The sequence below is a fragment of the Maylandia zebra genome, linkage group LG7 (assembly GCF_041146795.1).
Source record: "Maylandia zebra isolate NMK-2024a linkage group LG7, Mzebra_GT3a, whole genome shotgun sequence".
NCBI lineage: Eukaryota > Metazoa > Chordata > Actinopteri > Cichliformes > Cichlidae > Maylandia > Maylandia zebra.
In genome coordinates this window covers 58,028,167-58,100,255 of record NC_135173.1, presented here as the reverse complement: position 1 = coordinate 58,100,255, position 72,089 = coordinate 58,028,167, and the positions used below count along the sequence as shown (strand labels likewise).

Here is a 72,089-nt window from a genome sequence, read left to right as displayed (position 1 = left end):
CCTACAAGCCTCGCACTTCTGGCCGTAGCGATCTTCGAGTACGCGGCCCTTGAGGACCGTTAAGGCTGTGTACTTTAAGGCTGTAGACCCTGAATTGGGATACAGCCAGGAAGTTACTTTAGCAGAGCTGAAAAGTGCCATAAAAGGTTCATCCATCAGCATGACTGGTATCTGCTCCTTTGTGGAAGGAGGAACAGGATAAGCACTTGGACTGTGACATAACCAATTTACCAAATAGCCAATACCACCTCGTTAAATGTCAATTGGTCACATGGTTTGTTTGTGAAGGTGTGATTCATCCATTTGAAAAAAATCTCTGTTTCCTGTCTTTTATTTGAACACAAACTGTTTCACATTTTACAATGACTCTGATGAAGGCAGTTAGCCGAAATGCGTTGGTCACTTAATAAGGATGTTTATCATTACATTAAAATGTTGCTAGAGTCTCCGCGTCGTCTCAAGACATTTTCATCAGTCAATCAATTACACAAATATAAATTTCATAAATATCAGCACCGATTAACAATCATAATAAATGTTTTTAACAGATCAAGTGCAATAAATTTAAGATTACCAAAGGTGATCAAGTTAAATTTTAAATATGTAAAATTAGCATTCTTTATTTGAGAAATTATGAGAATGCAGTTACATGCAGTTACAAGATTTTAGACACCAAATGTAAGATATAGTGCAACAAAATACAGATAAATCATAATCAGTATATATAATTTCACAAAACCTAATTTTAAAAAAAAATTACCCTGTCAATCATATACAATGCTTTTCTTTCCTTCACTTGAGATTTACATAGTACTGAAGAAAAGGCTCCTGTAGGCATGTGTTTTGAATAAATCCTGAATAAATGCAAAAACAACATTTCTCCAAGAAATGAATGTATATGTAATTCACAGGTAATCAGATGTAGCAGTTATCACTTGGTCCTAAAGCTTACAACAGCTATGACATGAAAATGTCATAGCTGTAAGTTCACAATGCGGCATTGTTGTAAAAGCCTCATTGTAAGTTCACAATGCGGCTTTTACAACAATGCTCAAGTGAATGGATTGCTGATGAAGAGTAATTTCCCAAATTATATCCCAAGATTTGTAGGAAGATCTGTAGGTAGGAAGTACAGCAGATTAGGGTATTATTTATTGGCAGATTCCTAAAGTAGGCTCTCACAACCCATTTTCTTACCAAACAGTTAATTAATTTTACTTTTTGTTCTCAGATAATTGGATCTACCAGTTGAAACTACCCTCTTTGTTTGTTTTAATATGGTACTGAAATCCTTACACTGGTTAGAGAAGACACATTACAAGTTCTTAAAGATATATAGGCTCTTCACAAAAAGAGGTTTTAAAACAATACAAAATACAAGCTAACAAGGAGGAAATTGAAAAAATAAATATATAACAGTGTTAAGAGATTTTCTACATTATACAGTATAACCAAATCTCTATAATACAATATAATCAAGTAGGCCTTATATTCTAACCAAGTATGCCTTATATTTTGTGTGTTCATATATTTTCACATAACCAAGCCTATTGTTGAAGAATTACCTAATTAAGTTTATTGTTAAAGAGAACATAATGCATTCCTTACTTAAGTGTCTGAAATGTTTGAGATGACAGCATGATATAATGATGCATTCTTTCCTATAATGTCTGTGATGTCAGATAAAGCATGATATACTTCTGTATTTTTAATCCCAGTGTGTGAAAGATCAGATAAGCTGATTTAATGTTTAACCTCTTCCCTGACTGTTAAAAAGAGGAAATACTATGTAACCCATTTTTGCCTTATAAATAAAGCAAGTGAGCCTGTGCTCGGTGTGTGTGTCTTCTCAGAGGCATTCACCCGTGCGCACGTTTTCTAATTACACTCTGAGTCGGTCTGCAGTTGTCTCATTTCTCTTGCTTGTGTTTGAACAAATGTCTAAACCCCTGACAAACAGTATTTTTTTAACCCACAACACCAGCTGATATCAGAAAAGGAAAAGCTTAACCTCTAAAGGTCTTAGTACAAAAAAACTGCAGAAGACTTAAATCAGAGCATTAATGGCTAAAAAGCCACAGCAATAGCATAAACTTAAATAAAGATAATAGCTTTTTAGAAAAAAAGAAAATATATCAGTAGTTTTAAGGAATATCCTGTTACAATTTTCTCCAACAAAGAAGGCATGTGTTTTCCAATTTTTTTTCTTTGTTTATTTTTAAGTATGTTGTAAGTAAATGTATTATAAAGTAATAGTGCTTTTGATAGGTTACACTAGGTCATAAGCTTTTCTACTTCAATAAGTACAGAACACTGCCACTACAGACTCAGGCATTACTATATAAAATTGCTTCATCTAGTGATTATATCAAAAATTATACAGATGCGTGGGTGCTACAACATCTTTTAGTTTACTCTGAAGCTTGTAAGGCGGTTAGCAGCATCCACCTTACACAGTTCAACGGGCTGGTTTTCCTGTTGTGAAGTGCTGATGTACCAGCCGCGGAACTTGACAGACTCAAAAGTGGTTAGAGAAATTCCAGTGGTTTTCCTGTAGAAGAGAAATCGGTCCATGTCTCTGTCGGTTAAAATGTCATCATGGTATTGCTGGCAGAAAGAGATGAAAAGAATACGTTTCCCAGTCATTTTTTCATGCATGGAAACACATTTCGTCCCAATGAAAAAGAAAAATGTTTATGGAAAGTTAAAACTGGGACTTAATCATTAGGAAAAATATCCACATTTTGCACTAAAGAGGTATGTGAGGTATGTTCAGACATAGTAAGTCAAAGTTATTGGAGAACTACTCAGAGTAAATAATTTTAAAACCAAATTTTTTATACTGTCCCCTGTATAAGTTGTAATACTAGTAGTAAAAGCCTATAAACATCAACTTAAAGTGTGACATATAAAGTAAAATATTGGACCTATTAAATCCCCATTATAATTTTCAGATAAAAATTATAGGACAGGGTAAGACGGGAGGCTGGAGGCAAGGAGAATTTGTCTATTTAATACTCTCTAAAAAGAAATAAAATGGGATTGCATCATGTGAATTTATATTTACCTCCAGAAACAGCACAACTTTATTATCTTCCATGCGGCAAGACATGTACAGGTTGTTGTTGATAGACAGGACGACAATCAGACCAGGAGAGTCACCAGGAGGGACGGAGAAAGGGATGTACTGGGACATTTTAAAATTCACTAACGTAAGGAAACAAAAAAAGTAAGAACAGGAGCTCGTGTGTAGTTGGAAGACTGAAGTTGTGCAGAATGGCCATTTGTTTTTAGTTGGTAGTGATGGACGGATGGATAACACTCTCTACCTAAAGTCCAACAGGTTAAACATACTTGCTCCAACTACAAGTCTTACATTCAAACACCTGCTTTTACTTAATGAAGTAAACACAGCTGTTCTTTATGGGGGTTAACTTTATTAGATTGTTAAAACTGATGTCACATTTCCAACCTTGAAGCTGAGGGTCATCAGATATAATATCTCTGAAATTCAGCGGAGTAGGACTATAAAGCGGCATGAACCTGAAATACTCAAGTTTAGTACCAGTACGTTAATATACCTGCTTATGTAAATGATTTTGTGTCCTGTTTGTACCTTTGCGGTGGCAATATCCCCCTTGCAGAGTGATGGCCTGCAGCTGTAACTCTCCTGACAGAACAAGATCTTTCTGAGAGTTGTCACACAGTGTCAACGCTTTCTCACTGTTGGCACGCAGGAAGTCCCTTCGTTTTATTCCTTGGGTGGGAGTCCAAACAGTTTCTAAAGAGACAGAGGAAACAAAACAAGGAAAAACAACAAAAATTTCTATTCACCTAAAGCTAAACAAACAGCAGTTTCTGTTTTTCTAAAAAAGAAAAAAAAAAAACAAATACACACACACACAGAAAAAACTAGAAAAATTTGCATTTCCTGCGAAAATGCAGTGTGGATGCTTTAAAGCTGAAGCTGTATGCAAAAACTAGCTGAAAAAGCTGAAAATTTGCAGAAATTGTAAAAACTTTGCAGAAGCAAAGGAACTTTGCTAAAATGGAATAACTTAGCAGAACTGCAATATCTTAGAGGAAACATAATACTTGGCAGAAATGCAATAGCATAGCAGAACTTAGCAGAAATATTGTAACTTACCAGAAACATGATAACTTCTCAAAAATATAAGAATTTAGGAGAAATAGTATAAGATAACAGAAAGAATATATTTAGCCAAAAATACTTAAGCATTACAGAACTATGATTTAGAAAAATAGTACAACAGAGCAGAAATACTGTGATTTACCAGAGACACTGTGATGAACTATGAATATTATAATTTTAAATCAATACTATGTTTTATCACAAATACTATAGTTTGACAGAAATACTATCATTTGGCAGAAATACTATGTTTCAGCACAAATACTCTGGTTTAGCACAAATATTATAACATAGCAGAAATACAATTATATAGCAGAAATGCTATATTTAGAAAGAAAAATATAATATAGTAGAAATAGTATGATTTAGCAGAAATACTACAATATAGCATAATAACAATGATTTAGAAGAATACTATGATTGAGCAGAATAGTAATAACTTAAGTGAAAATACTGGAAAAGTAAGATGACAAGCTGAAAAAAAAACGGAACATGGTTAAGTTCCCTCAAAACTAATTGTTGTTCACCTGTGAAAAAAAAAAAAGAAATATAAATAAATTTAAAAAACAAGAAGGAATAGCCAACAGATACACACAAAATCAAATATGTATACACAAATGCACAGAGAGAGAGAGAGACACACACGGAGGGTCTATGCCAGTCAACCAGTCTGAATATATTATATTTTTTTCCAACAATGAGATGCTGCCCTAAAGAGGGTCTCTCTCTCTCTCATGCACACACACACACACACACACACACACACACACACACACACACACACACACACACACACACACACACAGGGAGAGAGAAGTAAGTTTCTAGGTCAGTCAAGCAGACTGGGAGCTGCTGAATTTGAATCCACCAATCAGAGAGCCTGTGCACTTTTTCCCGCCAAAACTGGTGCACGCAGCACAGAGAGACACAGGATTTTTGCAGTCTATTTCTCATAATGACGACTCCCCTCAAACAAATGACCATAATTTCCTAACCGTAGGGGCTAGAACGGTCATTCTTAGACCGTTTTGTTCAGAAGAGATGGGGGAATCGTCAAGTGTTGACAATTTATCATTAAAATATGAATTATTAAAGATATTTGACTTCTAATGCACCATAACTGAGTAGAGCAAAGCAAAAACTGCCTTGACTTGCCCTCAAACAATGCTTTCTAACTCTAAATCTATTTGGAGTATCAATATCATTCTTTCACCGTAACAGACAGCAGGCTTTGGCGAACAATCATGGAAATTTTCAGGTCTCTGTGGAAATCCATTAAAAAGATATGGCGAGAGAAAAAAGTGGTTCATTTCCAGAGTTTGAAATCTGAAGAAATCTGAGCGAAGGACGAATTTCCTACCCTCAAACAAGTCTAACTCATTTCAGAACGGTAATAGGTGAGAAAATAATTCTTGAATTGTGAGCGTCAGGAGTGTCTGAAGATATACTGGGACAAGTCTCATGTCTTAACTTTGCTTCGTTAAGGAGATCAAGCGGTGATTTTGAACAAGTTCTCCATTGACTTTCTATGGAGAGTTTTGCGACTTTGTGTTGGTCTGAGGAGATTTGCCAAAATTCTATAAATCCCACAACAATGATAGTGACATTTTCGGAAAGCCAGCAAAAATACCTACGTTTTGATGTATAATTTGTGGAAGTTGAGTGAAAATTGAGCAAGTAGCAAGAAGTTGTTCGGACATGAAGAGAAGACTGCAAAACCTTCAGTGGCACACTGGAAGCCAAGTGCATAGCAACCATAACAACGCATGTATTTTGTGAAAAATCACAATTTTGCAACTGAAAACTTTAAGAGGGATAAAAGTAAAACGGTAAAAGATTTGAAAAAGCTGATTTATACCCGAATAGCCCAATAATTTGAGAACATTTTAAAGTTTGAATGGTTGTTCTACGTGAAAATATGAGGAAGTAGTTAAGTTTCAAAAACAAGCAAATTTTAGCAGAATATATGCTGGATATTTGTGTGGATTGAGTTCCTCTTGGAACTTCCGTACACTTTTTGGCACTTAGGCTACGTTCACACTGCAGGCGAAAGTGCATCAAATCCGATTTTTTTGACCCTACACAGCAAATCCAGCATGTCCAAATTAACACTGTCGGATTTGATTTCAACACTATTAAAGTGTCTATATGGGTCCACACCAGAGATTGTTAATTTAACTCTTTTTGGAGAGTTGGTACGTTAACTCTGATTTAGTGTTAAACACCAAATCTGTCTGGAGTTGATAATTTAACACTTGGTGTTAAGAGTTTATATATTAACTCTCAAAGAGTATTTTAGTTTAACTACGTTATCTTCTAATTCATTCTAAAAAGCGGGAATTTTACTGTTCTGAACTTCTAGAAATTTCTTTTGGAAATAAACATTTACTAAAAAGATGCAATGGTTTTTGAAAAACATTTATTCTGAACTGTGCACCACAATTTCAAAACATTTTCTGAAAGATGTAACAGTATACATGTTCTCACTTTCATTAGAATTTTGTTTATCAAAAGGTCTGACATGGTAAATGCAAATAACAGCATTCTCATCACTTATTTCTTCAATACAATATGCATGTCCTTCATTCATCCCTTTGTGGAACTTCAACGCACTTCTGCTCTCCCCCATATTCCATCTTCACAAGCATATCCTGTGCGGAGATTGAATAAAAATTAGTTGACACTAATTAATGGCATAAATAATCCAGTAAACAATTGCAGCACAGTAAAAAAAAAAAAAAAGGAATCCTCTTTGAGCCATTACTTGTGTAAAGTATTTTCCCAAAAGACAAAGACACAGGCAACAGGTAATACTGAACTAAATGTAAAACCTCAACCTTTTTCATTTTTACCTAAACCGTGTGCACAAAACTCTGGAGAGATCTATGCTAACGTAGAATCCAGTCAGGACGTCAGCTACTGCTGTTTGCTCGTTTTTTTTTTATGGGCGATCGTTTTCAGGCTTCAAGTAGCACCATTATACCAACATTTCACATTCTAGACATTGTTTTAGGTGTATTTGACCAAAAGTTTGACTGAAAATTCACATGCAAGCTTTTTTTCAAGGCTGTGGTATTTGCCCGCAAACAATACCTTTCAGCTAGCTAAAACAGAATATTATGCTATCAGCGAGCAACATGGCTAATGCCTTTCACACAGCTTTGTCTCAACTCCAAAGAGCCACAGAAGTAAAAGCTCATAATAATAATTGAAACAATCTTTGAAAAAATGACTTACCAAGCATGGCAAACAACTCAAATATGTAGAGCAAAATGTTCTGAAACGGCTTCACTTCAGCTTCGATTGCAGCCGTGCTGGGGGCGGAGTCTGTGAATTTACTCTGTTGGTGTCATAGCCCCTGTAGGAGTTCAGAGTTAAGAGGTCAAGAGTTAATGTTTCCATTGTAACACCTCCAGATTTGACAGAGAAACACTCATTTTTAACACTCGATTTTAACTACTATCATTTTACACCTCAGAGTTACATTAAAAGAATGTGACTCTACTTAGAGTAAAATTAACTCTACTTTTGCAAGAAGACTATTAACACCAAAACATTTAACACTTTTGAATTTGCTGTGTATGCGACCCATATCCGATCATGGTATGACAGTGTGAACGGCGCAAATCCGATATTTTCAAATCCGATCTGGGTCACTTTCGTATGTGGTACTGAATCCGATACATATCCGATGTTTCAGAAAGCGACTGCTGTTTGAACAGTCAAGTCGCATTAAATCCGCCTTTTACGTCACCGACACAAGACTGAAGCCAATTATCAGCGCCAGAGAAGCGCCCGAGAAGACATCGCGAACGCTTCCTGGCCATCCAGTGTAGATGTCAGTGAAACTGTTGGGAAGACAACGTAAACATTTTATTTGTACTGTATAATCTGCAGATTCTGACAGAAATCTGCAGCTATCCTTTGAAGCACCGCTCCTCTCTTAAACAGCAATAAGGATCATTATTAGGTTATTTACATTATTATGTAAATAACAAAATAACTTAAAGCAAAAATTGGGAAACGTGAAGTCCGAAGTCTTTATATTAAGGGCCATCAGTCAAACAATACTGTTGGCTCTGGGTCTAAACAGAGCGCGTTGTGTGTGACATCTTCTTTTGCGCATGCGGGCCGCTTTGAGCGTTCACACTAGAGTGCGTTTGCTGTCGCATTTTATTTGTAGTGTGAACGAGCAGACAAAAAAATCGGATTTGATCAAAAAATCGGAATTGAGCATTAAGACCTGCAGTGTGAACGTAGCCTTAACTACTTCCACAATTTTCAGCCGATTTTCACCTTTCAAATTTTAAACTATTCTGCTATTTCTGCTAATGATGGCTATGTCTTTTGGTATTTTTCACTATTATACTTTTTAAAATATTAAGCTTAATTTGTCCCATTGAAATGAATGGGAAACTTCTGCAATTCTGCTAAAATTTGCTTGTTTTTGAAACTTAACTACTTCCTCATATTTTCACGTAGAACAACCATTCAAACTTTAAAATGTTCTCAAATTATTGGGCTATTCAGGTATAAATCAGCTTTTTCAAATCTTTTACCGTTTTACTTTTATCCCTCTTAAAGTTTTGAGTTGCAAAATTGTGATTTTTCACAAAATACATGCGTTGTTATGGTTGCTATGCTCTTGGCTTCCAGTGTGCCACTGAAGGTTTTGCAGTCTTCTCTTCATGTCCGAACAACTTCTTGCTACTTGCTGAATTTTCACTCATTATACATCAAAATGTAGGTATTTTTGCTGGCTTTCAGGAAATGTCACTATCATTGTTGTGGGATTTATAGAATTTTTGCAAATCTCCTCAGACCAACACAAAGTCGCAAAACTCTCCATAGAAAGTCAATGGAGAGTTTGTTCAAAATCACCGCTTTATTTCTGTAATGAGAGGCATATTCGAATCGTCATATCTCCTTAACGAAACAAAGTTAAGACATGAGGCTTGTCCCAGTATATCTTCAGACACTCCTGACGCTCACAATTCAAGAATTTCTTTCTCACCTATTACCGTTCTGAAATGAGTTAGACTTGTTTGAGGGTAGGAAATTCGTCCTTCTTCAGATTTCAAACTCTGGAAATGAACCACTTTTTTCTCTCGTCATAACTTTTTGTTGGATTTCCACAGAGACCTGAAAATTTCCATGACTGTTCGCCAAAGCCTGCTGTCTCTTACGGTGAAAGAATGATATTGATACTCCAAATAGATTTAGAGTTAGAAAGTGTTGTTTGAGGGCAAGTCAAGGCAGTTTTTGCTTCGCCTCTAATCAGTTATGGTGCTTCTTGTTGTGGTCACCTGTTGTCTTCCGGTATTTCAAGCGACCTTTCCTCGATGAGCGGTAATCTGAATTGTCATACTCGAATTGTCATAAGTGTGCTGTCAGCTCATTGGTCACAAAGCAGGAGAGGGGCTGGGAATTATGTTTTCAAACAAAGCGTTAATTCCATTAAAAGTTATAGACTACTTTTGATCCTCACTGTATTACGGGACAAAGTGCGTCCTTTATTAGTTCAATACGGGACGTGTACTTTTGTTTCTAAATACGGGACGATTCCGTATTTTAAGGAACGGTTGGCAACCCTACTTCTAAGCCAACAAGTCATCCATGTCATATATCTCTAAAAATCCATATTTTAATGATAAATTGTCAACACTTGACGATTCCCCCATCTCTTCTGAACAAAACTGTGTAAGAATGACCGTTCTAGCCCCTACGGTTAGGAAATTATGGTCATTTGTTTGAGGGGAATCCTCACTATGAGAAATAGACTACAAAAATCCTGTCTCTGTGCACCTGTTTTGGCGGGAAAAAGTACACAGCCTCTCTGATTGGTGGATTCAAATTTAGCTGCTCCCAGGCTGCTTGACTGACCTAGAAACTTGCTTCTCTCGCCGTGTGTGTGTGTGTGTGTGTGTGTGTGTGTGTGTGTGTGTGTGTGTGTGTGTGTGTGTGTGCGAGACACACACACACACACACACACACACACACACAGAGAGAGAGAGAGAGAGAAAGCCTTTTACAGTATTCTGCAAACTTTTATGATTTTACCAGCTTTTCTAATATGGACCTCACATTCTTGTTAGCACTCCATGGCACAAATACTGTTCCCTTTAGGCTCTGTGTGTATCAATATTTCTCCCACTTTAAAGTATTACTCCTCCATAATTGTATTTCTGTTAAATCAAAGTACTTTTACTACATCTTAGTACTTCTGCTCAATCATAGTATTTCTGCTAAATCATAGTATTTTTGCCAAATCATGGTTTTTGTGCCAAATCATAACATTTGTGTTATGTTATAGTATTACTACTAAGTGGAGGAATTTCTGTCATGTTACAGTATATGTGCTGATTACAGTATTTCTGCTAAATCATACTATTTCTACTATATTATATTTTTCTTTCTAAATATAGCATTTCTGCTATATAATTGTATTTCTGCTATGTTATAATATTTGTGCTAAACCAGAGTATTTGTGCTGAAACATAGTATTTCTGCCAAATGATAGTATTTCTGTCAAATTATAGTATTAATTTAAAATTACAATATTCATACTTCATCACAGTGTCTCTGATAAATCACAGTATTTCTGCTATGTTGTACTTTTTTTTCTAAATCATAGTGTTTCTGTAATGTTCGAGTATTTTTGGCTAAATATATTCTTTCTGTTATCTTATACTATTTCTCCTAAATTTTTGTATTTTTGAGAAGTTATCATGTTTCTGGTAAGTTACAATATTTCTGCTAAGTTCTGCTATGCTATTGCATTTCTGCCAAGTATTATGTTTCCTCTAAGATATTGCAGTTCTGCTAAGTTATTCCATTTTAGCAAAGTTCCTTTGCTTCTGCAAAGTTTTTACAATTTCTGCAAATTTTCAGCTTTTTCAGCTAGTTTCAAGCATCCTCACAGCATTTTCGCAGGAAATGCAAATTTTTCTAGTTGCACTTTAGTTTCAATTATAAATTGATAGCTGTCATTGATGTTTGACATATTAATATAGTAAATGAGCTGCTCCAGCTTGTTCTCAGTAAAGAAAAAAATACATCAGTAATCACATCAGTATGATGTGATCAGTATGCTTAAGCCAGATACTGCTACAAAATTATTTGGCAAACAATAATGTCTGACTTATTTTAATTATTGTTCTTTTGTGAACAAGCAAATGAGGGGAAAAAACACAATGATAATAAGAGTCGTGTTAAATGATAGAATTATATTTATTAAATTGTTGCTTTTAATTTTCAGTGGGACTATGAAAATGAAGCATTTTTTGTACTATTTTTATTTAAAACGTGTTTTTGATCCAATTTTTTTAATAACAGCATTTTGTATGATAACTGTATATAGGGCAGATTTAGTAATCTCCAATTTGACCTGGTGATGGCAGCACTGTCTCATTTTTACAGTGCCTAAATATAGACATTAGTTTACTTATGTGGTTGCCCAGAATATCATGTACCCAAACAAGAGAAATACAATTAAAAGGGCTAAACAGCAGAAATTTTGTATTTCTTCACAGCAGTGTGGTAACTGTGTGGTTTTATTTTTATTATATAAGCCATAAGAGGATTTCTTTTTAACTGTATAACAATATTATTACTTACCTTTCACTACACTGTCTATGATGTTCATGACATCATCATCACTGAGCTTACTGTCACTTTGAGTAAGTGGCTTTTTCATCCTGTTTACCCCCAGCACTAAAAGAGCCACACTCTGCATGGTCCTTCTGTTGTGGGAAACCATCAGCTCCAAACCCTCATTAAGTCTGAAGATCTCACTTTCAACCTCCTGCATAATACAAAGCAGAAAAACAAGAAGTCAGACTTCTGCTGCCGCTTCTCATCCATGCCATACAAAGTTTACAGTGAGACAAAAAAAAAATGCTGCTCAGGACAAGTTACGTAACCTCAACATTGCTCCATAAAAAATGTTATTCTGTACATCTCACTTAGATATATTGTTGCCTATGTACACTTTTTTGTACACAATTTTTGTACACTCTTGCAAGTACAAAAAAATGCCCAAAAGGTTAGACACTGCCCAAAAGAATGTAAAGTTTTGCAACTCTCATAAACCAATATTTCATTTTGAGAATTAACTGAGAAAATGTACCATCTTAAGGAAAAAATATGGTCATTTTGAATTTGATGGCAGCACAATATCTCACCTTCCTTGAAAATGGATAGGAGCATATGTTGCTTTAAAACCTGTGTATACCTTTTAACACTGATGGTATCTTTGCAGATGTTCAAGTCAGTCAGGCCAATTCCATAGACATTAACATGCTCACATACCATCAGAGATGCCGGCTTTTGAAATGGGCGCTAATAAAATGCTATAATAATAATGGATTGGATTTATATAGCGCTTTTCAAGGCACCCAAAGCGCTTTACAATGCCACTATTCATTCACTCTCGCATTCACACACTGGTGGAGGCAAGCTACGGTTGTGCCCCGATCCTGGGTTTTGGCACCACTGTAATAGATCCAAGGCATACCCAACCATATTTTCATGCTTTCCAGCGTACTTTATTCACGGTCAGTAGCGGTTTTTGATAGTAGCGACACGGGCGGTTGCCTGGGGCGGCATCGTGGTGGGGGGCGGCATCACGCGCATGGGCAAAAAATTAAAATAAAAAAATTGCTCGTACTCATGCTGCCCTGACATCATGCCAGCGCATATTGGGAATGGCATAGGCACCGATCGATTTTCTATCGCCCTCCGTTTGCGAGGTGCGCCTGCTGCTTGCACAGGGAGGAGAGGGCAGGGCGGTGGGGGGATTCTCTGGCTGGCTGGAGCAGCATCTAATAACCAGCTCGCAAAATAAAACAAAATAAAAACAAACTAACGAACACTAAAACACCAGACATTATAATACAGACTTAATAATTTGCACCGATGTTTTTTCGAAATTCTATACGCGAAAAGTGAGCGCGAGAGCCCTCGGTGCGCCTGCTTGCTGCTGAAGTCAAAGTAAACTTTATTGACATCTCCGCTACATACAGTCCAGTATATAGAGAGACAAGACACTTCCGGTATGATGGCGCCTGTGTTTGGCTTTGCCGCTGCCGGTGTTGTGCCAAAAAGTGATTGTCTGCCAGAAACTGATTGCCGTCCGCGGGAGCGCGCGCAGCTGCTTAAAGCTGTAGCGCCCGGATTACTTGCGTTGCCAGCTACTTCCGTGCAACTGATATAACGGGCGGGGGGGCAAACCAACACATTTATGCCTTTGTTATTAGGCAAAGGTATGCATTTATGAAACTTCAACGTTTCTTGTAACTGAATTATGACGCTTTTCAGAACGTTGCTTTCGGTGTGTAGCGCAGTCACGAATGACTACACGCATCACGATGGAATAATTAATGCCTACAGGTTTAGTATGTCTACTCTCGTTGTTCATATTTGTTATAAGACTGTCGAATAGTAGTTAAAACAATAAAGACCATTTGTGCCAGTATCACCATGACTCTTTCTTGTTTGTTCAGAATAACGACTAAGAACATGGCATTTTAGCGCTACCAAAAAGTGATTGTGGCCTATAACTCGTCACTGAAACAATATTTCTGCTTCAAACTTGGCGGATGTCATTCAGAAGGGTCATATGCCAAATATTACATCTCAAACAGTCCCTTAGAACTGCTGGATAACCTGTAAAGGAACATTAACATTGATAATATGCCATTTTCAGCCTGCCAAAAAGTGATTGTGGCCTATATCCTGTCACTGAAGCAATGTTTCTGCTTCAAACTTGGTGGATGTCATTCAGAAGGGTCCTATGTGACATATTATATCTCAAACACTCTCCAAGAACTGCTGAAAAACTTTTAAAATAACATTAATACCGATAATATCTCATTTTCAACCTGCCAAAAAGTGATTGTGGCCTATATCCTGTCACTGAAGCAATGTTTCTGCTTCAAACTTGTTGGGTATCATCCAAAAGGATGATATGTGGCACATCATATCCCAAACAGTCCCTTAGAACTGCTGGATAACCCGTAAAGGAACATTAACATTGATAATATGCCATTTTCAGCCTGCCAAAAAGTGATTGCCGCCTATATCTTGTCACTGAAACAATATTTATTACGCACATAATGACATGACATTTCTTTTTAAAAATAAAAATAAAAAACTTTTAGATTGTATACATTGTCTTATCTAAATATAAGTATAATTTCACGTTTTGGAAAGTTTTCATTCATTCTTTAATAAAATATTTCTGATGTTTTAGAATATTACTTTTTCTTTTCCCTTTAAAAAATGTTTTTCCGATTTAAATTTACTCAACATCCTGTTGTTTTGCTTAGAGCTCAATTGGTAGGCCTAAAGTGCTTCAATTAGCCGAGTGTAAGAAAAGCGTTACAGAGTCATGGACCCCACTCTTTATTCCGATATCCTGTCGTTTAAAACCAATGGAACCTTGCCTAGTGGGTTTTCCACCACACAAAAGTGCAATTTTCGTCGAAAGGCAAAGAACTTTGAGGTTCAAGGTGAGTTTGTCGAATGTTTTACGTAATTTTTTAGCTTTCCACTGTTTGCCAAATTTGAGTTTAATTAACAGCTGCGCACAACAGCGAACAAAAGTAGGGCATCCTAGTTACATCTCTTGAGGAATACATAATTTTCAGCAGAATGTGTCACATATGATCCTTCTGAATGACATCAGTCAAGTTTGAAGTAGAAATATTGTTTCAGTGACAAGTTATGGTCCACAATCACTTTTTGGCAGGCTGAAAATGGCATATTATAGGTATTATTGTCCCTTTAAAAGTTATTCAGCAGTTCTAAGGGACTGGTGGAGATATAATATTTGACATATGACCCATCTGAATGACTTCCAGCAAGTCTGAAGCAGAAATATTGTTTCAGTGACAAGTTATGGTCCACAATCACTTTTTGGCAGGTCGAAAATGGCATGTTATGGGTATTAATGGTCCTTTAATAGTTATTCAACAGTCCTTAGAGACTGTTTGAGATATAATGTGTCACATGTAACCCTTTTGGATGATATCCAACAAGTTTGATGCAGAAATATTGTTTCAGTGACAAGATATAGGCGGCAATCACTTTTTGGCAGGTTGAAAATTGCATATTATCAATGTTAATGTTCCTTTACGGGTTATCCAGCAGTTCTAAGGGACTGTTTGGGATATGATGTGCCACATATCATCCTTTTGGATGATACCCAACAAGTTTGAAGCAGAAACATTGCTTCAGTGACAGGATATAGGCCACAATCACTTTTTGGCAGGCTGAAAATGGCATATTATCAATGTTAATGTTCCTTTACAGGTTATCCAGCAGTTCTAAGGGAGTGTTTGAGATATAATATGTCACATAGGACCCTTCAGAATGACATGCAGCAAGTTTGAAGCAGAAATAGTATTTCATTAACTAGATATAGGCCACAATCACTTTTTGGCAGGTTGAAAATGAGATATTATCGGTATTAATGTTATTTTAAAAGTTTTTCAGCAGTTCTTGGAGAGTGTTTGAGATATAATATGTCACATAGGACCCTTCTGAATGACATCCACCAAGTTTGAAGCAGAAACATTGCTTCAGTGACAGGATATAGGCCACAATCACTTTTTGGCAGGCTGAAAATGGCATATTATCAATGTTAATGTTCCTTTACAGGTTATCCAGCAGTTCTAAGGGAGTGTTTGAGATATAATATGTCACATAGGACCCTTCAGAATGACATGCAGCAAGTTTGAAGCAGAAATAGTATTTCATTAACTAGATATAGGCCACAATCACTTTTTGGCAGGTTGAAAATGAGATATTATCGGTATTAATGTTATTTTAAAAGTTTTTCAGCAGTTCTTGGAGAGTGTTTGAGATATAATATGTCACATAGGACCCTTCTGAATGACATCCACCAAGTTTGAAGCAGAAACATTGCTTCAGTGACAGGATATAGGCCACAATCACTTTTTGGCAGGCTGAAAATGGCATATTATCAATGTTAATGTTCCTTTACAGGTTATCCAGCAGTTCTAAGGGACTGTTTGAGATGTAATATTTGGCATATGACCCTTCTGAATGACATCCGCCAAGTTTGAAGCAGAAATATTGTTTCAGTGACGAGTTATAGGCCACAATCACTTTTTGGTAGCGCTAAAATGCCATGTTCTTAGTCGTTATTCTGAACAAACAAGAAAGAGTCATGGTGATACTGGCACAAATGGTCTTTATTGTTTTAACTACTATTCGACAGTCTTATAACAAATATGAACAACGAGAGTAGACATACTAAACCTGTAGGCATTAATTATTCCATCGTGATGCGTGTAGTCATTCGTGACTGCGCTACACACCGAAAGCAACGTTCTGAAAAGCGTCATAATTCAGTTACAAGAAACGTTGAAGTTTCATAAATGCATACCTTTGCCTAATAACAAAGGCATAAATGTGTTGGTTTGCCCCCCCGCCCGTTATATCAGTTGCACGGAAGTAGCTGGCAACGCAAGTAATCCGGGCGCTACAGCTTTAAGCAGCTGCGCGCGCTCCCGCGGACGGCAATCAGTTTCTGGCAGACAATCACTTTTTGGCACAACACCGGCCGTGGTTTCTCTGTGCTGTTTTTTTCGGCCTTTTTGCTTTCGCTTTTTGTCACTAATGTGTTGGCTGCCCTTGTCTATGATCGCCTGACGCTATTATCCATCCGATCCTCTATGATAAGTCAAGATGCCTTATCCTCCTGCGGTATTTTCCATCCTCCGCTGCCGACACCGGTGTCTGGATCTTCGTTAGGTGTCATCAGTGGCGCCTTTCTGTGTCCGCGCAAGTCACGGAGAAGGAGAGGAAAAAGAGCAGGTGTCCAGGTAAAACTCAGACTGTTCTGGAAGCGGGGACTAACTGTGCCTGGATCTATGAGACGGCGCTACCTCAGGAGTGTTCATCCAGACTCTCCTGTTGTTTGGCCTTCCATCCCCGCGGTGAGTGGAATTTATGAACGTCGCGGATCAAACTCTCTGTTTCTTCGTCCCCTAAATCGGGCCGCTTCTGTTAATAATATGTCTTCTACTTCGCTGAGAGTGGCGCTTTTCAACGCTCGATCAATGACTAATAAAACGTTCCTGCTGAACGATTTTATTCTTTCCAAGAAACTGGACTTCTTATTTCTAACCGAAACCTGGCAGCGCGATGGTGACTTTTCATCCTTCATTGAACTCTGTCCGAGTGGGTACTCATTCATCAGCCAGCCTCGGACGTCGGGTCGAGGAGGAGGTGTCGCTGCGGTGTTTGGAAGCCGGTTTTACTGTCGCGCAGTGTTGGTCGGACATTTTTCATCCTTTGAACTACAGCTGGTTAGAATTGGAAATAAAGATCCATTTTACTGCGCTGTAGTGTATCGTCCACCTGGCCTAAACACTATGTTTTTAAAGGAGTTCAGTGACTTTTTATCCTCGACTTTGAAGCTGTCCAGACTGGTTATAGTCGGGGATTTTAATATACACGTTGATGATGACTCTGACCTCTTTGCCAGAGGTTTCCTTAGCGTCATGGATTCTTTTCATTTTACTCAGCATGTGTCTGGTCCCACACACACCAAAGGACACACCACTGGACCTTGTTTTTACTTTAGGTTTAAACATTGATTTTATTTGTACTGAGGACATTTTTATTTCGGATCATCATTGTATTCTTTTTAATCTGTCTTTTCATTTGTCCTTCTCTCCTATTCGACACGTGGTTAGCTCTCGCATCTTAACTTCCTCTAGTGCTGTTAAATTTTCCGATGCTTTTAATTTAGTTTTATCTCCCTATAATGATGTTCATTTTTTAACAAATCTTTTTAATAATCATTGTCTTTGTATTTTAGACAATGTTTGTCCTGTCAAAGTTTGACTAGCTCCGGTTTCAAAGTCGTCTCCCTGGTTAGATGACAGCATTCGCTTCTTAAAGCGTTGCTGCCGTAAGGTTGAGCGTTTATGGAGGAAAACGCGTTTGCATGTCCATCTCCTTTATCTAAAGGAACTTTTAGTCTCTTTTAACACTTTAGTTCGAGATGCGAGGGCGGCCTATTTCTCAGACTTAGTGTCTAAGGTACTATTCGACACCATTAGTGATATTGTTGCTCCTGCTCCACCTGCTGTCCCAATTTCATCAAATGAAGATTGTGAAAAATTTCTTTCTTTCTTCGTTGAAAAAGTCAGTAACGTGAGGAACAGTATCTCTCCTTCTGTGTCTCTCTTGTCTGCTCCAACTCAAGCTAGGCCTGTAATTTTAGAAAGATTTTTACCTGTGTCCTTACCTGAGCTGGTCAAGTTGGTTAATTCAATGAAAGCATCCTCCTGCTCTCTTGATATTTTACCTGGATCTTTGTTTAAAAATGTCTTTCAGTCTATTGGTCCCTGTGTGCTCACAATTATTAATACCTCACTGGTTTCTGGTCAGGTCCCTGTTTATTGTAAGAATGCTGTTATTCACCCACTGTTAAAAAAACCTAAGCTTGATGCTTCTCTTCTCAGTAGCTACAGACCGATTTCAAAATTACCGTTCATTTCTAAGATTTTAGAAAAGGTTGTGGCTAAGCAGCTTATAGCTGTTCTAGATGAATACAGCATTCTGGATAAATTCCAATCTGGCTTTCGTAGAGCTCACTCTACTGAAACTACACTTCTTAGAGTCTCCAACGACATTTTAATGAGATGTGATGCAGGAGAATGCTCCGTTCTGTTGATGTTGGACCTGACCTCCGCCTTTGATACTGTGGACCATCATATTCTGCTAGATAGGCTGAGAGACTGGGTGGGTATATCAGGGGCTGCTTTGGACTGGTTTGAATCCTATTTGCATGAACGATCCTTTTCTGTGGCTACCTCTAAGTACAGTTCCTCTTCTACTTTTCTTGCCTATGGTGTGCCACAAGGTTCAGTTTTGGGGCCTTTATTGTTCTTACTGTATTTACTTCCTCTTCAACACTTATTGAGCACTTTTAAGGACATTTCGTATCACTGCTATGCTGATGATATTCAGGTATATATCTCCTTTAAGCCCCATGATGTTTCCAAGCTACAAATTTTGCACAAGTGCATAGACTCCATTAGATGTTGGATGGCTGGAAACTTTCTTCAACTAAATGAGGAGAAGACTGAAGTTCTTGTTTGTGCTCCTAAAACTTTTGTACCTAGTGTTATGGAAAACTTGGGTCCACTTGCTACATTTGCAAAACCGTCTATCTGGTGTTAGTATTGACTCAGCTCTGACTTTGGATGCCCATGTAAAATCTTTGGTTCGCTCCTGTTTTTATCATTTGAGAAACATTGCTAAGCTGAGTCCCATTGTATCGCGCTCCGAATTAGAAATTGTCATTCATGCATTTGTTTCATCTCGTCTGGACTACTGTAATTCTTTGTTTACTTGTTTATGTAAAGCCTCTTTGGATCGTCTGCAAGTTGTTCAGAATGCTGCTGCAAAGCTTCTGACCAAGTCCTCCAAGTTTTCCCATGTCACATCCCTGCTGATTCAGCTGCACTGGCTCCCCGTTAAATTCAGGATCCAGTTTAAGGTTTTTACCTTGACTTTCAGGGCCCTGCATGGACAAGCACCAACATATATAAGTGAACTTTTGCATCCATACATTCCCAGCAGGTCCCTGAGGTCATGTGACCAGGGCTTGCTTGCTGCGACAAAAGGCGACAAAGCTTTTGGAACTGTGGCCCCCAGATTGTGGAACCTCCCTTTGAGCCTGAGATCTGTGGACTCAGTGGTCACTTTTAAAAAACAGCTAAAAACCCATCTTTTTAAACTTGCTTTTAGTTGATTTTTATTTTTAGGTTTTAGCTTCTGTGAAGCACTTTGTGATTTTTATCTTGAAAGGTGCTATATAAATAAAGTTTTACTTGCTTACAAGACGACGAGGCTCCAGTTACAGCAGTGCAATTAAACAAACAAGAAGAGTAAGAAAATAAATATACACTTTAGGACTATTGCCCCCGCGATAAAGGGATCAATAACAATTTAAAATTCATAATTTACAGTTTGATGATTTAAAATCTCACACACAACCCGTCGAAAGGGGAGGAGAGCCCTGCTGCTTCCAAGTAGACCACATTTCATTCATAATGTTGTAAATCCAAGCCCATTATGTATTCATGATTGGAATCCTGGGTTGTGCGAAATCCTCGAAATAAACCCTAGACAAAATGAACTAAGGTGTAGGTTTATTAGGTTATGTTGGGGTGATCCCTGAGTTGGGGGATGGGTGTTCATACTGTAGTGTAAAATTAAAACCAATGGAAGATGGACAAGAAAAGTTCAAAGCCATCATGTCTTCAGTTTAGAAAAAAGAAAAAAGAAGAGGAGGAGAAACGCGCAAAAGATACAGGTAACCAGATGTGTCATTGGATCATGGCAAGTCATGTATCCTGAAACAATCAGAATCAGAATACTTTATTAATCCCTAAGGAAATGTGGGTTGCTCCAAGAAGAAATGGTAAAAATAGTAACAGTAACAGACTAAACTCCAAACAATACATTATGTTACAGATTTTAATATTAATTAGTCATTGTCAATTGTTGATTTGTTCTATTCTCATTGTATGATGAATTATGATGGCTGTTTGGTGGCTGTTTGCATACTATGCACACTCTCTCTCTCTTCATATGTGTGTGTTTCTCTGGTGAAATTCAGTATGGTTCCGACAACAGTTTTATGTTAATGCATAATCCTTAATATGTTGTGTGTGTGTGTGTGTGTGTGTGTGTGTGTGTGTGTGTTTGTTTGGCGGGGGGGGGGGGGGGGCAGAGGGAGTGTTCGCCCTGGGCGCCAAACAGGCTAGGACCGCCACTGTTCACGGTCTTTGTTTTACAGACACGGCTGCAGCTTTTTAGCTTGCAGCCGAACATACACACCAACTAAAACAACACAGTCAGGACCCAGCAAAGACTTGAATGCAGGGGAAGTGTGATGAGCTGATGCAGTTTCGGTGTATCAGCCAGATACGGTGCTACAGACCACACCCTGCCACACGTTTTTAGCCTTTGCTTCCCTTGACCCAATTTTTTTTGGAACATTTTACTGGCATCAAATTCAAAATAAGATGATATTTTTCATGAAATAGTAAAATTTGTTTAAAAACTCCATTTAAATTAAATGTTATTGAATGTATGTGTGTGTGACAGTGTAAAGATATTAGATGAAAAAGTTATGGAAGGGAAAAATCTTACCTTCATGTCAAAGCAGGCAGATTCAATTCCTTCTTCAGGTGAGCTGAAATATGAAATAAAACATTTTTAAGACACTGAATGGAATAAAAACACGTATAACTGTATATAATTATCAATATCAGCCTACATACCTATATACACAAATGTCTGTTGTAATGTGAACACCATGCTTTGTCAAGCAATGTATTTAGACACAGAATGCAAGTACAATATGATTACAGTGAGGGAATGGGAAACGAAACATGCTGCCAGACTGGAGCTGTTCCCTTTTCACAAACAATAACCCAGGATGTAACTCTATAATTGCAAATGCTTTTGGGAAACTCCACCCTTAGCTACTGGTTTGAGATCAAAAGCATAAAACATTTAGAATTTTACTTAACATATCCATAATCACGTAAAAATCACATTATGTTGTTATGATAGTTTTAGTAAAAGCATTAGCTTTTGGCTTAAATTTAAAATAAATTTAACTGAATAGAACTTCTTGTACTTACCAGTCCAGAGCTTGAGAGAGATCAAAATCACACATAGTTGCGAAGTAAATTGCTGAATTGGGATTTTTTTTTTAAGTTCTCTGTCCAGGTTTTGCGAGCGTTTTAAGTAATTAGTGTCACTTGTTGCACTGCAAGTTGAATGACAGTCCTGTGTGTGAGCAGCTTCCTTTATGCGGCTAGAGGTGGACCTTCTTTCTTTATGTCATCAGAAACCACACTGCTGCAATTTTGTTACAGGGGAAATGGAAAGAATATGCTCTCTGCCTAATGCTACTCATTTCTAGACACACAGTGAGGAGGAAAAAGTTGCATTAATTCAGGTGAAAGGTTGATGTTTTTTTCCCCATTTTACACAACTATTTAAACAAAACTAGAGGAAAAAATCCATAACTTAATGTTTGTGGGACTTTTGATGTCTACTAAAAATGTGTCTAAAAATGTGAAAAAGGGTTTCCCCCTTCCCGATTTCCTATTTTTTGTATGTTTGTCACACTTGTTTGACAAACATTGCTCATATATGTATATGTATATACATATATACATATATACATATACATATACATATATATACATATACATATATACATACACATATACACACACACACATATATATATATACACACACATATATACACTCAACAAAAATATAAACGCAACACCATTGTTACTGCTCCCATTCCCCATGGGATGGACGTAGAGACCTAAAATTCATTCCAGATACACAATATAACCATCCCTCCCAAACAGTGGTCACAAATCAGTCCAAATGTGTGGTAGTGGGCACATCTGCTATATTGAGATAATCCATCCCACCTCACAGGTGTGCCACATCAAGATGCTGATCTGACATCATGAGTAGTGCACAGGTGTACCTCAGACTGCCCACAACAATTCTTTACCTGTTAAATCTAGAGTTCTGAATGAGTCCCATGAGTGTGAACAGGGTTTTTCTGACTTTGCAGCTTGTGCTGTTACGAGGGCTGCAGCTAAAAGGGATGCAGAGCCTGTAACTCAAGCAGAAGAGTGTCAGGTTGAACCAGACTTGATTGTTCCTGAACATTTGTCAGTTTCCCAGCAAGAGTTAATTCAGGCACAGCGTGCTGATGCTTCACTGACTGAGCTGTTTCACAAAGTGCAACCTAGTGATGACGCTAGAAGTGCGGCCTCTGGTTATTTTCTGCAGAAGGAGGTACTAGTCCGTAGGTGGATTCCGCAAGGGTTGGACTGTGTTGGGAGTCCAGTTGTCCAGATTGTGGTTCCAACTAAATACCGTGACGAGGTGTTGAAGTGTTCTCATGACAAATCTGGACATTTGGGTGTGACGAAGACTTATAATTACATCTTGCGCTACTTCTTTTGGCCACGTCTTAAGCGTGATGTTTCAGCTTACATTAAGACCTGCCATACTTGCCAAATTGTAGGTAAGCCAAATCAGTCTATTAAACCTGTTCCACTTTGTCCCATCCCTGCTGTGAGTAACCCATTTGAACATTTGATCATTGACTGTGTGGGCCCTCTTCCTCGATCAAAATCTGGTTCGGAGTATCTGTTAACTGTAATGTGCCAGGTTACGCGTTATCCTGCTGCATATCCGTTGCGTACCATCACAGCTAAGTCTGTGGTGAAGGCTTTGACACAGTTTATTTCTGTATTTGGCATACCGAAGATTATTCAGAGTGACCAGGGATCAAACTTTTCGTCACATCTATTTGCACAAGTTCTTAAGCTGTTGAATATTGTGCATAATAAAGCCTCTCCTTATCATCCACAGAGCCAAGGTGCTTTAGAGCGCTTCCACCAAACACTGAAGTCCTTGTTACGTGCCTATTGCACCGAAATGAGGAGTGACTGGGAGGAAGGTTTACCGTGGCTTCTGTTGGCAGCGCGTGAAGTGTGCCAGGAGAGTACTGGGTTTAGCCCAAATGACTTGGTCTTTGGCCACAAAGTTCGGGGACCGTTGACAGTGCTGTGCGATAAGTGGTTGTCAGGTGAACCACCAGTGAACTTGATAGATTATGTTAATGGTTTTCGGCACAGACTGTATGTGGCAGGTCAGTTGGCCAAACAGAACCTTGAAAAGGCTCAGGTCAAGATGAAGTATTTTTATGACCGGCATTCTGAAGAGCAGCAGTTTAGTACAGGTGACCAGGTTTTGACTTTACTGCCGATTGCAGGGTCACCGTTCCAGGCACACATACATATATACATATATACATATATATATATATATATATATATATATATATACATATATATATATATACATATATATATACATATATATATATATATATATATATATACATATATATATACATATATATATATATACATATATATATATATATATATATATATATATAAATAACACCCAGCACGCCCCTGCGGGCGGTTTATCCTTCAAGCTCGGGTCCTCTACCAGAGGCCTGGGAGCTTGAGGGTCCTGCGCAGTATCTTAGCTGTTCCCAGGACTGCGCTCTTCTGGACAGAGATCTCCGATGTTGTTCCTGGGATCTGCTGGAGCCACTCGCCTAGCTTGGGAGTCACCGCACCTAGTGCTCCGATTACCACGGGGACCACCGTTACCTTCACCCTCCACATCCTCTCGAGCTCTTCTCTGAGCCCTTGGTATTTCTCCAGCTTCTCGTGTTCCTTCTTCCTGATATTGCTGTCATTCGGAACCGCTACATCGATCACTACGGCCATCTTCTTCTGTTTGTCTACCACCACTATGTCCGGTTGGTTAGCCACCACCATTTTGTCCGTCTGTATCTGGAAGTCCCACAGGATCTTAGCTCGGTCATTCTCCACCACCCTTGGGGGCATCTCCCATTTTGACCTCGGGACTTCCAGGTTATACTCAGCACAGATGTTCCTGTACACTATGCCGGCCACTTGGTTATGGCGTTCCATGTATGCCTTGCCTGCTAGCATCTTGCACCCTATATATATATATATATATATATATATATATATATATACACGTATATATATATATATATGTATATATATATATATATATACACGTGTATATATATATATATGTATATATATATATATATATATATATATATATACACGTGTGTATATATATATATATATATATATATATATATATATATATATATATGTATACGTATATATATATATATATATACGTATATATATATATATGTATACGTATATATATATATATGTATACGTATATATATATATATATATATATATATATATATATATATATATATATATATATATACACACACAGGCCCCCTTTCCGGAGTATGGGGGTGCCTACTGGGGTCAGCGGGGGAGCTGGCCCCAGGGAGGGGTCACTTGCCCCTCCCTTCCTTCCCTCCCCATCTCCAGCTGCCTCCCTCTTCCCGCTCCACCACAACCACCCACACATGCAGGGCCTTGGAGTAGGGGTATGTCACCAGGGTGCAGAGGAGGCTACCCCCCCCCCCCCCCCTTTTTTTTCCGTCCGCAGTCGGACGGCCAACTCCGTCCGACTGCGGTCTGGAGTGTGGAGCCTTCCTGCTGCTGCGGAGTCGGGGCGGTCTGCCTCCCCCCACCGCAGGGAAAAGGGAAACACCTCCTGGGTCTGGGTGCAGTTCCCCCCTCCAGGGGCGGGGGCACCTAGACCCGGTTTGTAGAGTACGCTTGGGGAGTGTGATCGTGTGTACAACGTCTCTTTATGTCTGTCTCCACGTTGGTTGAGTGTGGAGTAAGTGCATATGAGAGCATGAGGGTGGGAATGGATGTTTGTATCTGTGTGTGCCTGTATGTCTGTGTCTATATGTCAGGTTGGGTGTCAGGCGCCACCTCTCTGGGGACATCTCAGGCCCTCCAAGGTTTGGAGGCCTATCTCCCCCTACCACCACTTCCCCTGCCAGTGGCGGACCCCCTCAGACATCGGTGCGTTGGTGGTTCTTTGTGTCCGGGGATGGGCGTCCAGGTACACACCGGCTCACTCCTTGGCGGCCGCTTATCGGGGCCTGGAGCCTGGGGCTCGCTCGGGCCACTTCGGAGGTGGGGTGCCCCCGGCCTCTCGGCCTGGGGCTCGGTCACTCAGGCGCAGCTGGCTGCCGGCGGAGCTCACGGGCGCGTCACTGCAACTCCCCCTGGCTTCTGCTCCGCGGCTGCTGAGTGAGCCCTCATCTGGGACTCTCGTCAGCTCTTTCCGGGACAGTGGCGCAGCTGCCCCTCTGTTGGTCTTCCTTGGTCTCTTGTGTTCTGGGGGCCTCTGGATGTCTGGAGTTTTGATCTCCTCCACACCTGCTTCACGCCCTGGAGGACGGGGCTGTGGCCCCCCCACACCCTCTAGCAGGTTATTACATGAAGGAACCTTTTAAAAAACAAAAAACAAGCGCGTCCATGCTCACAGGTGTACACACGGGTGATCACACCCACAAACTACACCCTTTTTGGCTCCTACCTCAAAGCACACTGTGTTCTGTTGATCTTATGTGCTGCACAATAATGTTTAACATTTAGTATTTACTGTCATATTCCCATATATCATTGTGATGTTGTTTATTCTATTACTCTTGTTCTCTTCTGCTTGCTTTCTTTTTTCTTTCTCAGCAGGTGATCCAGGTGATTGATATATGCATTTTTTTTCTCTGCCCGTTCTGTTGGTTTTTGTCTTTTGCCCTTCTCCCCCGTCCCTCTTCTCAGCTGTTTCTCTTTCCCTCTTTCTTTCTCCCCTTCTTTCCCCCAGTCAAGTCTGTCCCGTATTCAGTAAGTGAAAATAAAATAAACAATAAAAGATGAATCAAATGGACCATTACGGCAAGGCTGGGATGGTCAGTTTGGTAAAGTAAATCCGTTGGGCATCTTTCTTTGCCTTTAGACAACAATTCTGATGGCAAAAGAGCCAAACGGGACAGGCCAAAAAAAAAAGAAAAAAAAAAAAGAATTAAACAGGAATTATGCAGTAAGCAAGGCCTGTCTTTTCACTTTAGCATTTCTGCTTTATTCCCCCCCCCCCCCCGTTTTCTACAGGCGTACTAGATATGTCAGTAATATATAATGAAAAAAATAAAAAATCTTTGGCATTGGGAAGCAGACGGCTGCCCAATGTTCATAGAAAGAACCTTCTGGTTTTGAATTTGGCCATTGCCTTTCATGTTGTCTCTGTAGGTACTCCATGTTCCCCTCACAGTCCAAAGACATGCAGTCAGTGGGGTTAGCTTAACTGGCGATTCTAAATTGCCCATAGTTGCAAATGGTTGTCTGTCTCTCTGTAACAGACTAGTAGCTCTCACATGGTGTACCTCACCTTTTGCCTTGTTTTAAACGGATGGATGGAAGTACTTTGTGGTTTGGAAATACAAGTGTAATTTCCAAACCACACAAGAAAAGTTTGATCTACATTTTTGTAAACCACAAAGACATAGAACAGCACACACATGACGTAGACACAGACGTAGAAAAGACATATGCTACATATATGACAAAAAATGTGTTTTTGATTCACAACTTTGAGTTTATCCTTGTATAAAACTTTGAATGAAATCTTCAACTTGTACTCAGTGGCGTGTCTAGAAAATTTTTGTTGGGGGGGCCAGGTAGGGGCACAGATTTGGAGAAGGGTGGCAGATGTAATTGGCAGATAATGTTTAAAAAAAATTCTACCAACCATTAACCATAATTCAATAACCCTATATACCTAATAACCGAATGCGCTTTTAACTCTTATTAGAATGAGATTTTAACCACTACGGTGCAAAGTTTTTAGATACTGCGTTGATAAAGTACAAGAGATACAATCAGTGCTTTGTCAGTGTTTACTCAGCATTCAAGGACAGCAATATTTGCATAGTATTTTTACTGACATATAGTGCACATATGTTTTGGGCAAAAACATTTTTTAATATTAAAATACAAACATTTGTAACAAACAATCGACAAATTAGCCAATGCCAATGCAAAACTTTATCTGCCTATTAAAAAAAGAAGATAATCTTCTCACAAACTGGTGTTTGATTTTGAAACAGGAAAAAAGTGGGGAAACAACTGAAAAGACTAATATTTGAATAAAACCTGAAAGCAAGTAAATACTTTCTATGCTGCCTTATGGTAAACTTTGGTAATATTGATAAAGAACAACACTGGCTGATGATGAAATACAGTCAGCTGGCATGGTGACACTGCCAGTATTAACCTGCAGGGCTGGACCGGGACAGAAAATCGGGCATTTTGACTAGAGACCGGCCCACCAGGTATTAAAGCCATAAAGCCTTTGAATGAAAACAAATGCTGTTGTGACAGTGATGTACACTGTCTTGTTGGTATATGTATGATTTCTATACATTTTACGTCAGATAAAACCTTTGGTTGTAAGATTTAGATAATTATTTAATAAAAGCTAGATATTTTAAATGAGAATAAGAAAGAAAAGTATTTCTTTGTGCCCCCTTTCCCTGTTAATGCCCTACCTGGCCCCCTGGCAAAAATTTCCTAGATCCACACCTGCACAGTTACCAGCTGTCAGCTGCTTAGAAAAGGATCCTGGTGTTATTTGTCTCTCAGAAACAGTTCATGACTTCCCTTCAACTCATTCATGTCACCTAAAAGGTAAACCTGTTTCTCCATCACCTGTTCAGCTCTAATGATTCAGTAAGGACATCTCCTGGTTTCATCTTCATGTTTCCCTCTCACCACATATACAAACCGACATCATGACCAGCAGTTTTACAGCTGTGGCTCCAGCAAACATCAGCTGATACTAGAAATTAATATTAAATAAATTCTGACAACAGCTGATCAAGCTTAAACGTGCTGCTGTTGTTTAGCGCGACATCTGCTGGTTTCCTCTTTCTGGCGCAAAGTGGGCAATAAATAAATGAGAGAGAAAAGCCGATCAGCTGATCATTGATCAGTTTCATGACTGAAGTAGCAACAGGAGAGGCAGGGGGAGAGAATGAGAGAAGAAGAGGCAGCTGTGCAGCGTAACGACAGAATAACTTCAGCTTTGTGTCCTTTTCCATTCTAGCTAAAGTTCGGGACAAACTGCGTCTCTTCTCAGCTCAATACGAAACGTGTAATATTTTCTCTTAATGAGGGACCATTCCATTTTTTTAAGGAGCCGTTGGCAACTCTACTAACTAACCTTATGAATAAAATAAAGTTCACTATCAGTAACATCATAGAACCCACCCACCTAAAAACTCCATCAAGCTGGCTAGAACGCAGTACGAGTTATTGCAACTGACGGTAAAAAGTCAGCACAACGAAAATAAACTACACCTAAACTTAGTTTATATCTGACCCAGATAGACTGCAGGTCATAACTTCTTACCTGAAGTTCAGTTCACCTGACACTCTGACTGGTGGCTGCCTCGGGGCTCTCCTCCTGCCTCCCCTCACCTCATCCACCTGCTGGCCTCTGTGGAAGCCCCGCCATAGCCATCACCAAACTGAGTTATTTTTACACATCGAAAATAAATGGCTAAATGATCACTTGTTTCACATGTGTTCATATCACAAAGAATAGAATATGCATCTACTTAAATCAACTTCAAGTCAAATGGTTAAAAATAATAATAATTTCACAAACAAAAAAAGAGCTAGAAAATTCACCACACTGGGAAGGGTGAAGACAACTGGGTTGCCCGGCCCTGGCCACGAGGTGTCCCTTATTTATTTTTCAGGGAGTTGGCAACCCTACTTTTATGTATACATATATGTATACACACACACAGATATATTATATATATATATATATATATATATATATATATATGTGTGTGTGTCGGATTTATATAGCGCTTTACAATGCCACTATTCATTCACTTTCGCATTCACACACTGGTGGAGGCAAGCTACGGTTGTAGCCACAGCTGCCCTGGGGCAGGCTGCCATATCGCGCCATCGGCCCCTCTGGTCAACCCCAGTAGGCGGTAGAATTATTAGGCAAATGAGTATTTTTTCCACATCATCCTCTTCATGCATGTTGTCTTACTCCAAGCTGTATAGACTCGAAAGCCTACTACCAATTAAGCATATTAGGTGATGTGCATCTCTGTAATGAGAAGGGGTGTGGTCTAATGACATCAACACCCTATATCAGGTGTGCATAATTATTAGGCAACGTCCTTTCCTTTGGCAAAATAGGTCAAAAGAAGGACTTGACAGGAACGGAAAAGTCAAAAATAGTGAGATATCCTGCAGAGGGATGCAGCAGTCTCAAAATTGCAAAGCTTCTGAAGCGTGATCATCGAACAATCAAGCGTTTCATTCAAAATAGTCAACAGGGTCGCAAGAAGCGTGTGGAAAAACCAAGGCACAAAATAACTGCCCATGAACTGAGAAAAGTCAAGCGTGCAGCTGCCAAGATGCCACTTGCCACCAGTTTGGCCATATTTCAGAGCTGCAACATCACTGGAGTGCCCAAAAGCACAAGGTGTGCAATACTCAGAGACATGGCCAAGGTAAGAAAGGCTGAAAGACGACCACCACTGAACAAGACACACAAGCTGAAACGTCAAGACTGGGCCAAGAAATATCTCAAGACTGGTTTTTCTAAGGTTTTATGGACTGATGAAATGAGTGGGGCCTTTTCGGGTTGAGGATGGAGTCAAGCTCAACTCCCAGTCCTACTGCCAGTTTCTGGAAGACACTTTCTTCAAGCAGTGGTACAGGAAGAAGTCTGCATCCTTCAAGAAAAACATGATTTTCATGCAGGACAATGCTCCATCACACGCGTCCAAGTACTCCACAGCGTGGCTGGCAAGAAAGGGTATAAAAGAAGAAATACTAATGACATGGCCTCCTTGTTCACCTGATCTGAACCCCATTGAGAACCTGTGGTCCATCATCAAATGTGAGATTTACAAGGAGGGAAAACAGAGTTGCCCCTGGTGAGAGGCGGCGGGCTGGGGTGGGTATCCTAATATCCCCTCGGCTTGCTGCTGGTACGTTGGGGTTTTTCCCGGTGGACGAGAGGGTTTGTTCCCTGCGCCTTAGGGTCGGGGAACGGGTCCTGACTGTCATCTGCGCTTATGCGCCGAGTGGCAGTTCAGAGTACCCAGCCTTCTTAGAGTCCCTGGGGGGGGTGCTGGAGGGTGCTCCACCTGGAGACTCTGTTGTCCTGCTGGGAGACTTCAATGCTCACGTGGGTAACGACAGCGAGACCTGGAGGGGCGTGATTGGGAGGAACGGCCTCCCTGATCTGAACCCGAGCGGTGCTCTGTTATTGGACTTCTGTGCTAACCACAGTTTGGCTATAACGAACACCCTGTTCGAACATAAGAGTGTCCATAAGTGCACGTGGCACCAGGACGCTCTAGGCCGTAGGTCGATGATCGATTTTGTAATCGTATCAGCAGACCTGCGACCATATGTTCTGGACACTCGGGTAAAGAGAGGGGCTGAGCTGTCAACTGATCACCACCTGGTGGTGAGTTGGATCAGGTGGCGGGGGAGGACGCTGGACAGACCTACGGGCAATACCTACAACCACGATTACCGACACTAACAAGCTGATCTACAATACGGCAGCAGTGATCAGTGAGATGCTTGGCTACAAGTTGAACAGCCACAAGGGGCAGTACCCTCCATGGAGAAGGAGGCTAGAGGGCAAGATCAAAGTAGCACGGAGGGAGGTTAGCCAACTAACGGAGTTGCAGAAAGGTGCGACAAATAAGGTGCCTAAGAAATACAGCAAGCTGTCCATACCTGAGGCCTTGGAAACTGCCAAGCAAAGACTCACAGCCTTGGCCAGCCGCTTGAGGAGGTACACCAGAGAGATAGAAGGCAGGAGAATAAACCAGCTGTTCTCCACAGAACCAGCAAAGGTGTACTCTCAGTGGCAAGGGAACAATAAGAGAACAGCACCACCAAGGCTGGAGACGGAGCAATACTGGAAGAGCATATGGGAGAAGGATGCAACCCATAACGGCAATGCTCAGTGGCTAGAGGATCTGAGGGCAGACCACAGCGACCTCCCTGAACAGGGTCCAGTAACCATCACAGTGGCAGATATCCAAGAAAGGGTCTCCAGTATGAAGAGTTGGACAGCACCAGGGCCCGACATGGTTCACGCCTACTGGCTGAAGAAGCTGACTGCACTCCACGAGCGTCTGGCAGCACAAATGAACCAGCTGCTAGTTAACGAGAGACACCCGGAATGGCTAACTGAAGGCCGGACGGTCCTGATCCCCAAGGACCCCAAGAAGGGACCGGTCCCCTCCAACTACCGACCAATAACCTGCCTCAGTACTACATGGAAGCTCCTGTCAGGCATCATATCGGCTAAGATGAACAGGCACATGGGTCAATACATGAGCGGGACACAGAAAGGAATTGGCAAGAATACCAGAGGTGCAAAACACCAGCTACTGGTAGACAGAACAATCAGCCGAGACTGCAAGACCAGACTGACCAACCTGTGCACTGCCTGGATTGATTACAAGAAGGCCTATGACTCAATGCCCCACAGCTGGATACTGGAATGCCTAGAATTGTACAAGATCAATGGGACCCTAAGAGCCTTCATCAGGAACTCAATGGGGATGTGGCGTACAACACTAGAGGCCAACTCCAAGCCCATAGCACAAGTTACCATCAAGTGCGGGATCTACCAAGGAGATGCTCTGTCCCCACTGCTGTTCTGCATAGGCCTGAACCCCCTCAGTGAGATCATTAACAAGACTGGCTACGGATACCGACTACGGAACGGAGCAGTTGTCAGCCACCTCCTGTACATGGATGACATCAAGCTGTATGCCAAGAGTGAACGAGACATCGATTCACTGATCCACACTACCAGGCTATACAGCAATGACATTGGAATGTCGTTTGGACTGGAGAAGTGTAGTCGGATGGTAACAAAGAGAGGGAAGGTAGTCAGAACTGAGGGGATTGAACTACCAGAAGGCAACATTGCAGACATAGAAGACAGTTACAAGTACTTGGGGATCCCGCAGGCAAATGGGAACCATGAAGAGGCCGCTAGAAAGGCTGCAACCACCAAGTACCTGCAGAGGGTCAGGCAAGTCCTGAGGAGTCAGCTGAATGGTAAGAACAAGATCCGGGCCATCAACACATACGCCCTGCCCGTGATCAGGTACCCTGCTGGGGTAATAAGCTGGCCAAAGGAGGAGATAGAAGCCACTGACATAAAGACAAGAAAGCTCCTTACCATGCATGGAGGGTTTCACCCCAAGTCCAGCACCCTGAGGCTGTACGCTAAGCGGAAGGAAGGGGGCCGGGGACTGGTGAGTGTCAGCACCACAGTCCAGGATGAGACAAGGAACATCCAAGAATACATTGGGAAGATGGCCCCAACTGACCGAGTGCTCAGTGAATACCTCAGGCAGCAGAAACCCAAGAAAGAGGATGGAGACGAGGAACCATCATGGAAGGACAGGCCCCTGCACGGTATGTACCACCGGCAGATAGAGGAGGTGGCTGATATCCAGAAATCCTACCAGTGGCTGGACAAAGCTGGACTGAAAGACAGCACAGAGGCACTAATCATGGCAGCACAAGAACAAGCTCTGAGCACAAGATCCATAGAGGCTGGGGTCTATCACACCAGGCAAGACCCCAGGTGCAGGCTGTGTAAAGATGCCCCAGAGACAATCCAGCACATAACAGCAGGGTGCAAGATGCTAGCAGGCAAGGCATACATGGAACGCCATAACCAAGTGGCCGGCATAGTGTACAGGAACATCTGTGCTGAGTACAACCTGGAAGTCCCGAGGTCAAAATGGGAGATGCCCCCAAGGGTGGTGGAGAATGACCGAGCTAAGATCCTGTGGGACTTCCAGATACAGACGGACAAAATGGTGGTGGCTAACCAACCGGACATAGTGGTGGTAGACAAACAGAAGAAGACGGCCGTAGTGATCGATGTAGCGGTTCCGAATGACAGCAATATCAGGAAGAAGGAACACGAGAAGCTGGAGAAATACCAAGGGCTCAGAGAAGAGCTCGAGAGGATGTGGAGGGTGAAGGTAACGGTGGTCCCCGTGGTAATCGGAGCACTAGGTGCGGTGACTCCCAAGCTAGGCGAGTGGCTCCAGCAGATCCCGGGAATAACATCGGAGATCTCTGTCCAGAAGAGCGCAGTCCTGGGAACAGCTAAGATACTGCGCAGGACCCTCAAGCTCCCAGGCCTCTGGTAGAGGACCCGAGCTTGAAGGATAAACCGCCCGCAGGGGCGTGCTGGGTGTTTTTTTTATATATATATATATATATGCTAAATATATAAAAATTGGATAAGTATTAACAATAATAAGTAATAATAATATTTTACATTTTTCAGCCAGAAAGGAGTGTGATGATCAGAGGTCTTTGACCCAGCATTTTGAGGTTTTGTGCTCTCATGTCTTGCTTACTGAATAATATGTTTAATTCTTAGTTTTCTTTGTGTTTATCTTTTCAACTTAATATATTTCCTTTCACGAATTATGTTTCAGTTTAGTTTGTTCCCTCAGTTTCTTGGCCCTTTCTCATCTGTCAATTCCCCTTAAATTCTTGTCTCATTTCCTGTTTAGCTATTGCTTCTCGCTTCCTATTTTATTTTAGTAGATACCTGTCTCCAGTATCTTGCCTTCAGTTTTACTTGCCTCAATGTCTTTGATTCTTATCACCTGCATGCATCTCATTACACAGCTCCCTCCCTCCATTCGTCTTCTGCTTATCCAATTCTGCTTCCTTTAGCTGCCCTAACATATACTGGTGTCTGCATATATTTCTGACAGATTGATACACTTGTCTCTTGCTAAAATTCCGCTCATTACAACACAGATGCTGCCATCTTCTGTTTAACTACAGTAAAACACTGAGCTCTGGCCAAGATTCAGGTAGAGTACGGGATTCATCCAGAGAACACCGTCAGGCATGTTTAGGCTGGTGTTGACAACACCACACTAGAAACTGAAAATGTTGGGGGAATGTTGTGTTCAGGTTCCAAGTTGTTGTTTCAAGCAAACTGCTTTATTTGATCTTTATTCGCACTATGTCAGTATAAAAACCTCATGTCAGCGATCTCACGTCATGTCATATGCTGCGTATGAAAAGAAAAAGCAATCATAATTAACATGTTCAGAACAGGATTGACTTTATTTCTTAAGAAATTATTGAAAGTGTTAAATTCAATGGAGTCCCAATATACCCAATACTGGCAGCATTCCAGAAAAAACAAACCATCAAAAATAACTTTAGAAGTTCTATACAAATGTAACAGAGTGAGTGAGCGAGCGAGAGAGAGCGAGAACTATTTAATTCTCAATAACTCGTCTGGTAACAGTATTGTACCTGGAAACTAAGACTGATTACCTATAAAATATTTCCTAGATTTATACTCCAAGTAGTCATTTAGTAATACATCATTCTTAACATCAGCAAACTGCCCAAGTCGCACAAAATCAGGATTATCTTTTTACATTCAATCTTTTGATAGAAATCAACTTTTTTAGAACAAAAAATGAGCAAACTGCTGAAAAAAATATTTACTCACAATCCCATTATCAGGGAATCTGGGATTCTGCTGGAATATGGCAATACACTTGAATAATAACGCATACATGTGCACAGACTGAATCTAACATACATGGATCTGAAACACAAAGAAACACACTGTGTCACAGCTGACAGCGCCGACTCCTAAGCAACCCTGCACACCAATGTGGGAAATACACTAGGTTGATTATGTAATGATTAACATGGTGTGTTTCCTATTGAAATGGCTTAATGGGCCATGAATTCTCAGGTTAAGTTGGCACCCGTGCATCTGAAAAATTGAAAGGAGACATTTAAAATGAGTTAAATGTCTGTAATTTAAAACAGTTTCTAAAAATCGGTTATAGTCATCAACACAATGTAAAGAAACAACTTTGCTGACTTCTTGTGCAACTTCTCACACTGCCACCTCTACAATGGAGTTGACAAGGTAAAGTTAGCATGAGCCATTGAGCCAAATTACTGGGATGTAAGCTAGGTTGAAATTAACTAGAATTATCCTTTAAGGGTTAGATTTAGATTTTAAAATCTACCTTATACAATATAGCAGCCATTCCCAAACTAAAGATTGCTGGGCCTTTTTGGAACTCTTTCATCTCAACTGTGATTGTCATATAAACATAAGATGAACCTGTACCCGTTTGTGCTTTCACTGATTCATTTTGATTTTCTGACAATTCACCTCATAAGTTTGGCCATTGCCAATTCACTTTCCATCACCTCACAAAACTGTATTTGCTCCCTTTGAGTTAATTTCCTCTATGAATGAGATAATAGGTCCTACAATGAAGAATAAGATGTTGTTTTATATCCCACTGCTTTGTTTCATCTAGTTCCATTTATTTAATTATGCAGTGAAAGCTTTCCATTATAAGACTGACTCTTCCTGTCCTTCCTTGTTATCATTAATATTTTATCATCAACACAGGGATTATTTAGAAGCCACTTCTGACCTTTCTCACATGTTTACACACATGCAACAATGACTGACAGACATTTCAAATGTATTTTAGACTGTCAGCATACTGGATAATGAATACTACAGTGCAGACTGGATGTTTTTCATGGTCTACAGGTGACATACTGCGTTGAACTCATACGGACACACACACACACACACACACACACACACACACACACACACACACACACACAGGAATGCCATCATAATTCAAAGAGGTGGGAAATAAGGTTCTTAAAGGTGCTTCTGAAGCACAAACAAATGCTTGGGATTTGTTCAATCTAATCTTGTTTAACTACAGGGCAACTGCAGTTAAACAATATTAGAAACAACATTTCACCACATTCACCCTTTCAGTGCCAATCTGATTTCCAGTTGCAAGGATTAGACGACACACTGGGAACAGTGCAGGGAGCAGACCCTCTACTTAACCACAGTGCTCTGTGCTGTGCTGCTTACTGTATGCTCTTAAGTTTAAGTAGGTCTGCTTTTCATAAGTCTTAAGTTTACATGACTTATGAAAAGCAGACCTACTCGTAGAAGCATCACAGCATGTATATTAGAACTTACTTAAGGAACACTAGGAACAGCAACAATAGAAACATGTCCCATTTCTGTGTCACAGATCTGATTGCACAACTTTATATTAAATCTTGCTTTTCCTGATGACTTTATGGTCTCCTTTTATGGTTTCAAGTCCTATAAAAAGAAATTACGGTCTCCATTAGAGTCAAAATGTTAGAGTGATTGACAAGGTAGTAATGTGATCTGTCTCAATTCCATATCATCTATACGGTCTATTGTTCCAACTGGTGTTTCCACAGGTCCTTTTAGACATGATGGATGTTTTTGTTTATCTAAAGGCATTGTATGGTCACATAAGTTACACCAATCTTTAAAAAGAATTCAACAAAAATCTCTAGCTCTTTCAGTACTCAATGTTTCTGAATTAAGCCTGCAGAGATGCAAAAGATAACAACATAGTCTCACCTCCTTGGCCTGGTAATAGCAGCTAAGTAGGTGAGACTTAAAAAGCTGCAACCTAAAGTTTGGAGCAGAAGTACAAAGTATCAAAAGTCAAAGTACAAGTACAAACCACGAGTCTGGAGTTTTGTTTAGAGACTGAGTGGGGAAAAAATAACAACCTAAAAAAAACCCCTCAAAATTGTCTATATTTGGATATATATAATTTGTTCATATAAATGTCTATGCATCTCATTAGTATTTTTTTTTAGCTTTGATACTTTCTGGATTTCTTCCCCTTTATGGTAAAGTCTGTAGTGGCAGTCTTTCTGTAAAAGCCAATTCTTCGACCAATCAGAATTTGTCGGGAAAAAAGAACCCCTGTTAGGTGTGCTGTTGGCCTTTTGCTAGACGTCATGCAAGGACCTCTATATTGGTTGAATTTCTATAGTCCTTTTCTCTGAATTTATCACACATACTCAATCACACATGCCTGAAGGCATAATAACCAATCACAGCAGAAAGGCTATAGAAATCAGTGCACTCTAATCTTGATGTCGACAAAGGTCTCAAACATTATTAACACTAACAGGTGTTTAGTCTTGTGTTAAGGTCCCTTTAAACAGTAACACTGTGAGATGTCTAACTGTGGGGTGCCAAATAAAATTCCCTCTCTTAGACTATCAAATCTCCATTCCATCATGTCAGAGTCTTTATGGTGAATGTGTGATGTGAAGTAATAAAAGATATGTCAAATAACAGTTTATCAGCTTGTGACGTCAATTTGGAAATCCTTTTGCATCTTTTCATCCTCAGTTTCATATTGAATTATAGTTCTGTCCTTATATTCTTTTTTTTTTTTGGAGAAACCACACTGTATTTTGTCTCACAGTAAGGCATGTTTCAATTTGACTTGCCAGTTTGGGGGGAAAAAAAAGAGAACAACGGGATAAACTAGCAGAAAGGTCAGTCACTTCTATGTATATAGTAACAATCAACAGCACCTGAGCTCTACAGGTCTACACTGTTAACCCCTATACTGAACAAAATGTTTCTAGAATTCTTTCAAAAGGCCGGTGCTGTTTTAGCCATGTTTTCTACCCTGACAAAACATTATATCCAGAATTTGTGAAAAATCAGTCAAGCTTCAAGAAATCTTTGCTACAGATCCAAGGTCTATGGTAGTAGAACCAGACCCTAGAAAACCATCCATGAGCGACTGAAAGATCAAAGACGCACGCACGCACGCACGCGCACACACACACACACACACACACACACACACACAGTATGGCATCAATGTTAAATGAATTGAAAAAATTCGGACGTACCTCGCATCTCACCAAATAGTTTAACATCTTCCACAGTGCACAAATGTAAGGTGCAAATCTGCTTAGAACCCACTATCGAGTGTTTTTAATGTCTCAAAGGGACGCACGCACGCACGCACGCACGCACGCACACACACAAGTAAGGAATGGCAAAACAAGTTTAGTACAGAAGGCTCAATCTGGAAGTAAGGCACCACCAGATTAAAATGTATACTCAAGGGCAAGAAACAGCAATGGAACCCTTTGGAGATATTTGCATTTTGTATCAGCCCAGTTTTTAAAATAACAACAACAAAAAAAATGCAGGGAAAGAGTTTTCCATAATTCAGTGCAAGTTTGACCTGCAGCTACAGGAAGCTCTTCTTTCAGACACACAGTTTTGTATTGCTGATTGAAGCACATTGCGCTTCTGGCAAAGAAGATGATCAGATGACACTTTATAATGAATCCCAATAGAAACAAGGTCATTCCAAAGGATCCATATACTTTTTCCTGCTATACCACATTTTTATTTGTATATACATAAACATGCACACACATAGTCCAAAGTTATTAAAAATTGCATAAAATAATAATTCCAATAGTAAGCACATAAAGGAATGTGGGTGGAAATGAACAGTGTGAACAGTAGATGTACATAAAAGACAAAAAGCACTTCCACTCCAGTCTTGTCCAATAACTAGGTTCCAGCCATAGATGATTTATCAATAATTACAAACAATGATATAAAAAAACAAAACCAATCTCTACTTGGTTGGAGGAGGGCTTCCCCCCCAAACAACAGGCTGACAGAAACTGCACTACCCGTGAGCCTCATCTTCTGGGGAGCTCTTCTGGGCTCTGGTGCCACCTGTGGAATCTGACCAATGACAGGAGAGCTAGGATGAGTAAGGGGTCACATCATCACACTTATGTAAACCCACTCAGGGGGTTTAAGGTGGGGGTGGGTGGGGTGTTACAGTAATATGAAGAGGGGATTAAAAGATGATGGCAGGGGAATAAAAATAGGAAACAATAGTCTGCCTCAAGACATGAAAGATAGCACGATTGATGAAGAAAAGCCAGTGATTAGGAAAGAGTTGTTCTTTGTCTATAAATACACTCACGCTTTCCCTCTGTATTATATTTTACATAAAATAACTAACAATAGTTTGTATGCTGTATTCATTTTGGAGATATATCATGGGCCAAAATGATGACATTCAACTCAAAAATATTTTCAAGTACAGCTTTTCTCAGGAGCACAGACTTTGTCATCACTTTAGTGCCATCTTTTGTCTTTTTTAGTACACTTATGGTGATGTAACAAGTCCTCCAATAGGCATATGACGGGTCTCCGTTAAGTTTGAAATTAATTTTTGCTAATAATAGACTAACACATTTTCTCCCGTTGTTATGTTTTGCCTCCTTTCTAATAAAAACTTTAAATGACTGTGGTCACGGTTTCACGGATGACTCAGTCATACTGGAGCAAAAACAGGATGGAAACCAAAAACAAATGAAGCAATAAGCAAATCAGTGGTTACCAGGTAACTGCATTAAATGGCTGTCCTGCAGCAGCTGCATCCCTATTTGTGCAGAAGTTTTTGAACTTCAGTTTAAGATCTATGAGATTGTGACCAGTCTATAAATGTAATGAGTTAATTCTGTGTATGTATGATGGTAAAAGATTTGAAATTGTTGTCCAACAATCTGTTATCAAGTTTACAAGGTCGAGTTGTCGAGTCTCTGTTGTTGCTTTATCACCATTTTGGGGCACCAAAGTCGCTCTGAAGATGGTAACTGACTGCGAGTGGCTACACACCTGGTCCCCATTGTTAAAGCAACCATTTCAAAAGCAATGAAATTTCTAGTTAATTACACAAGGCTGCAAAAATAATTTTGGTCATGCTGTAGTCTCCAGCGACTGTGCGTTAGATACCAATTTTACAATAGCAATACCAATGATCAATAGCTGCTAATGATATTTGGGTTTTTTTCCCCAGGTGATTATTTTTCCATCCTTGTGCCAGGGGTACACAGACTTCTTAAGCCATCACAAAACTGATGTGATAATACATTAAATATATCAGCCAACGACATCAGTAATGCCAATCAACGTGGGCATGTCACCTCAGTTTCATTTACTGCCCATGTGTTTTGTTTTTACATGGCTGGCTCACAGAGAAGTCAGAACCATGACTGTTTAAAAGAAAAACACAGTACTCTGCAAAAGTTTTAGCCAGGTGTGAAAAAAAATGCTGTAAAGAATGCTTTCAGAAATATGAATAATGATTGTATTTTGTAAATTGATAAAAATAAACAAAGTGAGAGAACAAAATAAAAATCTAAATCAAATCAATATTTGGTATTACCACCTTTTGCCTTCAAACCATCAGCAATTATTATATGGAACAGCCAATCTCTGCTACCAAGGTGAGGTTGTGAAAGACCGTTTCATGTCATGGCAATATTGAGCAGAACCACAAGACCTTGCACCAGCAAGGTTTCTCCCAGACAAAGATTTCAAAGCAAACTGGGGTTTCAAGATGTGCTGTTCAAGCTCTTTTGAAGAAGCACAAAGAAACGGGCAACGTTGAGGATTGTAGACTCAGTAGTTGGCCAAGGAAACAGTGCAGCAGATAAAAGACACATCAAGCTTATTACTCTTCGAAATTGGAAGATGTTCAGCAGTGCCTTCAGCTCAGAACTGACATAAACCAGTGGGACCCAGGTACACCCACCCAGGTCCGGCCAGAAGTGGTCTTCATGGAAGAGTTGTTTCCAAGTTGGAGGTATGGCTTTTTGGCTGCAAGGCCAAGCGACTCAATTATGCACGGAAACATAGGAAATGGGGTGCAGAAAAATGGCAGCACATGCTCTAGACTTTTGACCTATGAGTCAAAATTTTAAATATTTGGCTGTAGCAGAAGGCAGCTTGTTCGTCAAAGGGCTGGAGAGTGGTACAATAATTATTGTCTGCACGCAACAGTGAAGCATAATGGATGTTGGTTGAAGGTTTAGGGCTGCATTTCTGCAAATGGAGTTAGAGATTTGGTAAGGATTAATGGTGTTCTTAGTGCTGAAAAACACAGTCAGATACTTATCCATCATGCAATACCATCAGGTAGGCATATAATTGGCCCCAAATTTATTCTGCAGCAGGACAACGACCCCAAACATACAGACAAAGTCATTAAGAACCATCTTCAGCATCTCAACATCATCAAGCGTGTTAGGATTACATGAAGAGACAGAAGGATCTGAGGAAACAGACATCCAGAGAAGATATGTGGTTAGTTCTCCAAGATGTTTGGAACAACCTACTAGCAGAGTTCCTTCAAAAACTGTGTGCAAGTGTACCTAGTGTACCTGCTGTTTTGAAGGTGCATTGAATTGCTATCCTGAAGCAGCTGCATCCCTATTTGTGTAGAATTTTCTAAATTCTCTGTTTACAGCATTTTTTCACACCTGCCTGAAATATTTGCACAGTACTGTTTCTGGACAGATCTACAAGTTCCTCTCATGTTGGACAGAGATCATATTGGAGGCTCCACAGAGTTTTTATTCCACACCAAGACACAAAGGAAACATCCAAATGCTAGCTGGCTAACATGCTCAATTAGGAGAGATATCTCTGAAACACAATATGGGATTGACATGAGGTTAGAGCTGTTAATTTATCACATAATATTGATCTTTTTAGTTCTTTTCTTTTTATTTTATTTTATGCAGTTTCAAATTTACAGTCTAACATATATTGTACCTTTTAACCTTTTTTTTGAAAATATAAGCCTTTTTGGGGGGAGGGGTTTAATATTATTCTCAAAGAATAATTTTGCTTTATTTAACTCTGATATATTCCCCATTTCTAGAGCTGTGATTTGAAACAGCAATCTGCAGCTGCAGGGTGCTTTTGATGTCAGTATAATCCGTTCTGAGCGATTCTTCTTTTTCTGGAATCTGTACAATGAAGATGGTTCACTGTGGCAGTCTGAGTTATATTTATCTCATCCAATTTGTTCATGTAAACAAGGTGTGTTCCTTCCACACATTAACCAGTCGTGGAGTTCCACATGGTACTGTGCTAGAACTCATGCCTTTCATGTTTAGCCAAATTAGAAAGCTCCACTTTAACACCTAGGCAGGATTGCTAACTGAGCAGTTGAATCAAGAAATCGCTTACATAGAACCTAACTGACCTGGAGAACCTGGTTCTCACATGTCTTTTCCTATTAAAAAGGATACTGTTCCTCCCCACCATGACTGAGTGCTTTGCTTATAGTGGACTGCTGAATTACTGAAGCTCTCTAACATCACAGTCATTACCTGACAGTACTCACGTACATCAGACGTTGTGAACTGAAAGTATAAAATAAAATTGAATTGAAGTTAATTGAACTGAGAGGACACAGTGGGCATTATCCATAAAGGCACATTATTGGGAAATATATCAGGTTAAAACAAACAGTTTTCACCTAAGTTCTCTATTGTAAAGTGTAGACCTACATTTTGGATGCCAGAGGACACAATTCATCACCATTTGTCGCCTATGTTTTTATATACACCCAGATTCCTGTCATTAGCTTTGTGAAGGGCATCAATTCAGTAGAACAGCCATGCAGATTCAAAGAGACTCAGCTAACTACAGTAAAACTGGGAGAAGTGAGATGGTTCCAGAAACCAGAAATGGACACAGTCAGTGACAGGCTGCATTTCATTTACCTCATGCAACAAAACAAAAGTGTTAACAGTAGTTCTCAATGGTATCAAAGAATGAAAAGTTTACAGGGAACTCTGGACAGGCCAGAGCAGAGAGGACACATGGAGGCGCGCAAGGAGGGAAAAGAAAGAGAAAGAGAAAAAATTAATTTAGTTCAGCTGAAGGCAAAAAGGAATGCACATTCCTATAAACGTTTACAAAAGGCGTCTGGAAAACAAAGCTTTGTAGTCGATGGGGCAGCACACCCGGCAAGTCAGACATCATTTTGAACAAAGCTACCTTGCGTGGTGTTTCTGTCATTGAGCAGCTTGGTCTGACTGTTCGGCAAAATCTTGATCTCAGGTGGATCTGGACTCTGGCCAGCGCGTGACGCCATGAGAGCGTTGAGATACTGTAGACGTGTCACCTGCAAAACACACGTACACACAAGTTAGTAATGTCGCTGCAGGGTTTTGGATAAAATGAAAGGTTTTTAGGGAGTTTTTAGGACAACCTCATAATCATGAATTACAGTAGTCAAGCATCAGTGATGGGAATAACGGCATTACAAGTAACCGATAATGGGATAATAGTAACCGAGTTACTAACGGCGTTACTTTTTTCCAGTAGCGAGTAATCTAACTAATTACCATTTCTATCGTTACAACGCGGTTACCGTTACTAACAAGAAAATGCGGTGCGGTCGCCTTACTATTTTTCAACAAACAGATGCTGTCTTCAGCTTACCACATCTTTTATCAGTTGCACGGAAGTAACTGTAAGTAATCTGGGCGCTACAGCTTTTAGCAGCTGCGCGGACGGCAATCACTTTCTGCCCAACGATCACTTTTTGGCACAACACCTGTAGCTAAGGGGGCAAAACAATCGCTTGAGTGCTGCTGTTTGACTGAGGAAGAATAAAGTAGTCGTGGTAAGCCAATCACATGACCACTTCAAGATGACAAACCAACAAGGTGATATATACCAGTTTTTAAATTGTGTTGATAGACCACGTAAAACCAGAGTCATGATAAACAATAAATTCGTGGCGTTTTTTCCTCAATAGTTTTGTCACGTTTAATGTCTAAGGACAGCGCTAGCAAGCACTCTCAGAAAAAGAGAGAGAGAGCGAGTTTTGAGATGTGAGAGATTTGTGACGTTCAGCATATTTGGAGTCTGTAGTTAATGTGTTGTCTTGTGTAGTTAGGTGTTGTGGATAGTATTGTGTTGTGTGTCAGAACAATGAGGTGACTGCTGTCTCCAGGTTCTACCTGGAGACAGTAGTCACCTTAGAAATAATTTTTTTGGAGTGGCACAAATAATTTGTGTGGCATCTTATTGAATGCAGAACAGCTGATTGTTCTGTAAATAGTTTGAAATGGTTATTTAAAAAAAGGGGGTAAAAGGTAAACGGCTGCAAATAACTTTGTTGTTTGCAAAACTTTTGCATATGATTTTAAAATTGACAATTTATAATTGCATTTAAAGTTATGAAATATGATTCAATAAACATGTTTGTGGTTGTTACAGTAAAACATAACTTTTTCTACTCGGATTTTATGTTTTGTCTGATTTTAGATCAATTGTGTTAATACAGTATATCAAAATAAAAACATAACTGTAAATTCAGACATGTGAGGTTGTGCTAAAAAGGATGATACTAAACAAGGCAAGTAAATAGTTTTTAGGTGAACTGTAGAGGGGAAATCAAAAGTAGTTAAAAATGGCCAATTATACCCTGGACCCCAGTGGGTTAAACTTTTTTTTTTAAAGTAACGCAATAGTTACTTTGCAAGTAATTAATTACTTTTATAATCTTGTAACTCAATTACTAACTCGGTTACTTTTTTGAAGTAGTAACTAGTAACTATAATTAATTACTTTTTCAAAGTAACTTGCCCAACGCTGTCGAGCATAGAAGTAATGAATGCATGATTTAGTTAGGGCTGGATTCCCACTGTCACCAAAAGCTTGCTCATCGGGATTATCTGATTGTTGGGGTTTTCTCTGTATTATTGTAGGCTCTGTCAAACTGTTATATTCTTTATATTTCTGTAACTGTATTATCAGTTTGTTGTCTATGATACGCTTTACTAACCAATACAGATTAAATTAAAACTTTTTAATGCTTACGAATAGTCTTTTTTATGGATGAATACTTTCCAAGAGAAAAGACACATATACAAACTCGTATGAGCTGGAGGTCCGTGAGAGCTCGGACGGTGTAGTCGGGGCAATAGCTGGACGGGCTTGTGGCTTCTGCTGACTCAAAAGGATCCCTGGGAGAGTGACGCTGAGTTGACACCGGAGACTGGTGCACTGAAATTGCACAATCATACATACAGCCTGCACATTATCTGGAGCATTGCAAATTTGAGCTCTTTTGTCTTCTTATTGTCACCAACTCATTGTTATGAAAACACACTGAAACACAGCATTATGATTTAGTAGAAATCATTACTTTTAGCTTATTGTATGCTTAACTGGTTTGAAGATAAAATTTTGAGGTGTGACTGAAGCGACTGACAAACCCTTGGAACAAGTATTATAATTATTATGAAGAATGTGTAAAAAATCAATTAACTAATATGTAAGTTTATATGATAAAGTTTAAATCTAATTTCTTCAAACCTTGCTATGGAGAGAATTATTAAGAGAAAACTGCTAACTTGAAACAGTAGCTTATGATTGGAAATTTACGTGGTTTAGTGACCATTAAATAATGTAATTTTAATGTACTTAAATCACAGTTAAGGTTTTAATCTTGGTATAAATAAAATGAGAGGTAAATAATAAAAAGGTAACAAAATTTGGTCCCACTTACAGCCAACTAGTTTAGCTTTAAACTGTAATTCACATAATTTTTGTTAGGTGCCTTTAAATTGCTATTTCTAATGTCTACAACTAGGATTTAACTAACATGCTACAGATACTGTAAATGTTACATATTGGCTCCATTAATGTTTTGAGTCACTCCTGCTCAAAATCTCTTCCCATATTTGGAAGGTCCTGATTCAACTGAAAGAACAATGTCACTGAGCATACAAGTCTATGGCTTATTCAAGGACTAAGAATTTATCAGCCTTTATTTAAAATTAGGCAATTATTTTATTCATTTATCAAACAAAAATATAAATCATTTAAAATGAGCAATAAGGTCATTTACTAGATTAAAACAGAAACATTGTTATAATTATAATACTATGTGGTCAAACCTAAAGGGAATACCTAAAATGACCATTATATGCATGAAGTCTTTTATAACCTAGCTGATATGAAAATGAATGCTATGGGGTTAAATTCCAGGCATAAATATAAACTCCAAGAACTTCTTTAAAACTTCCATGCATGTAAAACAGGACATGTTGGCTGATTTTAATTTATCCTGCTCAATTTGTTTTCTTATTTTTTATGACTTAGCATATAAACCTAGCCCTAACGTGATTTATTAATATCTGTTGTCTACTATGTATGCAAAAACAACATTTAACTGCTCCAGCAGCTCAGTGTGATTTTATTTGCAGTATTTTCTGTAGGTTGTAAAATGTTTTAGGGGTCAGACAAAAATGTGACATGAAAGATGTCACTTCAGGCTTTTAAAATTGTGGAGATGATTTGTGGATTTTATTTACCAAGAAAAATAATGAAAATAATAAGACATATTCTTACTTACAGCTGGAAGTCTAGTGGTGAAATGAAACTCTTGAATACAATATCTCTAAATAATTATCAGGATTCTCAGTGCTTAATACACAATTTTCCAGGCCATTCGGAGTGACACGCGCGCTTTGAAATGCATTAATATAATGTAAAGTACATTACTGTATATGTAATAGTTTTAGTATTCTACAGGAATGCTGTGAAATTGCCCTGTTTATCTTACTTAAAACAATTTAATAAAATTTGTAAATAGTTTTATTTTTGAGTGTTAAAACTACACTGTAATCTTAACTTTTTAAATATGGCTTTTAATTTTAATTCATGAAGTATACACAATCTTAACAAACATGATGATGCATTTAAATGCCCAGAAATCTGTATGATCAGTCTTCGGGTGAATTGTCCCTGCATTGTGAAGCAATTCTGTGTTTTGTAAACTCACCTGAAGATGGCAGCGTCAAAGCAGACACGCCATAGTATGTAAATGCTCCATTTTCAAATTTCAGCCCCTCTTTGCCAATCTCCACTTCAACGCGGCCCTGACAAGGAGCAAACAAGAAACATGCACACAATGAATGTGTGTGTGAATGGGTGAATGACTGAATGTAGTGTGAAGCGCTTTGGGGTCCTTAGGGACTAGAAAAGCGCTATACAAATGCAGGCCATTTACCATTTACCATTGTTTTTGGAAACAAGAGAAAACATATACAATAAACTCACAAGAATGTCCTTAAAATTATTCACACATGGACTTCCGGTGTCATGGTGGCGAGAGTAGCAGCATAAACAGGAGCTCCTGCATCGATAGCTAAAATAATCCGCAATTCAAGAATATAATTCATTAAAAGCGATTTTCCCTTTAAGAATAATGAGCGGAAATAAAAATAAGAAGGGACGAGCCCCAGGCCGAAGCTTAGAAACGCGACTTGAGAGTAAGACATATGAAACACGCTCCGAGCAAGAGGGCGAGAAGATGGTGGCGGAGGCCGCAACATCAGCGCTAGGCCCTCTCAGACAAGTGGTGGGTGAAGTAGTGGCGGAGGGCATGCAAGACCTTAAGGCAGAGATGAAGAAGGAGCTATCGCTCGTGAGAACAAGTTTGAAAGAGGACATGAAAGCCCAAATACATCCAGCACCATCATTTTAAACACGGGGGCCCCGCAGGGATGTGTGCTGAGCCCCCTCCTCTTCACTCTGCTGACCCATGACTGCACTCCATCATATAGCTCCAACCTCTTCATCAAGTTTGCGGATGACACAACGGTGGTGGGTCTCATTAGCAACAGGGATGAGACCGACTACAGAAGTGAGGTGAGACGCCTGGCCACGTGGTGTGCTGACAACAATCTCTCTCTGAATGTGGAGAAGACGAAGGAGATTGTTGTGGACTTCAGGAGAATGCACACCCAACATGCTCCTCTGACCATTGACGGAGCGTCTGTGGAGAGAGTGAGCAGCACCAAGTTCTTGGGTGTGCACATCACAGAGGATCTCTCCTGGACGTACAACACCACAGCACTGGCCAAGAAATCACAGCAGCGTCTCTTCTTTCTCCGCAAACTAAGAAGAGCAGGAGCACCAGCCCCCATCATGTACACTTTCTACAGAGGCACCATCGAGAGCATCCTGTCGAGCTGCATCACTGTGTGGTTTGGAGCCTGCAATGCGTCCTGTCATAGAACCCTCCAACGCATAGTGAGAGCTGCAGAGAGGATCATTGGTGTCTCTCTCCCCTCCCTCCAGGACATTTACAGCACCCGTCTCACTAAAAAAGCCCTTTGCATAGCGGCTGATCCCACACACCCAATGCAAAGCTTCTTCAAGCTGCTGCCGTCGGGGAGGAGACTGCGGAGTCTCCAGGCCAGGACCAGCAGGCTGAAGGACAGCTTCATCCATCAGGCTGTCAGGAAGCTTAACTCCCTCCCGATTCTGCCCCCTCTCCCCTCTCTCCTCCACGGTCTCACTGAACTCTGTCACACACACACAAACACACACACTCTCTGACTCACTCACTGGCCTGCACCAGTTACCAGTCACTTTGTGGAGCATTGGACTGCCATTACCTCATAAGACTTTGTTGTTACACTTTCTCTTACCGTACACTACTAAATCTCCATTTGCACTATTTGCCTATTTGCACTACTCTGCCTGGTTTACACTCAATGTCACTTACCCATTATATTGTATATTATATAGCTTTCTTGTTATATGTAAAATTGTATTTATTTAAATTTTTACTTTTTAATTATTTTACTTGCATTTTTAATCACTTTTATATTTAAATATATTTAAATGTTCATTTGCTATTTATCTAGGGATTGAGAGTAACGCAATTTCTATTCTCCGTATGTCCTGTACACGTGGCAGAATCGACAAATAAAGTTGACTTTGACTTTGAAAATGAGCGAGTTAACACACGAGATAAATGAACAGGTTACCGCCGCCACAAGCAGGATCGAGGAGGTGGGGAAACATCTGGAAGAAATGGAAAGAAACATGGTAGGGAAGGAGAAATGGGACATTGGAGTGAGGGATGCCATTGTTCAGCTGCTGCCAGAGGCAGCTCCAAGAGAAGGTTACGGATTTGGAGGGGCGCTCACGCCGTAATAACATACGGATATATGGCATCCCTGAGAACATAGAAGGCACCTCCATGCTAAGGTATGTGGAAAGCATGATGATATCGGAGTTGGGGGACGGTGTGGACTTGGGCAGCGAGAAGAACCTAGGGATAGAGAGAGCTCACCGGGCGCTGGGAGTGCGGCCGCCGCCGGGGGCGCCCCCTCGATCAACGGTGGTGCGCTTCTTAAAGTTCAATATTAAAGAACAAATCCTACGCGCTGCATGGAAGAAGCCTGTATATATAAAGGAGAAACGGATTTTCTTTGATCACGACTATGCCGAAAACATACAAATGAAGAGAAAAGAGTATGGCCCGGTTAAAAAAGTACTTAAAGAAAACGCCATCCGGTTCCAGACCCCGCTTGCTAAAATGCGGGTTCATTTTGACTCGGGAATGGTCCTATACAATAACGCGGAGGAAGCTGCGGCGGATCTAAGAAGACGCGGATACACGGTGGGACCGGTGGCCACAAGAAAGCCCAAAGGCATTACGGCGGAGATGATCAGCAGTATCCTACCGACGAGCGTGGTTGGGCCGCGACGCACCGGGAATACAGCTGATCTACGCGGGAGCGCACGGGAAAAGCTGAAGGTACGGAGGAGTAACACCTGCGCCCCGCCCGCCCCGTTTCGCTGTTAAGATGAACATAAGACCAACGGAAAAACAGGTGCGCCGGGCTGCTGATCAATACAGGGGGATATATGGTTGGATGGCCTCCTCCCCTGGCCGTGATGGAATATGGCACGTCGATACCCCTTTGATCATAGAGTGGTGAGGGTCCGATGCAGGTGACTCACATGTTTTTTGTTTTTGTTTTTTAGTTTCCCTTTTTCTTTTAAAATAGGAAACGAGAGGGGCCCCACACTGTGGCATTTCCCCCAGACTGAGAGGAGAGAAAAAACCTCTCTTATGGAAGACCTGGTTTATTTGGTTAAGACAAGTTCTGTCTTTGTTCATGTGTGTTTATTATGTGTTCTGAGGGCTGGGAGTATTGTTATGTTGGTGCAGGAAAATAAGTTGGAAATATATAGAACATATGCGGTATTATAAGGTATTGTCTTTGAATGTAAATGGTATAAAGAATCCCATTAAGAGGAGTAAGATAGTTTCAAAGCTAAAAAGGGAAAAAATTGATATTGCATTTCTACAAGAAACGCATCTCTCAAAGGAAGAACATGAGAAGTGGAAGAGAATGGGATTCAAAAATATCTATTATGCCTCACATAGATCTGGCAAAAAAAGAGGAGTGGCCATTCTGATACCGAACAAGGTTGGTTTTGAGTTTACTGGAGAACATAAAGATAAAGAGGGAAGATTTGTGTTGGTGAAAGGGAAAATGGAACAGGAAGACGTCACGCTGTGTAATATATATGCACCCCCTGGTAGTAGTACAGGGTTCTTTAAGGAGATATTCAGTCTTATTGCCGCAGAAAGTGTTGGTACATGTATATGTGCAGGAGATTTTAATTTACTTCTCCATCCAAAATGGGATACAACTAGCCGAGACCGGAGGGGAACTAAATTAGAGAAACAAGTAAAAACAATGTTGTCTGAGTTGGGGCTTATAGATATATGGAGATATTTACACAAACATGAACGCAAATTTACATTTTATTCAGCGAGACATGATATGTACTCGAGGATTGATTATTTCTTTACTTTTAGTAAAGATCTCCACAGAGTGAAGGATTGTATAATAGGACAAAGAGATTTATCTGATCATTCGGGACTAACTATGAAGATTGGGTTTAAAGCTAGCCCCAAAAACACCTTATGGAGGCTTAACACAGGTCTGTTAAATAATGACTTGTTTAAAAGAGAAATGGGACAGGAGTTAAAAACATATTTAGAACTCAATGACAATGGAACAGTTAATCCTACGATTTTATGGGATGCGGCTAAGGCATACCTTAGGGGTAAAATTATTGCAAAATGTGCAGTCCTAAAGAAGGTCAGAGCAAAAAAGCTGTCAGATTTGCAGGAAAATTTGGGAAAATTGGAACAATTGCACACCGTTACAAGGTGCCCCCAGGTATTGGAGCAGATGAGGCTGGTTAAACAGGAGATCCACAAAATTTTAAGTGAGGAAATTGAAAAAAAAATTAAAATATAATAGACAACGGTGGTCTGAGGCAGGACCCAAAGCTGCTAGGCTATTATCATGGAGACTCAGGAGGCAACAACAGGAGAACACTATTCATAAAGTTCGAAATTTAAAAACAAATAAGATAACTAATAAACTTGAAGAAATTCAGAGAGCATTTGAAGAATATTACACTGAGCTATACACACAACCGGACAAAGCAGATGAGCATAAGATTCAGAATTTCTTATCCAGCCTAGATCTACCATTTATAGGTAAGCAGCAGAATGAAAAACTCGTCAGAGAAATATCAGCAGAAGAGATTAACATTGGGATCTCAAAACTCAAGACTTTTAAAGCCCCAGGATGTGATGGATTTCCACCAGAGAGGTATAGGCAGATGAGGGAACCCTTAATCCCGCTACTAAAGGCCTCTTTTAATTACTCTCTGAGTGGGGGGGCGCTCCCACCATCGTGGCAGGAGGCGTATATCTCTGTCATACCAAAAGCAGGGAAGGATAAAACTGACCCCAGAGGTTATAGACCTATTAGCGTGTTAAATATAGACTATAAACTATTTGCCGCGATTTTGGCTAGGAGGTTGAGTACATTGATGCCCACGCTGATAGAGGAGGATCAAACAGGCTTCATTGGTAACAGACAAACACACGATAATATCAGAAGGGCCATTCATACTATTGACCGGATACTTAAAGGGAAAACTGGAACAGTTCTCATTGGGCTTGATGCGGAAAAGGCATACGATACAGTCGGGTGGGAATTTCTGTTTCATGTGTTGAAGAGATTTGGGCTATGTGACAGGTTTATTCAGTGTATAAGAATGATTTATATGTCTCCAACAGCGAGGATCAAAGTTAATGGAAGCCTCTCAAATCGGATAACGCTACAACGTGGCTGCAGGCAGGGCTGCCCGTTGAGCCCACTGCTCTTCAACCTTTTCATTGAGCCATTGGCTCAATGTATCAGGGAAGATACTCGATTGGAGGGGGTTACAACGGGGAATGTGGAAAATAAAATTTGCTTGTATGCAGACGATGTGCTGGTAGCGCTAGGAAACCCGGAAGAGGGAATTCCTCTGCTTATGGAAATACTGGAAGAATATGGCAGACTGTCTGATTATAGACTGAACATTCAAAAAACTCAAATCTTGACATTCTTCTTTAACCCCTCAAGACAATTGGTAGCAAGATATAGATTCGGATGGCATCAATCTCAAATGGAGTATTTGGGGATCCTGCTGACAAAAGACCCTGCATTGTTATATGAAGTTAATTATAATCGGGTGAACAAGAAGATATATGAAGATCTGGAGAGGTGGAGTCTGCTCCCCCTCGATCTGGGCAGCAGAGTTAGAGCGATAAAGATAAATATCCTCCCAAAGCTGCTATATTTGTTTGCAGCACTTCCAGTTGAGGTCCCAGCAAAACAATTTAGGGAGTGGGATATGCATTGCTCAAGATTCATATGGGGAAATAAAAGGCCGAGAGTGAAATATGCAACAATGCAGCTGCCTGGTGAGTGGGGGGGGCATGGCTCTACCGTGCTTTGAGGATTACTATCTGGCAGCCCAGATCAGACCTCTAGTGTGCTGGTGTAACTCTAAGTTTGAGGCAAAATGGAAGGACATTGAGCTTTCTTTGATGGATTTCCCAATACAGTCTGTTCTGGGGTCTCTTGAGAGTTTGCCACAGGCATATCAGATGCAAAATTTATGTGTAAGTTTTTCCCTGAAAAAATGGGCAGATGTGATTAAAATTTTTGGTCTTAATAGGGAAATAGGGTTGCTGGGATGGCCAGCGCATCTCCCACGCTTTCTTCCAGCATTGTTAGACCATAAATTCAGGGAGTGGTCCAGGCATGGAATCACTGCGATCTGTAAGATAGTTAAGCATGGGGAGCTGATCAAATTTGAGGACGTGTCAGATTTACGAGATCGGCAGGGAAGATTTTTATCGTTACCTGCAGGTTCGGAGCTTCTTCCGGAAGGAAATTAGAATGCTTGACGCAGATGCTAGTGGGGTGATCCAAATATTTATGGATGCTTATGGTGAGAACATTATAAGAGGTACTATAGGCAAAATATACAGAAGTTTTACAGCCATGAAAAAGACCTCAACAAGATATGTCAGTCATCGATGGGAAAAAGAAGCAGGTATAACTATCTCAGAGGAAGATTGGTTGCGGATGTGGAAGAATGTGTTGTCTACCACAAATTCTTTAACATGGCGAGATTTTGGATGGAAGAATTTAATTAGATTCTTCATCACACCAAAGCAGAAATCCAAAATAAGTGGTTCAGGCGCTTCATGCTGGAGGGAGTGCGGGGAGGTCACTGCAGGTTGCTTCCATGTCTTCTGGTCATGCCCTAAACTGAAGACCTTTTGGGAGGAGATTAAACAAATGGTGATGGATGTGCTGGAAGTAATACTGGACTTCTCCTTTAGTACCATGTACCTTGGGAATATCCCTGAGGATATAAATAACAGAGACTCATACTTACTGAAAATAATTATGGTTGCATGCAAAAAGGCAATTACTAAGTGTTGGTTACAGACAAGCCCCCCCACACGGAAGCTGGTCATAGACATTATTAACACAATTCATCATATGGAACTGATTACCCTCTCACTGCGGCTACAGAAGGAGAAAGGAGAGAGACTTTGGGAACGATGGGATCGTTATATGTCAAGAGACTAGAAACTGATACCTCTGTGATGCAGAGGGACAGCTGCGAATTTGTTTGAATGGGACATGCACCTGTGTAATATGTAATATGTGTAAGTAAAACAAGGCGTTGTGTATTTTGGAATATGCGAACATATGTGACTGTGTTGGTTTCCCTTGCCCTCTTTAGTTCTGTATGTAAAATAAGATGAAAATCAATAAAGAGAAAGTATTAAAAAAAATTATTCACACATGCAACTTCTACTGCTTTGCTTGTGTTACTTATATCCTTATTTCTGGATAATGTTTTCCACTGTCAGTGATTTTCAGGTTACGTCAGGCTAAAAGGCTGTATTTTACAGTCTTAAATTTGTACTTTTACTAATAAGTGCGGTTTTTTTTGTAATTGAAGTCTTTATTTGTTTTTAACATTTAACAACATGAAAACAAACAAAGTAACAAACGAAACAACAAGAGAAAAGAAACAATAAAGAAAAGAAAAGAGCTTCCAATCCCATGGTTAATTCACCTTTATATTTTGGGTCTATTTTCAATACCTACTAACTATCGGTACACCCGTAAAAAAAAAAAAAAAAAAAAAAAGGACAATAAAATCTAATTCTTAAGTCGTTCCATTACTGAGTGCCTACACAAACATACAATGCAGCAAGCATAAAATTTAACTAAAGATAATTGCCCTGACCAAATAAATTCCAGCCATCTCAGCCAAAAACATGTCCCCATGATTTGTCAAAACCCTCCCTATTATCATTAATCCTAGCAAAGAATTTTTCATACGACACCATTTTCAGCATATTTTCTTTCCACCTATTATATTCTGGAGGAGATGGTTCCTTCCATACACTGAGAATAACTCGAGCCGCTGCGATCACCCCCACCTTTATAACCACAAAGTCATATTTTGAAACCCCAGGTAACACCGACTGATCCCCTAATAAGCACAGTCTTGGTGACAGGGGTATCATCAAACCAATCCACCTTCCTATTTTATCCAATACTTTTTGCCAAAAGGGATAAACTTTCCCACATTCCCAAATAGCATGCATAAAGGTCCCTGGATCTGAACTACATTTCCAGCATACATTACTGGGACTGATTCCCATTCTATAAAGTTTGGACGGAGTGAAGTACCATCTGTGTATTAATTTATACTGAGTAAATTTACCCCTGACCTCTCTTATATATTTATCAGAGAATGACAAAATTCTGCGCCAGTCTTCTTTAGAAATTGCACAACCCAGATCTCTCTGCCATATAATCCTTAAGTTTTCACACATCTCTTTTTTTGGATTGTTAAACAGTTTGTAGAAAACAGCTGCCCTATGTGCCGTACTGGACAATTCTAAAAACTCCACCACCATATTTGAGCTTTGAGTAAATTTCCCTTTGGTAATACAATCCCTTATTTGTAAATATTTCCAAAAATTATTTTCTCTTATCAAACCATATTTTTGGGTTATTTCAACGAATGACATAAACACTCCCCCTGAGTAAAGATCACTTATCCTGTGTTTGCCTTTGACAAGCCATTCCTTCCAAAGCACAGTTTTTCGCCCAATCTGTACAGCAGTGTTGTTCCATAGCGAGGTATAAGGTTGTCTTAAATGAGATGCTCCACACATCTTGTGCACCTCTACCCAGACAGCTTTGGAATACCCGAGCACTGGGTTATTATGAAAGTCTTGTCCATTAGTTGCCGAGCCCTGTGAGAGAACATCCAAGGGTGTAAAAGGGCTCACTAGTTCCTGTTCGATCTTCATCCAGCTCAGCTCAGAGTCCGATCCTGTCCAGTGTTTGGCCAGTCTTGACATTTCAAAAGCTAAATTATACAACTTCACATTTGGGAGGGCCATTCCCCCAATGTCTTTAGAGGCCCACATTTTCTTTATATTCACTCTCGGCTTCTTGTTATTCCACAAAAAATCTTTAATTAACTTCTCAAATTGACTAAATATGTGTAAAGGAATTCGTACAGGTAACATCATGGAAACATAATTGAACTGTGGGGCCACCATCATTTTAATCACATAAATTTTACCCCATAGTGTAAGATTCAATTTACCCCATTTATCCAGATTTGTTTTTATCTTTAGGAGGAGAGGTTCCATATTTGAAAGCATAATATCCTCCAGTTTGGGTTTTAATACTATTCCTAAATACTTCATACCTGAAGGTAAGTACTTAGAATTGAATGGAGTAACGCATCTAGAATGACATGATGCTGATAATGGCATGCCTTCCGATTTGTCCCAGTTTATCTTATAACCTGACAACCCTGAAAATGACTCAACACATGTGAGTAGCGCTGGTAGAGACTGCATGGGATCCGTTAATACTGCTAAGATGTCATCAGCATATAGAAATAACTTGTGCTCCATACCCCCTGCATGAACACCTCTGACATCCCTGTTAGCTCGAATAGCCAAGGCCAGCGGTTCCAGAAATATTGTAAAAAGCAGCGGGGACAAAGAGCACCCCTGCCGGGTCCCGGACCTATTTTTAATAAAGCCAACCTGATCACCATTGATGATATCTGGTAATATTTGATCCAGGCGGGAGGCCAAAACCTTTGTCAAAATTTTGCAATCGACGCCCAAAAGGCTTACTGGCCGGTAATTTGCTGGGTCCGATAGATCCCTATCCTTTTTAGGAATAAGGGAGATCAGTGCTTCATTAAACGTACTTGGCAAGGAACCTATTACTAATGCCTCAAGGTAAACTTTATGTAGGACTGGAGCTAAAATATCAATATATTTCTTATAATACTCAATCGGGAAGCCATCCAAGCCTGGCGATTTCCCATTCTTCATTGATGAGATCGCAGCTCTGACCTCTTCTTCAGTTATAGGCTCATCCAGTCTTTTTTTCTGTTCCCCAGAAAGAGTAGGTAATTGTAGACCTGAAAAAAATGTCTTCACCTCCCCCTCATTAAGTGCACCAGCAGACGTATACAAATCTTGATAAAATGATTGGAAAATTGAATTTATTTCTTTCGATGAGGTTACCACTTGGCCGTCTTTCTTAATCATAGATATATTATTTAAATTATCTTGCTGCTTCAGTTGCCTTGCCAATAGTCTTCCATTCCTTTCGCCACCTTCATAAAATTTTGTTTTAAGCCTAAATAAGGCATATTATGCCTTTTTGTTATAAATGTCATTCAGCTGGTATTTTAATTTACATATAGTCTGGTATTTATAATTTGAGTATTGTCTCGCTAAATCCTTCTACAATTCTCGTATTTCTTTATCTAAGGTTTTTTCCCCGTTCTAGATCACTTTTCCTAACTTTTGTTGCGTATGCAATTATCTTTCCTCTTATATATGCTTTAGATGCTTCCAAACTGTGGCTACTTTATCTGTGGAACCCATATTGATTTCGAAGAAAATTTTAAGATCCTTTGTTAACTCCTCACTAAAACATTTGTTCTGCAACAACATCATGTTAAGCCTCCAGCGACCCCTCTTCGTTCTATCTGTGTTTAAATCAATTTGCAACTCTACTGTGGCATGATCACTAATGACAATGGCACCAATCTCACAGTCGACGACTGAATCGACCAGAGACTTTGATATTAAGGCGAAATCTATCCTCGAATATGTTTTATGACAATTGGAGTAAAATGTATATTCCCTTGAACTGGGATTAACTAACCTCCAAATGTCCACTAGGCAAAGATCCTCTGTCAGTAAATGAACAGCCTCTCTGTCCCTGGGTGTAGACGTACCCCTGGGTTTGCTCTTATCAATTATCCCATCCATCACCTGGTTGAAATCCCCAGCCAATATTACCTGCCCCTCATGATCCCCTATTATCTTGTTAATTTAGTGAAAAAAAAAAAAAAAAAAAAAATCTGGCTCTGCTTTATTAGGTGCATAAATATTACACAAAACTGTTCAAACCCCATTAATTAAGGCCTCCAAGCAGATAATGCGCCCTTCTTTATCATTATATTTCTTCAGCAACACGAAGCTTAATTTTTTATTAATAAGGATCAAAACACCATTTCGTTTACTCGAATATGAACTATGAAAAACGGAGCCCACCCAGTCTCGTTTAAACTTTTTTGCCTCTTCTTCCCCAGCAATGTGGGATTCCTGAATAAACGCTATATCTGTATTTTTAGATTTTAAGTATGCTAGAACCTTCTTCCTCTTAATTGGGTCCCCACATCCGTTTATGTTCCACGATATTATTTTAGTATACCTGTTCATCGCTTTCTAATAGAAATGGGTTAAGGCACACCTTGTGCGCTTTACAACACAACACAAATATATAGGCATAGGCACTCAATATTACAAAACCCAAACAAACCAAAACAACGTTGCTAAGCGCCCCCTCCCTCCCCTCCTACCCAAGCCTAACTAACTTTAGCTTGAGACACCAAACTGTCCGTGGTCCGTGAGACACGCTAATCGTCCGATAGCAGCACCGCCGCCGCGGCCCCGTTGTGCCCATTTTTTTATTTGTTACCTTATTTTAAAATTCACATACACTTCTCCGATCTGTTACATCATGTCCCGCACTCCTCTAAGTCGACTCCTGCAGAAATTTCTCGGCCTCCTTTCCGTCTTTGAATGCTTTCTTTTGTCCGTTCCACGTAAAAATGAGTGTTGCAGGATACATCAGCCTATGCTTCACTTGTAGCTCTCGGAGACGCTTCTTGACCGGGTTGAATGCCTTCCTCTTCTCCGCCAGCTCCCTTGTAACATCTTCAAAGAAGGAAAGCTTGGCGCCTTGCCAATCGACTCCACGCTTCTCTCTGGCCACCCGTAGTACTTTCTCCCCAGCAGATGAACGTAGAAAGCGGACATGTATCACCCTGGGAGGCTCGTTAGATTCCGGCATTGGTACAGGGGAACAATGGGCACGTTCAATTTCAAATTCACTTCCAGAAAGCTTAAGTGCTTTGGCCAGAATCTCCGTCACATATTTGTCCACGTTCCCGGGTGTCTCCACACCTTCTTTAAGTCCAATAATCCGTACATTGTTCCTCCTGCTACGGTTTTCAAGGTCCTCCACTCGTGACCACAACGCCTCCATCCTTTTCTGGAATTTGTCCACTTTTGCCTCGGTAAGCACGCTGGCATCTTTCATGTCTGAGGTACGTTGTTCCGCCTCTCCTAACCTCACTTTTATATCTTCCACCGAATCTTTCAGTTCTTTAGTGGCTTCTTTAATAGTGGTGACATCTTTTGCTACGACCTGAAGAGTAGCGTTCATTTTCTTAATTTCCTCAAAAACATCCTTTTTGCTCTCGCTCCCTATACCTTCCTCAACTACTGCTGGAGAGGCGGCCTCAGATGCAGGTGTATTTTCGGGCGGTTCCGGAGCGAGGCTAATGCTAGCTTGCTTCTTCCTCGTGGTAGCTCCCTTAAAAAAAAGTTTGCTTTGTTATTACCTGCCATTTTCCAAAGACGGTAATTCTTGAAAAACTTCAAAGTCAACAAAGGGTGTCCAATTTATGACTACAGCTGGAGTGTATGTTTCCAGGTTCAGAACATTAATCAACAGGCTTTAGGAGCGCCTCTAGTGTGCGGCCATCTTCCTACTTTTTTTAGTGCAATGCCTGGCACAGTCAATATAAGTTGTACCTGTAATACATAATAGAAACTATACATAGTCACATATACACACACACGTGTGCGTATGCGTGTGTGTATATGGGGGTGATCGTGGCTCAAGAGTTGGGAAGGTTGCCGGTTCGAGAGATTGATTCTCTCTCACACACACACACACACACACACACACACACACACACACACACGGGGTGCAACAATACACAAAATTCACGGTTCGATATTTTTTCGATACAAAAAAAAAAATGTTCATGCCTTTTTCATTTGTCATTTATTAAAATTATAAATATATATTTTAACTCAAAAGTACAGTTTTTAAATGTAATGTTGCTGAAACAAAGGGATAAAATAAATAAATCTATCTGATCGAGAAATCACTCATCTTTGGAAAAGAGTTTATTACAGAGAAATGGCTCTTTCCAAAATAAAAGCTATACTATATGCTTCTTCTGGGCTATATTCTCAGCAGCATATTAAACATATCAGGTCCCCATAAGGAGAATCATGTGCTAACGGCTGTCTAAATGACTCGGGTAAAGTTTGTAGCATGCGTGCTTGTTGTTTTTGTCTACTTCCACTTGTCTTTGCACTAGGATGCTGTCGGAGTAAATGTGCAGTCATATTCGTTGTGTTCCCACTAGTGCTGTCAGCGTTAATCTCGTTGAAATGACGTTAACGCCACAACACGGCAAATCTCCGTTAACGAGCTACCGCTGATCGCCCCATGCCTGGGGCTGGACGGCGTCAACACATTAACGAGCTAACTGCGTTAACACACTAGTTCCCACCCATGTAATTGAGCATTGCGTAGCACATCCAACATACTGTTTTACATTAGTCCATGACGCGCTTACCTTCAGGGTCATACGTCACATGAAAACCAAAATAGTTCCAAACGCCACATCTGAATGAGGGTGGGGGAGGTTCAATTTGCCATGTTGCAACCAGAGCTTAACTTCTGTCTCGCTAGCTTGCCCTGCACTCAGTGAATCTGCGTTCGACTACTCCGCCTAGGCTGCACCTTCGAGCGCAGATCCACTGAGCGCTCAACACAGACAGCATCGTCAGAAGGAAAGTTGATAAAATAAATTAAAAATTTTGTATTGTTCGATACATATGCGTACCGAACCGAAAGCACTGTATCGAACGGTTCAAGAGCTCGAGAACATGTGGAGGGTGAAGGTCATGGTGGTCCCAGTGGTAATCGGAGCACTAGGTGCAGTGACTCCCAAGCTAGGTGAGTGGCTCCAGCAGATCCCGGGAACAATAGCGGAGATCTCTGTCCAGAAGAGCGCAGTCCTAGGAACAGCTAAGATACTGCACAGGACCCTCAAGCTCCCAGGCCTCTGGTAGAGGACCCGAGCTTGAAGGATTGACTATATCTATATATATCTATACACACATATATATCTATACACACACACACACACACACACATAAATAAATAAATGACAAACATGGTCTAAAATGTTCTAAAAGGTAATAATAATTATATCCAAAGGAAACAAGAAAAATATGCATGATATTATAAGAAGTATTTTGGTAAAATGTGGAAACGATCTCTTGGTTCCCCAGTTTTAAACTGTTATACTGAATCCTCACATTTAGTACAGGGCAATAGATGTACATGTGTAAAACTGGTGTCAATCTTCTCTCTACTTCAAGCAAGAAAGCAAAAAAATAAAGATATTAAGCTATTCTTTGAATTCACTTTACAGACTGACTTAAGCTACCAGTTTAACTTTGAAGTTGAATCTTCTGTGGTATAAACGTTCAAGCATATATTTGTTCCTGTCAGACAAAATTTGGTTTTGCTAAAAGTTTTTAAAAGTGTGGGTATATGAGCAAATACCTGCAGCAGAAGGATGAAATAGTCCACTGGGTGGTTGCGGGTGTAAAGATAGTGTGCTGGGCTCAGACGGTTGTTAGGGTCAAAGTGCACTTCCTGGTTGACACTGGGGTGACGGAGCAGGTGGAACAGGACCTTCTCAGATACACGTGCTGGGCTGAAGTGTTCCACTTCTACAGAGGCCAAAGGTCAAATAGGACAAGTGAACTCATTGTCTGGACAATAAATGCATTTACACAAGTTTAAGGCACTTGACGATTTCCGTTTTCCTTCTACCTTTACCATTTTGCAGTTTACAGTTTTTTCTGTTTTACCAAATCAAGCAGTACATTAGCTCAAGCATGCCACAAAGTCAAGCTAGGACAAATCACTTGATTTTAAAGTCATGCCTCACCATCTATGGATTTAGATGGTAAACCTAATGACAGGTATTGCTTTAAAGTTATCCTGCAGCTTTAGGCAGGCTATCTGCAAACTTTGCAACCCATATCCACCTCAGCTCCTCTCTGTCATACTGGACTGACTCAAAATGTGTCATATTTGTTGTTGATTATGAATCGGTCCTATGATGAGGCAGCATTTACGAGGAAGTGTGTGATTTCTTCCTTGTGCCTTCCACGTAATGTTTATTAATAGATGGAAATATCGTTTTAACCATGTCATATTTTGGGTTAACAATAGATTCTATTCTTTCACATCATGGGACCTACAGTGACTGCAACCGCACCTCCCATAGAAAGTCAATGGATAATTTGAAATGACCTGTCAGGTGGACACTTACCTAAAGGGGACCCAGAGCTTTTACCCCAAGTACTTTTTTCTGTATGGTGTTTGTACTTTTACTTAAGTATAGGATCTGAACACTTTTCTCTACCACTGGACGCAATGAAATTTGTTGAATATTGGCTGTAAATGGACTGGTTCTTATATAGCGCTTTTCTACTCTGAGCACTCAAAGTGCTTTACACAACAATAAAGTGGTGTTACTAGCTGTGACCAGTCGAGGCTCAATTCTTTGAATGCTTCAGTAGCTTTTGCCAAAGACATCAATACTGGACCTTAGGTCCAGAGTTGAGTCATGATATACAAGCCTGTTTTCAGACAGAGGAAAGATAAAGGTGAGAACTAATTAATCTACTATTAGTTGTTAGGGTCACTCTAATCATTTTTGCTGTGCTTACCAAGGCAATAATAATATGAGGAAGGGTTATGACTTAAACGTAGTCATGACTCATATGCAGCGTAGCTTCATGTTTAAAGGGAGTTCTTCCTTCCCATCAACTCAAGGAGCCGCTTACAGGGAATAGTCTATGATTGTTGGTGTTTGCTCAATAATACTGTAGTCTTGACCTTACAATCTAAAGTGGTTTGAAATGACTGGTTGTGAACTGACACTATTTGAATAACTGAAATAAGTAGTCTGGAAGGTTTCCTCTAGCATCTTTAAGTACACTGGCTGAACATTTTATTAGGTACACCTGTTCAGCTACTTAAACACAAATGTCTAGTCAGCTTTTTACATTACACCAACTCAACACATTTAAGCATGTTCACATGATCAAGATGACTTGTACAGTAAAAACAGAGCATCCGAATCGAGAAGAAAACTAAATTAAGTGACTTTGAATAGTTGTTGGTGCCAAATAGGCTGGGCTGGATATTTCAGAAACTGCAGCTATACTGTGTTTTTCCTCTCACAATCACCTCTAAGGTTCACAGAGAATTGTTCGAAAACAAGAGATGTCCAGATGGAAGCGTTTTTTTGGGTGATAAGACCATGTTGATGACAGAGCAAAATGGTCAGACTACCTCAAGTTAATAATAAAACAACAGTAACTCAAATAAGCACTCACTGGAACAAAGGTATGCAGAAGAGCATGTCTGAATGCACAACACATCAAACTTTCAAGCAGACGGGCTGCACCAGGAAAAGAGCACAGCGGGTGCCATGACGATAAGTTGGCCATACTCAAATAGCTGCCACAATTACCAGATCTTTTGAGGATCACAGATGTGCAGTGGACAAATCAAATGGTAACATGTCAACATTAATCAAAACCTCTTAAAAAATGTTTACAAACCTTGGTGAATCTGCCATGAAGACTGAGGATTTGAAGCTGTTATAGCTGCAAAGGCTGAGCCCACATCATTTTAAACCCTCTGGCTTAGAATGGGATGTCACTAGGGCTGCCACGATTAGTCGACTAGTCACGATTATGTCGACTATTAAAATCGTCGACGACTAATTTAATAGTCGACGCATCGTTTGAAGCTTTGTAAGATCACAAAGGACGCAGGAATGAGTAGTAGGATTTAAGAGTGTAATAACGGACTGAAACAGAAGATGGCAGCACTGCATGTACAAGGATGCCAGCTGCCGTTAAACCCCGAAGAAGAAGAAGCTGTGTCCCAGAATTCATAGCGCAGCCCAGCGCAGTTGTCAACAATGGCGGCAGCTAGTTAGTTTTAACTTTACTCTTATTATTCTTTCTGGGTCACAAAATAAACGTTTAACATATTTTCAGGCGAGAATGTAGCTGTGTAAACCTCAAATATCTGCTCAGTTTATCAAGACACCACATATTTTCAAAAGCGCTCCGACGTTTTCGGAGACGTCTGTTACCCACTAGCTCGTTAGCTAGGCGGGGGCAAGGCTAACTAGAGCCGTGAGAACACCGGACTCCCGGCAAATCGTTTTCAAACCCACCGCCGTCTTTTGCTAGTCAGGTTAAACATATATATAAGTCACTTAGATAACTTAAAAATGTTATTGTTTGGCTTTCTTTAGTATTTTATTTGTTCCTGAGTAAATCGGTTTGGCTGAGATTAAAGTTATAGTTTTTGCACAGCTAAAACTGTCAAGCATACAGCTGATTATCAGAAGTGTGAGACGCTGGAGAATATACTCCGGTGTCCTGTTATATTTTAGAAAGCAAGGAGTTTATTAAACTTCACCGAAACAATCTGCAAATTTCATTAAAAATTAATAAACTACCATCTTGTCTTTATTTTTAGTTAGCACAAACACTTCAAGCTGTAAGCTAATGATAGTTATACAAGACCAGATGCTGCTGGTGCAATAAGCTGTACGTCCAATGGATGATGATCTGATTAGTCGACTAATCACAAAAATAATCGGTGACTAGTCGACTATCAAAATAATCGTTTGTGGCAGCCCTAGATGTCACACAGTTGATAATGGTGTGAAGGCAGACGAGTGAATGCTTTTGTCAATACAGTGTATATTGGTGGGGTCACTGCATTAAACTTTCTAAAATTAGTTAGACATTACTTGACTATGCACCACTTTCTAGACAGCTGTGATACTGCACGTATTGCTAAATAATAGAGTCGGAGCCCCAAAGCTTCTTAAAGTTGTTGTTTTTTGTAATGTCAAAAAGCTAGTGTAGTGTAACTATGGTGTAACCTAACCTCTGCGTTAATACAATCTGAGAAGCAAAATCCTTTAAAGGGTGAACATGTTTTGGGAAAATGGGAAAAATGGGCAACCCCCATCATCAACTGATACCTACAAGTATTTGGGTAAATAAAGAGCAGAGGCCCATTTAAAATTTAAATATGAATAAGTGGCAATGTGAACCATGGTTTTTGTCTTACAAAATTGAGAAAACAGTCAAATGTAAAACTATTACATTTTATTCTCCATAGTACAGTATGAGAGAAATATGGCAACAAGCAAATTAGCTTCATTGAGTCAATAAGCATGATAAATGATCCAGGGTTAACTCTCTGGAAAAAGGAAACTAGTTTGCAGAAAGCGAAATCTGGGTCAACAAATTTGGACAAAGACACATTAAACCTGCTGTTGAGAACATACACTTTGTGCCTTTTACAGACAAAAAGATATTTCAGATTTATACAGTGGAATATTTCGTAATAGGACAGCCTATCCAAATGAATCCTACACTCCACTCACGCTATGCGGTTTATCTGGACATCACGCACATTTATCCACACACAGACTCCAGCAATTCCTAACACAAGATTTTACACAACCTACACAATGTGGTCATTTGGTTATTAGATCATACTCCAACCTTATGGTACAATGCTGGTTATTATTAAAATGAACTGCTGTAGCCAAGTCAGTAAGGATATCATTAGCAAGCCTTTCACTGTCATGTGCATATTTTTGTAATTGCGGAATTTGTCCCTGTTAGTAAATCTGGTGTTGTTGATGTTGATTCATGCTGAAGACATTGTGCAGAAAATTATTGTTGCTGTTTTCCTTTTCTTTTCTTTGAGATGTTTGACCTAAAACTTTACTTTGTTGTTCTGACATTTAAATACAAACACATCTTTACACATTATACATTTACACATTTCCTGTAAGGGAAAATGTCAAAGTCAGAGACTGGTCTCAACTCCCCTTTAACCAGTTACTGCTTGGTTGACCAGGTCCGTGGCATAATCATTACATGTGCTGTGTTAAACTGTGACTATTTTATTCATGTGCTAGCTTCGGTCAGTAGAGATTTACAGATAAACACACATAATCACATACCTCTGGACAGGAAGCGGTGTGTGGCTAGCAGGAGTTGTGGTGAAGTTCGGATCTTGGGTTCTCCTTCAGGAGGCTTGAAAAGAGAAAACTCCTCATGGGTGCTGCGAGGCTCCAGAGGAATCTCCAGTGGAGTGAGGGGACGCTTTACTTTCCTGTCTACTGCAAGGGGAGTCAATAATAACAATAAATAACAATAAAAGAAGCAAAGAAGCCAATATTCCAAAAGACACTCACAGTAGCCATCAGATTCATCCAGGATCTCTGACTTGATGATCTCCTCTATGACATCTTCTAAAGTGACCAAACCCAGCACCTCATAGAAAGGATCTCCCTCTCCCTCATTGTTCACCTTCTGGACGATGGCCATGTGAGAGTTGCCTGATTAAAGGATAAAGGTTAATGGCAAATTATAGTGAGGAAAAAGGTACTTGGAGTAAAAAGAGTAACTCTGAATTATAAAGGAGACATAACAGGAAGGAGGGCTACAAAGTCATAACTCACACAAGTGATTTTCTTTAGATTCAGTGTGATAAACTTACTGTTTAAGTCGTTTCCAGTACAAACTTCTTAGAAATCACAGAAATAAGCATCTATTAAATTCACAACATGCCAGTGATATTCTGTGTGGACTACATTAGTCAGGACAGGCCTGCACTAATTTAGAGTTGGCAGTATAGCAGTTCTGGCACCTCTTTACCTTCTATAGAAAAATCAAATTAAAGTTCAGGGCAGGCGTCAATGATGATAAATATTTAATTAATGAAGTCAGATACAGTACAAAAAGCAGGATCTTGGGTTGAGATGGGTTGTAAGGCAGTTTACAGATGCATAACAGACACACTGAAGCCACTCAAATAGTGCCCTATATGAGATTTACTAATAAAATGTGTAAAACGGAATCAGTTGAATCATCATCATCATCATCATCAGCTAATCTGAAGTGGGATTAGCTGGCATTCTCTGCTATTCTCAAGATTGTCTGTACAAGCATATTCTTTTGCAATAAGAGCTACCAACAGCTAATTAATTGTACTTTAGTATACATTTGTTAAAGGTCAATAAAAATATAAAATATATAGGCTACTCTGGCTTTATTTATATACTTTATTTATATCACTTCTCAAAAGGATGACATTATATACTTATCTATCAAGGCTTATTAGCTTCAGGATCACAGCAGTCAGCCTGGTTCTGCCTCTGTCTCTTGTTGTTGAAAGGGGGCCAACTCATAAGGGACTGTCTAACTGTTTCGAGTTTCTCTCTCTAATACTTTAAAGATTTGATCAAAGCATGTATCAGGCGTCATGAGACTTGAGACTTTTAATAATTCAGGATATGAGCAAAATGAAAGCTCCAAAATAAAAATAAATGTAAATAAAAAAGGTGAAAAGCTTGCAGCATGGCAACTCTATAATTTTCTATGATTCCAACCATTCCCACAAATCAAACAGCAGCCAACCTTTTTTGAATTCCTCCAACATGGCATCTAGTTTGGTATCATTGAACACAAAGTGCAGAGGGTGATTGTAGAACTTGGTGATAGTCGTCATTGGGGTGCAGTCTTCTGGATCAACCAGAGCCAAGTCTTTCACATAAAGGATTTCCACAATGTTAGACCTGAAGGAAATCAAACAAAGGCTTATGATTGGTATGAATATGTGAATAACTCCCAAAGACCTTTCCATTGCACTCTTATGGCTACCATTATATTCATTCTTTGGTAAAAATGTTGAAGTTATAAAAGGCCTGGACACACATACTCTGGTTATTATTAAGAATATTTTGCATGTGCTAGATTATAAGAAAATATACACTTGTGCTGTTGTCTTTTTTGTCATGGTGGTTTCAAGGAATAGACATTTTTAAATGAGTGAATCCAAGGATTTACATTTATTCAACGTTATACCAAGAAGCCTAATTCAAAGCTGCCAATTCTACAGATACTCTGTTCAGATGAGGCGAATGCTGCCATGTCAAGTTTTTAAGCCATGTTTTTGTTAAGCTATTAAGTGAGTGTTGTGTTGCTGATCCCACCTCTCTTCCTCATAAATGGGCACACGGGTGTAACCACTCTGCATGATCTCAGACATAGTGGAGAAGTCTAGGACAGCCGAGCTAGGCAGCATGAAGCAGTCTTTCAGAGGTGTCAAGATGTCCTCCACGGTCTTAATGCGCAATGTCCCACGACTGAACTCCTCCTTTACAAACTCACTACAAACATAATGAAGAAAACTGAGTCAACAATCAAGTCAATTATCAAATCTTCTAGGCCAATCTTTAAGAACCAACTTCAAGTCAGGTCTCAAATCCTACAAATTTAATGCAGATTAGTCCTAAAAAGTCTATTGAACCAAGTTCAAGTCGAGTCTTAAATCTTTTGAAAATGAGTCTGAGTCCAGTCTCAATACTTAATCTGTCTAAGGTGTTAATACAGTTAGACCAATACACACATGGTAAACTGAGTCTTGAGACTTAATCTGGTTCAAGCATCAAATTTTTACAGTGTTAGGCCAGGTCATGTTTCAAATCATTACAAGGCTACTATGGGGTCAAATGTGAAGTCTGTTTAAAAAAAAACAAAAAAAAACAAATCTAAATTTCAAAATACTCTCAAGACTTTCAGATCACGTGTGAGTCAAGTTTCAGGTCTTTCATGGGCAAGTGTTAAGAAGAATATAACAATTGTGAAGTCTTTAAAAAGAAGTCCACCCTCAGAATAATCTCAAATTTTTTTGGACTAATCCAACTAGAATATCAAGTGTTTGGAGATCTAAACAAAGACAACTCCTAAAAGTCAAGTCTTTCGGGTTCAAGTTACATTTCAAGTTTCTACGAATGATGTTCCTGTTAGTCATTGGTTATGCAAACAGTACAAGAAAGCACTGGCCAAAATCACACCAAATGCTTCTGTTAAAGTAAACTGGGATGTCTGGCATTAATCATGAATCAAAGCATCTTAATGTGTCAGACATTTTAATCAAATATTAAACTCAAACTTAGCAAAGAGTCTGTGTCTGGAACACTAAATTGTTCCTGTATGTCAGTGAATCTAACATAATGTACCATAAGAATTATGCACTGTAGAGTATGACAGAACACACTTTTTGTTGGTTATGTCCTATAGTATCTTTTTTTCTAGTTCTGTTTACTCTGTATGTTCAGAAGCATCATGTGTTTTTTTCTTTCTTAAAAAACAAACAAACAAACAAACAAACAAACAAACAGATCAGGGTTTTTTTTTTTAAACCAAGTGTCAATACTCATCGCACCTCTATGTCAGATCTCTGTGATACTCTCCCAAGTCCACTATATTTACCTGTAAGGATCATTCACGTTTGCCCGTACCATCTCCATGGCCCTCTCCCTTATCCCACAGGTACTGATGTCTCTCCTCAGCCCCAGATCCAGAATCAGGCCCAGAGGGCAAGACAGGGGGCAGGTAAGCACCATGCAAACCTGGGCCAGCCAGGTCAGACCAGGCGCCAGCTGGAAGCCGTAACCTGAGCACAAGATGTGAGGAGCCAGCTCAGCTAGGAAGAAGATAAGGAAGCCGCTGTTGAACACAGCAGAGACGATGGAGCCCAGTGCCCGGTACAGGAGCACACCGAGGACAGAATGCCCCAGAGCACACAGGAACAACAAAGAACATGCCTGCGGTGGAAAAGACATGCGTTTAGAAAACACTACTTCATTTGCACCTTTCTTTCCCTGTGGCTTCCCCACGTGCTTTTAGAAACTCACCATGAAGTTCCCCCTTCTCCTGATCGGCTCCAGCCGTTTGGCGGCTCGTTTCTCCTCCTCGGATCCACAGCTGTGTAGGACATAAAGCTCGACTGGGTCCAGCCACAAAAGGCTCAAGTTCACCGTCCTCAGCAATCCGCAGATCATAAGCACAAGCACTATCAGTACGGCCAGACCCCACGGCGGGATGTAGTCTGCTGGCAGATCCGTGTCAGTGTTTATTCGCAGTCTGTCCAGGCCCGCAGATGTCCATGTCTCTCCACTCCGCACACACAGGTGGTAGTAGGTCTGCTCGTTGCCAGCTTCCCCCTCAGAGGTGCTAACCTCCACAGTTAGAAGCACGCTGTGCGCATCGTCGAGTTCTAAATTGGTCACCTTTAACTTGGAGTCCTGGCGGTTGAACTGCTCCTCGCAAGGGTCCGGTGTATCACCGACAGCCCCAGCCGCTCCGCCAGCTGCTCCTGCGAACGCGACCCATGGCAAGCTTCCATTCAGATTAAACCCGAAGACACGGAGCTTAAACGTGGCTCCTTTTGGTGCTGAAATGATACGACCCTTCATGCACAGCGGATCCACTGGTTCTTCCAGCCGCAGCCCCAAAACCTGCGGAGCTTTCTGGCTGCAGGCGCCGTACCTGATTCCGCAGAACAACACTACCATCAACAGGAACCGTAGACCTGCTAGGCTGGCCACCATATTGGAATTGGTCAGTTTGGCTTTGCCTAGATCACGTGACTTTAGCCCCGCAGCGGCCCCGCCCCCCGGAGGGTTGAGCCAATGAAGCAAAACAAACAGCGCAACTGAGCTGCACGGCGGCCATTACGGTTCCACACGCGCGCGCACAGGCCTCATCCGCGAGTGTGGATCTGTCGTACATGTTGCGGTTTTTTATTGCGTCACATCCCTTTCAAGAAGAGCCGAGTGCATCCGGTAGTGAATTTAAAACCGCGACAGACTCTGGCTCCCATTTTCTGTCACAATTCAAAACGTATCACTTTAGGCCTCTTTACTTGCTGTTAAACTAATACAGCTGTCAGTACTGGGAGAAAATGTCACAGGCTGTTTGGACTCTTTTTTTAGGCGGGCGGACGACCATGATGAGACCAAATTGAAGCAAAACTGAAAACATTAACATAGGACCAGTGTTGGTCAAGTTACTTGAAAAAAGTAATCAGTAACTAATTACCGATTACTTCCCCCAAAAAAGTAATCCCGTTACTTTACTGATTACTTATTTCCAAAAGTAATTAGTTGCTTAGTTACTTTTAAAAAACACGATTTACAACCTGAACAGGTGATAAAGCAATAGATCTTTCAGCCCAATTCTACTTTTTCTGCATAATCCATCATACAAAATGTAATCAAATGGAAAAGTCTCTTTTTAAAACTTGTTTTATTAGTTTTAACCTTTTAACTTTATGCATCAAGCAAAAACATAATTATATGCAACATTCTCCGACTGGAAGAAATTTGTTTAACATTTAAACTTATTTTCTGCACATTCCAGCACATAAAATATATATATTTTTTTGTGTTTACACTCACTCTTTCAAATAGATGCAAAATTATTTGAAAGAGTTATTATTTATTTTCTGCTGTGCAAAACACAGCAGAAAATAAATAAAATCAAAGACTAGCAGTCCTTTTGCTCTATTTTCACCTGTAAAGCAGGAGTGGCGTAGGCGGAGGTTTGCCCTGGTGCAGGTGTGCCGCAGCGGTCAGTTGAAGAATCTGCGAGTTTCTCTGTGAGTTTCCCATTACGTGGTAGCGCACTCCTGGTGCTTGCTTGGAAGTTTAGGGGGTTTTTTCGCTGTAAAAAGTTTTCTTCCGATGCACAATGAACGCTAATGTTTTTGTCACTTTTTATGTAATCAAACTCAGTAAGTAAGGCCAGTACTTCCACGCTTTAGACGCTGCACGCTCATACTCTCTCCCGCACTCGATCCATTGTTGATCTGCACACAGCTGTTGTCAAGAATGTCGCACTCGCTTATGTCACTGTCATGAGACATTCTCGCAAAAAAATCATGGTTTTAGTAACGCAGTAACTCAGCATT

General features: G+C 40.0%; 2 protein-coding genes across 9 annotated transcripts; both read right to left on the bottom strand.

The window, feature by feature from the left end:
* Positions 1–315: 315 nt before the first annotated feature.
* LOC101485031 (interleukin-1 beta) lies at positions 316–22,405 on the bottom strand. Of its 3 annotated transcripts, none has more exons than XM_024803373.2 (6): positions 21,853–22,405; positions 21,356–21,398; positions 11,771–11,957; positions 3,617–3,781; positions 3,068–3,207; positions 316–2,607 (listed from the first exon to the last, which is right to left on the bottom strand). In XM_024803373.2, the coding sequence occupies exons 1-6, from the start codon at positions 21,885–21,887 to the stop codon at positions 2,407–2,409; spliced, it is 771 nt and encodes a 256-aa protein (XP_024659141.2). In that variant the 5' UTR covers positions 21,888–22,405; the 3' UTR covers positions 316–2,406. The 3 variants fall into 3 exon arrangements, with proteins under 3 accessions (XP_024659141.2, XP_024659142.2, XP_076742891.1); XM_024803374.2 differs by lacking the exon at positions 21,853–22,405 and adding an exon at positions 21,487–21,786; XM_076886776.1 differs by lacking the exons at positions 21,356–21,398; positions 21,853–22,405 and adding an exon at positions 12,699–13,125.
* A 12,499-nt stretch (positions 22,406–34,904) lies between these two features.
* Positions 34,905–70,758, bottom strand: cnnm3 (cyclin and CBS domain divalent metal cation transport mediator 3). 6 transcript variants are annotated; one of them, XM_023153752.3, is made up of 12 exons: positions 70,033–70,757; positions 69,608–69,942; positions 68,326–68,502; positions 67,751–67,908; positions 66,526–66,669; positions 66,292–66,450; positions 61,770–61,939; positions 47,369–47,465; positions 45,455–45,585; positions 43,567–43,693; positions 43,290–43,361; positions 34,905–39,444 (listed from the first exon to the last, which is right to left on the bottom strand). In XM_023153752.3, exons 1-11 carry the CDS (start codon positions 70,726–70,728, stop codon positions 43,312–43,314), a joined length of 2,244 nt encoding a protein of 747 aa, XP_023009520.1. In that variant the 5' UTR covers positions 70,729–70,757; the 3' UTR covers positions 34,905–39,444; positions 43,290–43,311. The 6 variants fall into 6 exon arrangements, with proteins under 6 accessions (XP_023009520.1, XP_004567035.1, XP_076742889.1 ...); XM_004566978.4 differs by lacking the exon at positions 43,290–43,361 and having other exon boundaries at positions 70,033–70,756; XM_076886774.1 differs by lacking the exons at positions 34,905–39,444; positions 43,290–43,361 and adding an exon at positions 39,451–41,827 and having other exon boundaries at positions 66,292–66,447; positions 70,033–70,758.
* Between the last annotated feature and the right edge of the window lie 1,331 nt (positions 70,759–72,089).

Coding starts and splice junctions, on each gene's coding strand:
- LOC101485031 (XM_024803373.2), bottom strand. CDS start 21,887: ATGTGTGATTTTGATCTCTCTCAAGCTCTGGACTG. Junction 21,399..21,852: donor CTCTCTCAAGCTCTGGACTG/GTAAGTACAAGA, acceptor TTCATATTTCAG/CTCACCTGAAGAAGGAATTG. Junction 3,782..11,770: donor CATAGACAGTGTAGTGAAAG/GTAAGTAATAAT, acceptor CTGTCTCTTTAG/AAACTGTTTGGACTCCCACC.
- cnnm3 (XM_076886773.1), bottom strand. CDS start 70,728: ATGGTGGCCAGCCTAGCAGGTCTACGGTTCCTGTTGATGGTAGTGTTG. Junction 47,466..61,769: donor ATTTCATCCTTCTGCTGCAG/GTATTTGCTCAT, acceptor GCTCCTTGTCAG/GGCCGCGTTGAAGTGGAGAT. Junction 41,828..43,566: donor TGACAGAAACACCACGCAAG/GTAGCTTTGTTC, acceptor CTGTTTCCTCAG/ATCCTTCTGTCTCTTCATGT.